We start from the raw sequence: 65924 nt of genomic DNA, 5'->3' as shown, positions 1-65924 counted from the left end.
GAACAAATTAAAAACAACTTACTCTGATAAGTTTTTCCAAAAAATTTATTAAAATAAGTTATTGCTTTAGACATGGTATCTTCCAAACGATACTTTAAATTTAAAAGACATAGTCAAGTAGAGATTTACTTTAGATTTTACTTTTAGAACAAAAAAATTACAGAGCAGTGAGCACTCTCTCTTTCTGCTTTTCAAACAACTGAGAGCTAGAGTTCCATGCAATATAAGTAATGGAAACTTTACCTATGTAATAAGTGCTCCCTGCCCAGAGTCTACAAGTATAAAGAAGTCATTCTGATGGGGAGTTGTTGCACGAAACAACAACTTGAGCACGAAGATCCAGCAGTTCTTGCTGCCCAAACTTATTGTAAACCTTATTTTGAGTTTTTATCTTATATCCCATCCTGGAGTTGTATTCTAGGATTCCATTGATGGGCCAATTTTGCTGTCTGGTTTTTAATTATATTTCTCTGCCTATAATTTCAGTTAATATTTCTGAAATTGAAGCATTGTATGATCTGTTCAAGAAATTAAGCAGCTCCATGGTTGATGACGGGCTTATCAGCAAAGTAAGCTCATAATTCAATATGAACGCCATTTCTTTTACTATAATTACCATTGTACCACGGACTTAATTATCAGCAGTGTAATCTTGAATATGCAGGAAGAGTTTCAACTTGGCTTATTTGGAAGCAGCAAGAAACAGAGCCTCTTTGCCGACAGGGTCAGCTCCCTCATCATATTTAACTTATGAGAAATGCTTTTTGAACATATGAAAATAGCTATTTATGGGTGTTCTTTTGGGTATTTATTAAATATTTATATATAAAAACTATAAACAATAAACAAGAAAAGAATATATATAACATCAATTTTTAATAGATTAAATAAACTATTAAGTCATGAGTTCTGAAATTTAGAAAACATCTTGGGTTTCTTTGGGAATGACACAATTCAATGTTTTTGGCTAAATTTGTTCACAGGTCTTTCATTTATTTGACTCAAAAAACGATGGGGTGATAGAATTTGGAGAGTTTGTTCGAGGTCTGAGCGTCTACCATCCAGCAGCGCCACAAGCACAAAAAGCAGATTGTAAGAGTTTATATGAAGAGTGTGTGTGTGTGCATGTCATTGCAATATAATTTATTCTTAGACTTGATTAATGATATTTAGTTAATGTGGCAGTTTCATTTCGACTCTATGATATACGGCAAAGGGGCTTTATTGAACGTGAAGAGGTAAACAATGGGGTATTGACTTCAATTCTCATCTTGGTCGAGCATAAGCTATTGTTAGATGATAAAAAAGCTGTTCTCTTTAATTCTATTTACAAACTTGTAGAGTGATATATTTTCCAATATGTTATGGAAGGTGAGAGAGATGGTACTGGCATTACTAAGTGAGTCGGATTTGGTTCTGTCTCATGACATAATTGAGGTCATAATTGACAAGGTATCCCCTTTATTTTCTCTGGGTGTTTAGGTTAATTAGGATTTGGTGATTAAAGATGTACCCTTTATATTGTTGCCTAGACCTTTGAAGAAGCGGACTCAAAAGGAGATGGAAGGATAGATGGGGAGGAGTGGCAAGAGTTTGTGGCTCAAAATCCATCCTTACTCAGGAATATGACCATTCCATATTTGAAGTAATATGTTCTTTTCCTTTCATATCTTTCCGAAGCGGCATGCATATATATATATATATGAATAAAAAGATATTAATAAAAACATAGAATGAAAAATATACTGAAAATTATTTTATGTTTAAATGTGTTAAAATAAGATATAAAATAATCTTTTTACTTATTTAGATAAGTAAAAAAAAATCAAACTATATTAAAAATAATTATATAAATTGAATTAATATCTTTATTATAATGTTTTATCTTAATAACAATTATTTTTATTATTTTTACAATTTTTATATCATATTAATGTTTAAAAAAAAATCTCCCCTTCCCTTCTATTGTGGTATAGGTGAAGTTTCTTCTTCCCCTATATAGAGGTAATGAAGAGTCCCAGACGAAAAAAAAACACATACCTTTTCTTGCGTTTCTTTTTTATCTCAATAAAAAATTACTAGACAGTGATTAAAAATTTTAAAAATATTGTTAAAACATTTTATTATAAATTTTATTTAAATATTAAAATGAATTTTAATGAAATATTTTATTGATTATTTTCTTAATTAACATCTTAAAACACTAATTAACAACACTCTAAAAAATATAATATTTCAGCAATTTTAACACTTGAACAAAATTAGTAAACACCTACTTAGTTCTTCAAAATTTTGAATCCTGACTATACAAAATTTTTATATTCTCTTTGAATTTTTTGAATATCTTATTTTAATTAAATTTATTTTATTATTTATTATTGTTTTATATACAGAACAAACTAAAATAAATACTTCTTTTATAAAATCAATAATCAAAATAAAGTTTTTATAAAGTCCTGACTAAATTAAATATATAAAAAGACGTTACCAAAGGATTTAGAGTATTTTTTTATACATATATATATTATGATACTCATACAATTGTAAGAAAAATATGTAAACTTTCTACGATTTGGAGATAGAATTTTTAAGGAGAGCTACTAACACACTATGTAATACACTCTCTTTAAGATATTTTTTATTATTAGTTAACATTAATTTAAAATTATGGGTAAAATTCATTAAATCAAAAGTAAAATTTGTATAGGTTTATAATTTTTAATAAATGTTAATTAATAATGAAAAAATTATTAAAGAGTACAGTGATAGCTTTTTTCTTTTTCAATTAAAACTAACACTACTTACTGGATTTTGTAGGGATCTTAATACACAGTTTTCTAGTTTTGAACTAATACCAGGCATTGAAGATGATACAAGCAGCATCCCCTGAGAAAAATAACACTAACTAGAAGAAGAACAATTTCGATCTGCTGTGTCAGCACTGATATTGCGCAAATAAAAGATAACCATTGACGACATACACATTCCTATTAGCAATAATAGATGCACACCTACAGATATGTCCAGTTTACAAGGTTTGCCCATATTTATAGAAAGACAAATAAGTGTGTTAATAAGTTAAGTAAAACATGTCTTAAGCATCTTTTGTCTTATATTTGTAAGAATCATGCCTCTATTTTTTCTGTATTCGTATTTGTATTTAAATGCCATTGGCATTTAGACTCATGAGCCTGTGTATTAACTTTGTTGTGTTTCTTCGACGTTTAACCAATAAAAAATAAGTTGTGAGCTAAAAGTTAATAATTGAAAATTTATAATTTATTGAATTTAAAATGTTTAATACATTTAATTATTTTAAACTAATTGATAAATATATCATGACATAAAAATACACGTTTTTGAGTTTGTTAGTTTATTTTAAACGTTTATCATTTTTTATTTATAAATTAAATATTCTATGAATAATTAAAGTAAACGGTATATACAATATAAAATTTTAAATAAGTAATGTCACATTAAAAAATAATCTAAAAACAGTAAAAATAATACAATAGTTAGAATAAATATTCAACGTTCCTTGAATTAGATTTTATCATGACATCTCATAATAGTAGACAGTATTATTTATTATGTATCATTTCATAATAAATTAAGAATATTGTTATGATAAAAGAGAAAGCTATTAAAAACAATAAAGGTAAAGGTTAAAAAAATGATAAATTATAAGCACAAGTAACAAATAAAAAACATGTTATAAAATAGTGAAATGAACTCGCTTTTCAAACAACTCTATTTTGATGAAATAAATTATAGGTTAGTTAAATATATTTTCAAACAAACTCTAAATTTATTCCATAGAACAATAACTATTTAGCTACCCTTTCTTTATTACAGTGTTATAGTCAGATTCAGATCTTTTACATTTTTAGAGGAAATTGTAATCTACAATTTAAATTCGCTTAAATGAAATAAAATTTGCTTAAAAGAATTTTATAAAAAGTAATTTTGACTTAAGTAAAAAAAATTGCTAAAAAAGTAATTTTTGCTTAAGACAAAAAATTCATTTAAGCTAAAATTGCGAAAAATTTTAAAATTTCATCTTTTTTTCTCTTTAAACTACAGAAAAGTTGAGAAACATTTGTGCAAGATCATGTTGTCACATTTTATGGTTATACAACAAAAATTTAAGTGTTTCAAAACATATAATAATATAACTATTTCTCAAAGTTATCATTCCTATAGTCTTTATCATCATTTTCAACAATTTAACTTGATTCTAAATAGTTCTATCTCATTAATGTTTAACACAAGTAACACACTAGACAATACATTTGAAAATATTTGTACAATATCATGTGGTCATACATTATGATCATAGTACAAAAACTTAAATATTTCAAAATATGTAATAATGCAACTATTTCTCAAAGTTATCATTTTTATAATCCTTATCATCGTTCTCAATAATTTAACTTAATTTTAAATGATTTTGTCTCACTAATATTTAGCACAAGGAGCACACTAAATAATACATTTGAAATATTTGGTGAGATAAAATATGTAAGAATCTTTGATAACTAGATAGTCATTGATGAAAAACAAAGGTTCCTCGAATTTTCTGCAATTTAGAAAAGAAGAAGATGTTTTGAAATTTTTCACAATTTTGTCTTAACTTAATTTTTTAACTTAAGCAAAAATCACATTTTTACTAAATTCACTTAAAGGAATTTTTTTGGCTAAATCAAAATCATTTTTTTCTAAATTCACTTAAGCAAATTTTGTTTCGTTTAAACAAATTTAAATTGTAGACTGTAGTTCCCTCCAAAACTGCAGAGGATCTAGATCCAATTCGATTATCATTCTTTGTAACATGTAAACTCATTAACATCGTGAACTACTTTTTTAATATATCTTATATCATTTCACTTTTAATAAAAAAAAAGTTATATATTTATATTATTAAAAAATAAGATTACATATAATAATGTATTTTATTAATTTTATTTTTTACTTAGTTTGTAAATATTTTTTAATGAAAAAATATACCTAACATCATTGAGTTATGGATGATAGCAGAGAAACATAAGACAATGTTTGTGTGAAAGTATGAAAAATGACTTCCAATATTGTGTTTGAAGATGATGTTTTGTTTCCTTTACCTTAGAGTTTTTTTTTTCTTTTGAAAGAAATAGGCTTCATCAAGTATTTTTTGGAGTATTTGTCACACTACAAAGTTTGTGCGCCAAAATGATGATAATTTTGCTTGAGCAAACCAACTTTGCTTAAGTGAGACATAACCGATTAAACACATATTTCTCACTTAGGCAAATCTCATTGTGCACTTGGAGAAAATTTTTCTTAAGCAAACTATATTTGTTTAAGCGTGTTAAATGGCTTAAGCGAATGCTACTCACTTGAGCATGTTTGGTGACCTTCTACCTTCTAACTTGCTTAAGCAAGATGATATTCACTTAAAAATTTAAAAAATCACTTAAGTGAAAAATATGCGCTTAACTGAATTTGCCATCACTGTGCATCAAAGAAAAGATTCCAAAAACTCAGCAATTACTCTTCCATATTCAATATATTGAAAACTTCCTCACTAACATTACCCATACACTTTAACTTAGAGCTACTCTTTATTACTTGCATTTACAAAAGTCCAATACTTCATCTCTTTCTGCATTCCTTCTTTAGGTACATTTTCTTTAATTTCTTCCTTTCAAGTACTATGTGGGTTAAATGTTTATTGAACTAGTTATAATCTAGGTTTTAACAGTTACGGTTTTAGGTTTATTGTAAAATTAGTTAGACTTTGGGTTTCAATTGTTAGGGTTTGGATTTTAATTTATTTATTTACGATCCAAGTGCATTGTGAATGGTTTGATTTTTGCATTTATGTAAAATTTAGCTTAAGTGCATAACATTTGCTTAAGTGAGGGACATTGGCTTAAGCAAAAAAAAATTGACTTAAGTAAATTTGCTTAGCTTAAAGCAAGTTTTGTGGGCTTAAGCAAATTTTGTAAATTTGTTGATGTATTTTACTTAATTTTATTATTATTATTATATAGAAACTGCACCAAAAAAGTCTATTTCTTAAAGAAAGAAATAACGTCCAAAAGTAGGGTCTAACTCAAAAGAACCTGAGGCCATACCTACTTAAGAGCAATTTTCTTCTCCACAAATAATAATCAGTCTCACTCTTACTCCATATGCTAATTTTGACATATTCAAGTTCAAGAACTGAGCCAAATATTGAAAGGTTTTTAGAATTAAAGTCAAGAGAATTTATGCCAAACAAAAATGTACACTTAGAGGAATGGCAATTCACTAAGTTTATAGATGAAATTAACAGGAGAAAATGACATTTCTTGGCAAACAATAAGATTAATAAAGAAATAGTCAAGCAATTATATCTCAATGCATGGCCCTTGCAACTAAGTCAAATGGAGAAGAAGTCTTGGGTTCAAATGTGCACGGTCTCATATGATAAGGATGCATCAACACATTGTTGAAAAATCCCCTCACATTATAAGAAAAGGAGTTGTGCCACTACTAGCAGAGGAGAAGACGCGTTACTGAATTTTAAGATGAAAATATAGTTGAGACATTGTGTATTCCAAACATATCATATGAGACAAATATTTAAGGTAAGCCAATAAGGTTCAAATGGGGAAGTTTGAAGACTTTGGCTGAACCTCATTTCTATTTATCAACATTGCTCCAATCACACACGCATCAAATATGTGTATGCTTCGAGCCTCCCTCATTTATAGCATCATGAAGAGGATAATAGTAGATAATGTAACAGTGACTTCTGAGGAGATTTATCATTTTGTGATGTTGAATCCCTCCTTTTTTGCAATTACCACAAACCTTAGGGATTCCTAGTTTGATTACTACTTTTTGTGCTGCTTAAGGTGTTTAGGTACCACACCCTTCTACATCAAGTATCAAATTAAAAAATCCCTTCAACTCATCAAACATACACACACTTTAATGAATCATTTTATTGTTTTACCCCACATCGACATCAAGGAGACACTTCAACATTCCCTTGGCCTACACTTGAAGAATTTCCAATACATGTCTCATGGCTTGGAGACATCCCTCCATTCTCAAATGACCCTAACCAATATGAAGAGAATGCATGACATGAACAAGGAGAAGGACAGCTAGAGGCTAGTGATGATGGAAGCTATACTAATCAAGATGTCACAAAAGAGGTTCAAGGTCAGGAAGAGCAACATGCTATCGAGGGAAGAGACCACATGAAGGAGGATTAGCCTCTTCATGATGATGTTGTTGCACAAGAACTATGATTTTATTTTTATTTTTTCTTTGTTTCATTTCGAATTTTAGTTCATGTTTAATTTAGTTTTAGAATGTATTTTATTTGAAGGACATTTCATCGTCACAACTTTATTTTAGAATTTCTATATATAATATAAATATCTCATTTTCTTTTAAATTACTTGTATTTACTTATGTTTTGTATTAAATGACCAATCTTTGCTCTTTTTTTTCTTGAATTTTTGCAATATTTGCTTAAGTAGATCAAAATTCGTTTAAGCTATTTTTCTTTAGCTTAAGTAAAATCAATTTCGATTAAGCTATTTAAGCATCACTTAGGTGAATGTGAATTTTTGAACTACAATTCTCCTTGTCCAATCTTTGCTTAAAAAATTAGTGAGTAGAGATGTCCAAAGTATGACACTCTTTATCTAATTATTGCTTAACAATTCTAATATTCTCTCAAATTGATATTTGTTTAAGCAAATTTATTATAACTTAAGCGAAGGTGTTTGGGGTAAGAAAAATTTTCTAAATTAAAAATCTTGATAAAGGAAGCTACATTTCGACAAAATTTTGAAGGTCAGGAAAGAACCTAAAAATAGGTCTAAACTTAAGAATTATTGGAAAGTTGTCCTAGACCTTTTAGTTTCACATAAAAAAGGACACATTTCAAGCTATTTTAGAGATTTTTGTCACCTCGTCGATTTTCCTCTAAAACTACTCGAAAAATAGGACTGACAAGAAAATATTTTAAGTCCACAAAACTGATGGCTTTTTCGAGGAGTTTTTGAGGAGTTTTCAAGTTTCTGACACCCAAAACTGCTCGAAAAACATGAAGTGGTCAGAAAATATTCTAAGTCCACAAACTTGATTGAGCTCCTGTCCCTTCAAAATTGCTCGAAAAACAAGAATAAGCAAAGAAAATATTCTAAGTCTACGAGACCAAGACAAGCTCTCAAAACCCTAGAATTAGTCGAAAAAGAGAAATTATTATAAGGCCATAATACTAAATGAGTCTCTTAGATTTCTTCCAGAAATACTCGAAAAAGATAGAAAAACAAAAATCTTGACAATTAAGTCATTGCAAAAACTAAAAGCGGTTACTAACAGTCATCAACATTTACCACTAGGTAAAGGAGATCGTAGGCAATAGCGGTTACGAAAGAAGCCACAAGCAACAGTACGATCACAAGCAATCGTGGATAATAGGCATCAATAGTTGAAGGTAGTTACTAAAAAGTGCTCACAAAAGGAGGAGAACGGTGGTGGTCCTCCTGCTTATAAATACTCAAAAACGTCATTTTACACAGGATGACTTTTTGCACCCTGACACCACACCTAAAACCTCCACACGCTGAAACCCTGCACCGCACCAGATACCAGCTACAAGGAGACTCATGGTGACCTCTGTTCTCTGTTGTGAGGAGTCGTACGTTTATATTTCTGCACATTTACCTTTCTGCATTTTAATTTATGTTCCTTTTGCTTATTTCCTTGCACGCAATTTAATTCATGTTTCTGCAATTTGTTTCCTATTTAGCACTTTTCTGTAAAGAACCTCTACGTTGTGATTCAGTTTTATGCGTTTCATATTCACTATTCTTGCTAAATTATTTATTTTGAAACGTCTATTTTACTGTTACGTTAACAACACACTTAAAATAACTCAAACATGATCTAATCTAGTCCTTAGATTACTCTTAGATTATTTGTTTACAGAATTGTCATTTTTCACTGTAAACAAAAGGTCATTGCTATCATTCTATATTCACTTCAACATTCGTTTAAACAAACATAAATTGTTGCGTAAGTCAAACTTTTGTGTACTTAGGCAAAATTTTTAAATTTTGCACAAGCAAACCAAAATTTGTTGGAAAAAAAAAACACACTAAACATCTAATTTCTGTTTAAATTAGAGAAAATCTTGATTTATTCCTCCATTCCTAAACTGCAATAACAAAAATATAAGAAAACTCTTCTTCTTTTTTTTCAGAATCCCCTTTGTTTGGTTTATTTTGAAAATATGTTTTATAAAATAAACTTTAATTTTGTAAAATTAATTTATATTAACTTTTTTTAATTTGTGGTACAAGGACCAATTGTGTAGCAACGAACGTTACAAGACACTTTTCGATCAACTCATGTGACTATATAAGATAGTCACATTGCACACATGATTTAGTAGAATGCGTAATCTTCATTGTCTCTTCACATAATCTGCTATGTTCCCACACAACCATGTCAAATTTCACTTTTAAATTTCATTCCCTTTATTCATCATTATTACATATGTAACAATTATTGCATGTCTAAATCCATGATAAATCCTTCAAACTTCGTGCATTTAAACTTTACCTATATGGAGAGTAAAAAAATAATTTTAAAACATTATAAAATTTTAATTTGATAATATTTATGTCAAATAAAAAATTTTAAATAACTTATTTTTAAAAAGAATTTAAATTTGTTATATTTATTATTTATAAATTTGTTCATACTTAAACTCTTGTAGTAAGCATACTTCATTGTTATTTTTGAAATTTTAAAATTTTTAAAATTATTCATCCAAACATTTCTAGTACTAAAAATAAAAGTGAGATCAAGGGTCACTAACTACTGTAAATAAAAAATTGGCATACATTATCACAAATTCTTACTCATTAACATAATTAACACATACGCAACCTCAAAATATCACATGGGTACTGTAAAATGTACTCCTTACACTGAAAATAAAAATTCCTAATAGAAAAATATGAAACTTATCAGAATTTATAATAAAATCATTTTAAAAACAACGGTTGAGATACGACAAATATATATGGACCAAGTAACATGTGAAGAAGAGTCATGAGTCATGACAGTGGAAAGGATATAAATATAAATTAAAACTAAATAAAGTTGCATTATGTTGGGGAAATAGCATCGATTCACCTTTTTATCCATTAGAAGACTGCATTATTAGTCATAATGCAGATCTCAAAAGTCATTGGACACCAAATCTCATATTCCCGTAGAGACAGAGGTGATTTTTCTAAACTTTCATTTGCTTGTAGCAAAAGCTAAACTTATATTTTAATTTATAAATTGAAAGTATTATTCAATGAATACGAACCTTAAGGAACAATAAAAGGAAACCAAAATGAGTACATTGGAAATATAGCTCGTGGAGACAAAATAAGACAAGTATCTACATCTTTGCCCAGTGCTTTTGTGAATCTGAAGCTTTAAGGTATCTGCTAAGGCCTAAGGATACACAAAAAATATAGGATCCAACACAGAGCCTTATCCGCGATACAAACACTAGCGTCGATTGCAACGGGATGCATATCAAATTATGATATGCATTAACTTGGGTAAAATCACTTGTCTACATGCCATGTACAAGACTTAATTTACTGTTATTTACTTTAAAATAGAGAAAACATAATCATAAGATAAATTGTAAATAACCTATTATCATCCATCATTAGTAACATTTATCACTTCTATTTAAATTTATCTAATAAAGACATTTTCAGATAAATTTTGAACAAGATCAATTATAAGAATTGATATCAAGCATTTACAAATAATTTCTTTTGGAAAAAATATTTTAAATGACTTAAAATTAATCTCAACATATTAAAGTTAACAAAATTCATAAATTTAATCATAAATATACAATATAGTTTTTTTTTTAATGGTAGACGGACAAATATGTTCATGTTTTGAAAAACAGGCTTCTCGAACACGTCCATCAATTCATTTGTGCGGGTACTTGATGCATAAAATATAAATAAGAAAAAACAACTCATTCTGAATTTAAAAGTATATTAGAAGTCTTAGAACTTGTATGTTTTATAATGGAAATATTAAATTTTATACTTCTTAATAAAAATATGTAAATTAGATTAATTTAAGTGTTATTTTAATTATATTTAACATTTTAAAACTTTTTTTATAAATTTAAATTAAACAATTAATCATTTGATGAATGTAAAATTAAAATCTGTCATGAATTAGGATTTAATTGAAGAATTAAACATTGGTGTTAAATTAATGATAATACAGTCATGGTAAGTTTGATTTTCCATATATCGTAGTCATTATGTATTTAATTTTTTCCTAATATATTTTTAGGATTTTGTTAAAACCAGAAATGAAGGTGTAGATATTATCCCTACCATAACAAGTTTATTCCAGCAAAAATAAATTTTCTTACATGAGTTATCATTGAACTTATAGATTAATTGATGAAAATTTTCTCTAATTCAATTGGAGATTTCAAATTTAATTATAATATAAAATTTGAAAAAGTTTGTCGTCAAGGAAAAATAACTTAATTGGACTTAAAGTAGTCAATCATTTGAATATTTAAAATATAAAAAAATCATTTTAAAAATAAGAAATGCATTAAACTTTTAGATCAAGTATATTTCAGTCTTTTAAAATTGACAAAATTAAATACTAATCTTTGAAGAAATTTTATTATTTTTTATTTTCTATAAAATAAAACAAAAATATACTGTAATCTTTAATCAAAGACAAAAGTATACAATAATTTATTAAATATAAATGATTTAATAAAATATTAAAATTTATTCACAATTGACATCAAATCATCAGATCTTTGTTAGACTATTTTTTTATGTTTTTTAAATTTTTTTATTTATATATTTAAAAGTATAAAAGCTTAATTATTTTAAATAAATTAGTTTATAAATTATTAATTTATTATTTAAATTAAAGTTTATACAATTTTATTAATATAATAATTTTATTTATTATAATTAAAATGATTATATAAATATAATAATATAATAAAAATAATTAATATTATCTTAAATTCTGTTTAAATAAATTAATAAAATCTTTTTAAATTAATAATTATAATTCTTTTAATATCTTAAAAATTAAAAAATATTAATATTTTTAATTAAATCATTAACTTCACTGTTTATTAATATAAAATTAAAATTTATTTTTATTTATAAAAAATAATAAAAATTTTATTTAAGTGCAATAAACTTTACTTAGAATATGTTTAGAAAGAGTTTTTTAAAAAAATATATTTTTTATTAATATAATAATTTATAATTTTTATTTTTAAAATATAAATTTTACTCTCTCTTTCGTTAAAACTTTCATCATAAACAATTCCTTAAATAAGATTAATTTTACGCTTTTTAAAAAAATAGTTTATATAACTAGACACGTGTCACTATCATTCTGACACTTGTACGGTCTAAACATGTTGCATGTCTGTGCAACGGTCACATACATGCATGAAAATACTACACTGTCAGTTTTCAAGTTCCAACTTTAACATTTGTTTCAGGATTCCCACGTATTGATAACTTTTTCACGATTATGTGTTAAATTTAATATTAAAAAATGAGATTATTATATGCCTTTTTTATGCTCAATTTTTTTTATGAAAATATTGGATTTTTTTTTATGCTTTCACTTTCGATAATTTTTATACTGCCCAAATATTCGTAGTTAATAAGTGGAAGAAGGTTTTGAAAAAAGTGGGTGGGCTTTCTCTTTTACTCCATTGTTCTGCTTAACAGTAATTAACACAGCATCCTCCAACACTAACTACATATCCGCAGGTTGTCCATACGTTATTAGTTGAAGTAATTAATTAATAAACTCATTTTGTACTAATACATGATAATGTTAGGTTTGACAGAGAACAGTTTTAGATTTAATTACCTAATTAAAACGAATTTAAAGATTATTATTATCCTTAAGAAGCGAAACAAAGCACCGTTAAGGTTGACGGCAAGTGGTTAATGAAAGGGCCAAAGGGGTGTCGTTTATAACGAAGAAAAAACAAAAGAAAAGCAAGAAGCATGAATGTTCCCGTTATAGGAGTTGAGTCAAAACTATATAAAAAGGCAACGGCTACAATACCGTCTCTCTTGCATACTATTATCTCACACTCATCTCTGAACCATCACAAGTTTATCGGAACAGAAAAAATCGGCCACTCAATGGTCTTGTAACGACACATAACAGATGACATCAATGTCGGAAAATGCTACAATACGAATCGTTTCAATTTCTCGGCAATTCATCGCCATCTCTGCAACCACCTTTTCCATTTAAGCTCTTCTCTCTCACACATTTCCCTTTGGTTCTTTCCTTTCGGTAAGAATCCGCTCTCGCTATCTTCCACTTTTCCACGATTCCTTCGAGAGTTTTTGTTTATACACACAATACAACACAATCACATTTTCAGACCACGTTTTTCGTTTCATCATCATCAATTCGTGCTACATAATACAATCTATATCACAAACAATTCCTATCTGGGTACTTCAGCTTCTAATCAATATCACTTTTTTTTGGTTGTCGTTAGATTAGATTTTATTCGGGTCTTCATTAAAAGACCTTGCTCTTACTTGTTTATGGATTTGTTTCCGTGACAGTAATTCAAGTAAAGCAGCAAATAGGTCATTTTGGAACTTCAAAACAAAAAAGAAAAGAATTAAAAAAAAAGGGGAAAATTAGTGATTGGCTTTGAAAAATGTCGATTGCTGATTGTGCTTTGAGTTCTATTTGCAAAGAAAAGGTGTATTGGGAAGGGCAACCAGGACATTGTTCTGGTGAGCCAATCCTGATTTACCTTACTGTGGATGGTGCTGTGACCCCAATGCGTGTGTTGGAGTCTGATTCCATTGCTTCGGTGAAACTGAGGATTCAGCAGTGCAAAGGCTTTGTGGTGAAGAAGCAGAAGCTGGTTTTTGGTGGAAGAGAGCTGGCTCGAAATGGCACACAAATCAAGGAGTATGGTGTCACTGATGGCAATGTTCTTCACTTGGTTCTTCGCCTCTCCGATCTTCTCTTCATTGTTGTGAGGACTGCTTGTGGGAAGGAATTTGAATTCCATATTGATAGGCATAGAAATGTGGGGTATCTTAAGCAACGGATTAGGAAGAAAGGGGAAGGTTTTGTTGATCTTGAGGATCAAGAGCTTTTCTGCAATGATGAGAAGCTTGATGACCAGAGACTCTTCCATGACATATGCAAGAGTGATAATGATGTGGTTCATTTGATAATTAAGAAATCAGCTAAGGTTAGGACTACACCAATTCACAAAGATTTGAAGCTTTTGGTTGAGGCACCTACACCAGTTGAGAGCACAAATGAGAGAGTACAAGTAGGACAGAATAGGAATAAACAAGTTCAAATAGCAAAGGTACCACCTGATGTAGGTTTCTGGTTGGAACCGATTGTCGTAAATCCTAAGATCAATTTTTTTCCTTTCCAGTGGGACATGATCAACTCCACATTTGAGGGTTTGAAGAAAGGAAATCGCCCTGTAAGGTCCTCCGATGGCACAGGAGGGACTTACTTCATGCAAGATTCAACAGGTCAGGAGCATGTTTCAGTTTTCAAGCCCATGGATGAGGAACCAATGGCTGTGAACAACCCAAGAGGGTTACCAAGTTCATCCAATGGTGAAGGCTTGAAAAGAGGGACAAAGGTTGGAGAAGGAGCTTTGAGGGAAGTTGCAGCTTACATTTTAGATCATCCAAGGAGTGGGCCACGTTTGGTGTCAGGTGAAGCAATAGGCTTTTCTGGTGTTCCCCCTACTGTTATGGTGCAGTGCTTACACCAAGAATTTAACCACGCAAATGGGTTTGCTTGCTCATCAAAACATATCAAGGTTGGGTCTTTACAGAAGTTCATGAATAATAATGGTAATTGTGAGGACATTGGACCCGGGGCTTTCCCAGTGGAGGAGGTGCACAAGATTACTGTGCTTGACATAAGAATGGCTAATACAGATAGGCATGCTGGGAATATATTGATCAGAAAGGAGGCAGATGGCCACACAAAGCTCATTCCTATTGATCATGGCTATTGTCTACCAGATAAAGTAAGCATTTCTTTTCCATATAATTTCATTGACTACCTTTTGCATCTACTAAGCATATTAGATGTGAGAGTCTGTTGTTCAAGTACTTGGTTATATAATTTTTTGCAATTCTAATAAATCATTTTGCAGAAAATTATTTGCAATTGCTGATCAGTTCACATGGAAGGGTGAAAGACTGGTAAACATGTATTGAAAGTTGCAACTTAAATTTTTCTATGCAGTTTATGTGTAGGGAATAATTGAAATAATTGTTGGCAGATAGATTTCATAGATGCTAGGAATTTGGGGGTTGCATTGATGCATACTACTATACTAGCTGTCCACAACCTGCTAAAAATTGAGATTATTCTTATTGATTGAACATGGAGTAAGTATCTTCATTATTCTATCTGCAGTTTGAAGATTGCACATTTGATTGGCTTTACTGGCCGCAAGCACGACAGCCTTACTCTTCTGAGACAGTTGATTATATCAATTCTCTGGATGCTGAAAGAGACATAGAACTTTTGAAACAATATGGATGGGATATTCCACTTCAGTGTGCGCGAATACTACGCATTTCCACAATGTTGCTGAAGAAAGGAGTTGAGAGAGGTCTTACTCCCTATGCAATTGGAAGCATAATGTGTCGGGAAATTTTAAACAAGGAATCTGTAATTGAGGAGATTGTTGGTGAGGCTCAAGATTCCTTACTTCCTGGCATGGAGGAATCGGCATTTCTTGAATCCATCTCACAGATCATGGATTCTCGCCTTGATAAGTTTGCAAAATAGACTCTCTTTTTTTTTTCTGATTTTATAGGTATATATACATATATAATGTATGTATTCGGCGCATGGCTAGTCCATTTTAGGATGGACTGCAGGGTTGCATAAATTTGTGGTATGGCTTGATGTGTTCTGGACATAGGCCTCATGCTCGTGTCTATTTCTAGCTTCTCTGAAATGTTTTCAGGATTGTATTGCCATGTTCAACAGTAATCAAAGGTCTGAATAAGTTGTATTATGCTGAGGTTTTTCAATTTCATGTTTCATAATAGGACTGTGTGAGGCTTTGACAAAGGTCTGTCACATGTACATAATAAATGCAACATATTAGGGGCTCATAAATAAAATGACTTCCTTACTTCTTGCCCTCATCCTAGCTGGGCATGCTTCCATATTAAGAGGGAACAAACAAAAATATCGAATCATATGAGATTTACAAAAATTATGATCTGATATTGATTCACGATGAAAGCAAAATGATTCTAATTGCAGCCAAAAGCGGAGAAGATAATAACAGTTACGTGGTATGATTATGATTCATTATAGCACTGGTTGTGCATAGTAAGGGAGAGAAGCCAAAGAAAGTTGTGGGGTGAGAAATAGTGGTTCTAGCTGGTGTTGTTCCAGGGTGGGATTTTTGTAGTACCAGTATGATTTGTTAATAAAATTACTATGGTTTTAACCGTGCAATTCATAGGTAAAATTTATCTTCATGTAATCAATTTATAATAAATAATATACTAAAATATAGTGGGCTTTTTTTATATGAAAAAAATAAAAATTATTAAAATATAGTATATTGAGAAAAATTACAAAATACAAAAATTTTTCAAAAATTGTTAATGACGTTATTTGGATATTTTACTTTTTTAAATTATTTTTAAAAAATCACTTTAATAATTTTTTATTTTTAAATTTTTAAAAATATTTTTAAAAAAATCGTCATTTGACAATTTTTAATATTTTATAACTTTTCGTTACTTTACTCTAAATCTTTGTATTCGCACCAAAAGTAATTATTTTTAAACTCTACATTTTCCTATTTTTTTAAACATCATATTTTAGTATATATTATTTTTAAATATTATATATAAAAAAATCCAAAAATAATCTTTTTATACATAAAATTAAGTTGGTTCAATTTTAAAAAAAAACTTAAGGTATTTTACGATTTATATTTTAAGTAGTATTTTATTTTCAATATTTTTATCACAATAAATAATCATTAATTATATTAATTGGTTTTTAATTACTACAAAAAGCATGTAGACAATAATGTATTTGTGTATTTTCTTCTTATCTTTCTATCTTATTATCAATGTCATATATCTCACTCTTTCTCTTTTACATGTCTATAAAAAATGGTAGGAAGTAGATGACACCTCCAATCCTGCAAAGCAAGACACATTGCGAGCAGCTTTACCAGTAACAGCTTTGTCACTTATATATTTGAGATACCTCTCTTCAACTTTATTCATTTTCATAACATTTATCATATATAGTTTTACCTATTCACAATCAATCTAAGTTTATTCATTTTTATAACATTTATCATATAGATTTTTACCCATTCACAATCAAGCATATCTATGTTAAACTTATCGTTTACATTTATACCATACACATCATAATCTAAACTGTTGATTAAATGTCAAACCACAAACACATGTCAATCTGTTCATCATAACATTTAATAAAATAGATGTTTCTGCTCACAAGATAAATAAGTTTATCCATCGTCTATTTGCTCGTACACTCTATCTTATACCACAACTCATAATCTCAAAGTTAGTGTAATTCCTCTAAAGAAAATTTTTATCTATAGCCTACAGTTATTATAGAGCCAAATTTTACTTTCTATTTTTATACTTTTTCAAGGCAACCCAATAAATGATGATTTATCACATATAAAGTGAGTTCACCTTACTTTTAATTGTTAAGGGTAAGTCTAATATATTATGATAAACCATTTCTCACTTCAACTACTTAAAACATAAATTAACCTTTTCTTATCACGCATCATTTCATTGTCATTTATTACCCTATATACTTCCAAGAATTAAAATCTTGCCTTTTAAGAAGGTTTTGAAATTCTGATTTCACAAAGTAGCCAATTGTTTAGACTTTAATAATCAATTTTTGCAAATAAAAAATTATTTGAAACAGATAATCGATATTTTGTTCTTTCGCAACTGATAATTGATATTTTAAAACCAATAATCAATTATTTCGCAATAATAGAACTCCTCGCTTCTCATATAGCAAAGTATTTAAGCCCAATAATCATGCACTTGATGGATTAGAATGTTCCAATAATTAATTATTTCGTTCCGACAGAAAATTATTTTCTCTCAAAACTTAAATTTGAGATTAAGCAACTTTAATTTGGTTTCAAATCAACTCTAAACCGCTTCTAATAAAATCAAAACACTTACATTGTTAATATCTTATCTAAATAAAATAGATTTATAATCATAATTAAATTCTAACTCTTTAAATAAGGATTTATTAGTTTGAAAAAATATTTTATTATACAAATATATATAATTAATAATTTATTATTATTATTATCTTAAAAGATAAATAATATAAAATTGAAGAAATTTCAGTTTTGCAGGAAAATCAATGGAAAAGTAAGGAAATAAGAAATGATACTGTGCTGGCTTTCCATCACGTCACGGGGCTCGATTGCTCTTGAATTATTTTGTTAGTTCTCAATTGTCAAACATTCAAACCAATCTCTGACACCCAATATTACTGTCTTAAAGGGTTAGGAACATGGATGATACCTTTGCCTCGCAATGTCAAAAGTTGTCACCATAAAATAACATATAGTCATGATCAAGTACTAAACATTTACTACAGTATAAAGAAAGGCAAACGGTACTTTTTAAATAATTAAAAATATTATCCCAATTATTAATTACTTGTTAAAAAATATTATTATTTATTTATTTAGGTTAAACATTAAGACAACATTAATTATTATGTTTTATTGATATTATTTTGTTCATATAAAATTTTTAAAAATATTTTAACTGATTAAGTAATTTAAAATTAAATAAAAATAAATATTATGAATTTTATTAAATTATTATAATGAAATATATTTTAAATACAAATTAAATGAATATATAATATTTTATATGATTTTTTAAAAAAAATTAGATTTGAATTCTTTCAACTTTTCAAAACATTCATTAATAAAATACAAAATGCATTTTTTTAATAAAAAAACAATAAAATACTTTTTTAGATTGAAATAATATAATTTACTTAATTTTTTTTTACTTTCTAAACGCACATAGGTGTAGTGAAAAAAGGTTATCCCTTCATCATGGTTTGGGGAAAGGGACCACCGCCATCACTCCATCACTCCATCACTCCTCACTCTTCACTCTTCCGCTCAAACACCACACAGTGAAGCAAACCAAAGTGTCCACTTCAAGACAAAAAGCTAGTTTTCTTCATAAAATTCAATAATGTCATTAATACGCTGTTTCATTTGTTTCTATTATAATTTTATAAAAGAAAACACATTTTAATTCATCATATATTGTAAAATAAATAAATAAAGCAGAGAAAGAAAAAGGTGTTACCCATGTTTGTGGTTGACACTGGTGTCGTTGGGGGTTAGCAATTTGTTTGTTTTCTTAAACCATGTGGGGTTTGGGTTTTGGGTCATCATCCTTATATTATTTGTTATTATTATGTGCATCCACATCCATATCCTCTTCTCAACATAAGCAACACCCTCATTTCACCGCCGTAGGCCATGGCGGATGGACCCCCTGCCGCCGCCGCCGCCTCTACCGCCACCCCAAAGCCAAGAAGGCCACGGCCACCGTCAGGACGCACTAACCTGGCCTCGTGCGTCGTGGCCACCATCTTCCTAATCTTCATCGTAATCGTCATTCTCATTGTCTACTACACGGTGTTCAAGCCGCAGGACCCCAAGATCGCCGTCAGCGCCGTTCAACTCCCCTCATTCTCCGTCGTTAACGGCACCGTTAACTTCACCTTCTCCCAATACGCCTCCGTCCGGAACCCTAACCGCGCCGTTTTCTCCCACTACGATAGCTCCCTCCAGCTCATCTACTCCGGCAGCCAGGTTGGCTTCATGTTCATCCCCGCCGGCGAGATCGACGCCGGCCGGACCCAGTACATGGCCGCCACCTTCTCCGTTCAGTCCTTCCCCTTGTCGGCGCCGGCTAGATTGGGCCCCACATTGGCCAACGGTGACGGTGTTGGGTTTAACTATGGGCTTAGGGTTGAGCCCACTATGGAGATCGAGTCCAAGTTGGAGATGGCGGGGCGCGTGAGGGTTTTGCACTTCTTCAGCCATCACGTTCAGGCCAAAGCTGGTTGCAGGGTTGCCATTGCCGTTACCGATGGATCTGTGTTAGGTTTTCACTGCTAATTCTTCTTCTTCTTTTTTTTGTAACTGTAGGCTTTAGATATATATGATATGTTACTGTAATTGTTAGTCACGTTAAGTAACGCAGACATCACAATTAATTTAAATTGTAAAGATGATTTTTCATTTTTCCTTCTTGAAAGCAAAGCTTGTTCATTTTGTTTGTCCTTCAACCATTTGGATTGGGAATTTGTGGTTACTATTAGTGAAATTGTTCTAATAATCTAGAACCAGAAATGTTGTGAAATGCGAGTGATGATATTCTCATGAAATATTTTTATAACAATTTTTTACAATAATAATGTTTTTATCTACTTTTCATGACATTATTCATCTTATCAATCTCTTCCCGTCTCTTTTTTTTGAAAAATTATGATAAAAACTATACAATTTTATTGTATAAATAGCATTTCCGTGTTTTTTCAATAATGTGTGTATAAGGGTGGGGCATGGGTAGTGGTTATGACTTATTTTGCTTTCTTGGTATAAGTTAAAGGTTAAGTAAAGGGTTCTAAGGGGAGGCAGAAAGTGGAGAAGAATGATGAGTTTGAAAGGAAGGTGGAGTGAGGGAAGGAAGCTTTTTGCCTTTTTTAATCTTAATTAATTGTGGGTTAAGCAAAGTTAGATTCCATACTTGATAGTGATACTAATTGACTAAGTTATAAATTGTGTTTGGGAGGTGTGGGAATTGGAATCCGAGTAGTAAAGTGAGTCAGAATTGGGTGAGAAAGAGAGAAAAAGAGGGTCACCCTTGCTTTGGGAGATGGGTTGGGGGCAAGCATGGCGTAGGGACCAACCATTCCTAAAAAGATCCGGAAATGCGGCTCTCTTTATGGAAGCTGATTTTTGTGGTTTGTCTGATAGCAAGTTATTATAAATTTTCTTTTTTGTGTCGATGACAATGCCATCTTGAAAAACTAACCTAAGATAGAAATCGAATAGCACCTCTACCTGCTTAACTATTGACCCCCATCAATATTGTATCGGTTTTTAACTTTACTAGTTTCTTTGATTTGGTCGTAACTTTATCGAAATGGGGTAATTTTTTATATTTTCTTTTTGGAGCTTAATAAACTGTAATTCGAAATGACAATACGAAAGATTAAACATTTATATATTTGAAAATTTTAAGATTATTTTACAAAATTTTATTTCCAAATTTAATCAAGCATTTCTTTTATTATTTTATGCAACTTGTAATTCATATTATACAAACGATAAGCAATACTTTTATAAGAGAATAAGGATTTATAACATTTTTTAATCATACAAAGCACATTTTCAACATAATTTTGTTAGTAGAGGGTAATATTAATTTAAAAACCATTTTAATTAGTAGAAAATTTAAAATATTACATCTTAAATTTAAAAATAAGCAAATTGAGTATATTTGGGGGGGAAAAAAAGGTACCTTGATATTCATGTAACGATGTTACACGATAAAGATTGCTTGTTGAATCTTTCGTAGTTATTCCGAATCTATTTAATCAACTAGTGTGGCTATTAGTTATTGTCTTTTGTCCCTGTGACAATGACTTTGTTTGAATGAATCTTGTCGAATAAATGAAGCGGTTTGTGTGCTTCCACTAAGGGGGCACGGATCCTTATCTGGGCTGCTGCTACCATTTAAGCATTGCCTTTGCCTCCCACACCATTTGTGCTATCTCGTGTTGTGAGCAGCCAGTGTGGGTTAGCTACGTTCCTGATTGTTACGCTTTCCATCCTTTGGATCATCACCATTAGAAGCTTCTGTTCTAAGCTAAATCTCCGATCTTTCTTCGGTGTCAACATTGTAAAGCTAATTGAATATGTTAGAAACCAGCAATCAAGTGCCTCAAGCTATTTAGGCAAAATTAATACTTTAATAGTCTCTTTTGTTTTCAATTTGATTCTATAATTTTTTTTTATGACTTTCACTTTGGTCTTTTATCTTTTTGTTTTGTTTTATTTGTCAATTGTAACATAATTGAAATCAAACGAAAACGTAAACGATAAAAAATAAAATGAATAATTAAATCAAAACAAAAAATAAAGTTAAAAACTAAATTACTAGTTTTTCCTATATTATGTTGTTTTCATTTACTTTTCATTTTATCTAATAAAGAAACACCCAAGATACAGCAGCACTTACCAATTTATGGAACAAAATGACAAAATTCAATCATTCATAATTTACCTTGCTCAATATATTACAATTCAATTCAATTTATGAAAAGAACCAATGCCCCACCCCACCAATATATTACAATAAATAAGTACACAACTATTTGTAATTGTGGAGCTTGTATTGCAGGCGCAAGTCAGGTTTCCACCACTGGTGAATCCCATGGGCTTCTTTAAAATCACGTGAAGGAGTAAGATTAACAGTGAGAGAAGCTGAAGGAATCAGGTGTAGGGGTTCAGATTCCTTCCCAAATGCACTCATCAGTAGGCCACCAAGTGAATTCTGAGTTGCTAACCTTTCAATAACTCCTGCTCCAATGTCTTCCATATTTCTTCTATGTTCAAAGTATCCAATGTACTCTGAGCATATATGATCTGATGGATTCACAAACAAACATGGAACCCAAGCAGACAAAGCAGCAAATGGATCCACAGATAAATCCTGCGGCTTCTTGGCTTGCATAGCAATGGTGAGTCCTGCTGTTATCACGCTGCCGGCGAATCGAATCCCATGTTTCAATCTCTCATCCTTGATTCTCTCAATTGGAGCAGATACAAATGGTGGGTTGAAAAGAAAAGATTCAACAAACATGCCATTCTTGGCCATTGTTTTCCCAGTAAGCATTGCCATTGCTGATCCTAGGGAGTGTCCAGCCAACCAAACATTTGAATCACCTACAGTTGCTACCATGTTTCGAACAGCTTGAATAGCTATCTCAGATCGAGAAGTTTGATGAAGCCCTTGCCTGATAAAGTGGATATCCAACTCAATATCACGAGAAACTGAGTGTGATTTTGTTAGAGTCCCTCTAAAGGCAATCACATAGCGAGGACTTCTATATAAAGTGTCATTATACTGAGAAGATGGAGGCCTGAACTCGTAGATTGCACCAAAAATGGAAGAATCAACATCATCCACAAGCGGTCGAAGCAGCTGAAAGTGGAAGAATGTCCACCAAGGTGGTGCAAGAGCATTCGCACCTTCTCTCTTTTCTTGCCGATCCCTTTCTAGAATATAAACACCTTGGACCAAACTAGCAGCAACTGACATTCGATGATATGCATTATCCCTGAATTGGACCATATATTACTTTGTATAAGCCACATACGCAAATCCTCAGATACAACAACTATTGGGATTCAAAATGACCTTAAGCAAATAACTAGAATTTCCAGTATTGAAGCTCTACGCAAAGAGAATAACATATATGTAGAAGAAAAATAGGTCTTGAAAGACATACTAAATATGTCATGGAGTCTTTTAAGAGTTTTTTTACAAGTTATGAAAATCGCTTATAACTTTCACACGTACCTCTTAACTTATTTCAATAAGTTTCTTGGTATAACTTATAAATATAAATTATTTCCCAGCTAAATTTTATGATTAAACTTATGCCATAAATCGTTATTTAAAATAAGTGCTTAATTAACATCCTCTAAATGTGAAAAAATGGTTATGTACATGATGTTAGTTTCACCATATATACTGTCATGTAAAATTAGGGAACCGATATTCAAATCGAGCATAAGAAATCAAACATGGTGAAGAAACAACATAATCTAAAAGAGACATTGGCTCTAATAACAAAAAGGATAAAAAGAGAGAATTTTAAAGTGGAAGATTTGTTTGATTGAAGTTACCATAAGACAAAAGTAAGATGCAAAGGTCCTGAGAGGTTAAAACTTTCCCTCTCAGAGTCCATGACACCCTATGCAACCCCTGAGCCTTCCTTCTAAGTAACTCGAGAAATTGTCAGAAAAAGAGAAGAAAATGGATCAGAACTCAAAATCTCAAAAGCGATTTCCCTGCATAATGATATTCATTCAAATCAATTTCCTCTGCAGAATATTCAGCGAATGAAAGGCGATGCGCATGGATTCAAATTCAACACCGGAGATTCTACAAATTGAAATTAAAGGGAAGATTTGAGATTTTCATGGCATTTGTGCAGGAACGAGAAAAATGAAAGCGATAAAGCATATTCGAATCGCAGCGGAGAAGGTGGAAAAGAAATCGTTACGTATGTTAGGATCAGAGGTAGTGGACGCGAATCCGGAGCGGAAAGGGGAAACCAAACACCGCAAGTTTGTTCAAGTGCAACGACGTCGTATAGTTTAATGATTCGCACAAATGTGTTGCAAACGTAAAAGTAGTGAATATATTTTATTAAAAATTATTATTATTATTATAATCAAATCATAATTATAAATATATTTTTTAAAAAGCATTAATTGAATTGAATAAATTCTGTATAAAAATATAAAAAATAAGTGAAAGATAAAATAAATAAATATTAATTTGATTAGGATGGTTTTGTCACAGGCCCACTGTATCCTACTTGCAGTGTAGACTTGGGAGCCTGTTTTGATCGGCGTCAATGGAAGTTACATTCTTTTCGATAATATGAAACAAAGCCTTTTTTTTTCTTTTTTTTTTTTAAAAATCGTTAGAAAAAGTCAAGTAAGACTATCACATGAGCACTAAACTTTTTCTCAAAGTATTTAACATTCCCTCAGGTTTAAGACAGAAAGTTAAGCTAAAATAATTCATTTGCTAAATGATTTAAGCAGTAAAGTTTTTTAAAAAGAAAAAAAAATCTGAGCATGACTTGTAGTAGTTTATGATTACAAAAATCATTCATCCTCAACCACGGAGTAAATTATTTTAAACCTTTAATTTTTTTATAAATTTTCTTTATTGGTTATAAATTTAATATTTATTTGATTAATTTTTCTATTAATATCTTATTTTTTTAATAAAATTTAAATTATATAGGTATAACTTAGCAATATTGGTTGTATCATAGGTCAAATATATTCAAGTATTTCATATTTATATATTAAATTACAATATAGTCTTTTAGTAGTGATTTAATTTTTAAATCTATCATTCCTTTAAAAAAAATGTTATTATTAACTTCTCATCATGAATTTTTAAATTTCGTTAAGCTACTATCATAGCAAAACATAAATATATATTACCTAGAATGAATGAGCTAACTAAAAGTATTAGAATTGGTCGAAATCATCATAACCTAATGCATAATTTAGGTTGGGTGCTAAATTTTGTCTTGATCTTAGTTTGACCTATAATTTAACTTAAATTTTAGGTAATCCATACATCTTGCTGTAACCAGTTGACATAATTATTTTATTTGTTTTGTTTTAGGATTATTTAAACCTTTCTTTTATCAGATCCATATTTTATATCGGATTAGATCCATATGTTAAAATATAGTAAGCAAAAGACATTTATAATAAATTTAATTAAATTAAAAACATTTATAGTATCAAATATTAATTCATAATTTATTTACAGTGAAGTACGATAATGGTGAAATGCGATGAAATTTAATAATAATAATGTGTGTGTGTGTGTGTATGTTAGTCAATACAATGGACTGATCAACTAACTCATTCAAGTGATTGAACCCGTAACATAGTAATAGGTTAGACTAATAAATATGAACGCACGGTATAATTAGCCGAACCTAACTCGATTGAAAAAATACGTTCGCAAATTTGAGCAGCTGAGCTAAGTGGTAAGTAACTCAACTTCTAGAGTTGATTGTGTTTCGACTCCTAAAAAAAGCCTTTCAGTTTGTATAATTGACGATAAAGGATTGAAAAATCCTTTTTTTTTTTTTTCCTTTTAGCCTTGCCTATTATTCTCACACCCCTTCTTAAGTCATTAACCCCTTGAGCATGTTTGATTTTTATTTTATTTTATTTTATTTAATAAAAAGCGTTTAAAAATTTTATAACAATTAAAAAAATATTCTAAATAAAACAAAACCCTTAAAAATAGTGTTAATACTTTTCTTAAAACTTCTAAGAAAATTACCTCAAAAGCGTTTACTAAAAATTTAGCAAAATTTCTTCCTTGTTTACACTTATTGCAAAATGTCACAAGTGTTTTTAGAAAAGCCCAAAAAAAAAGAAAAAAAAAAAGACACAATTCACCTGCCTTCCAATATAGTTTTCTTTTTTCTTTTATTGCCTTGTGTAGAGAAATATTTGAACTCTCTGAACTTATTTAATGTCATAAATGTTATTAGACACACAGGTATACTCATTCACATTAAGCATTAAATTTGATAAAATAATATTTTGTAATATCTTATTATAAATATTAAAGTTTATTAATATAGCAAAAATTCTCATGAAATATTTTAAATTTATAAAATTTCATATAATTTATAAAGTAGTCAATATTTCATTATATTGCTTTATTAAACATAAAATGTTATTAAAAATATAAATATTTTGTTATTAAATTACGTACTTATGAAAATACAAATTATTTATAACTTAATGTATATTACCACAATAAGATATCATAATTTAACAGTTAAATTAATAAAAATAAATATTTATAGAAAATTGTTAAATAAATTATTTTGTTAAAACTAACACCGTATGTTCTGTAAACTGATTCTGTACATACACTACAAGTGTATTGTGCAAAATTCATTTAATTATATATATATATATATAAAGCACATTAGAAATAAAAAATTCCAAACCCATCCATTTTACTTCAAACATACTACTAAATCAAATTTAGTTCTACAAATCATTATCACTAAGGAAAAAAAATACAAACTCGACAATATATATATATATATATATGCGCGCGCATGTTTAATCGTTTGAACTTTCTGTTACTGCGAACGCAATTAAGTCTCAAATTAATTCGTCTTTCCGGCTCCATAATTTTCAGGCTGGGACAAATGGTAACGTATGAAAATCAATTATCACAGGTATAAACTTCGCATTAGACTACATATTTAGTGCAATGTATGTGTTCTCAACTGGTTTGAAACTTGAAAAAAAAAAACTTGGGCAGTCGGGAATCGGAAGGACGAAAAAAATGAAAGATCTATAGTCACTCAATTATCTCACCCAAAAAAATCATTTTTTTTTTTCAGAATCAAACATCTCTTTAATATGACAGTACAAATTATCGATAATAAGATAAAAGCAAAAAAGAAAAAAATATATATGAATGAGTGAACTTGAAATAGGAATACTGGTGGCTCTCGTTAAAACGTGGTCGACATGCACATCTACTTAGACCAAGCAACCGCATCTATTTCAGCTTGTGCACTACGGTATAACTCAAGTCTCTTCGCGAGGGCACTACGTCGTTCCATAATTGCAGGATCCTCATTCAGTAACGAGGACAAACGCTTGGTCTGCGAAGAAAGATTAAATGCTTAATTTTTTTAGCCAATATTAAAACAAAACGAAAAACAGTCCTACACTCGCGCACACATACTAGTTCCATGAATAAATGAAAGCATAAACATAAGACTTGGAAAGGAAGATTTGTTCTCACATCCATTTTGCCTAGCTCAGTGAAAAAGTGATCTAGTAGACTACGTTTTGCCTCCCGCACTTGACAATAGACGATGGACTTCGGAATGGAATGCCGCAAAGTAGCACAGACCATATTAACGTATGACAAAATTGTGGTTCCTGTTATACAGTGAGAATGAACGGTCAGTAGTTCAAGGCATTTCAAACATATTGATGGCAATACCATATCAAACTATAAGATCAAAGCTTTAATATCAGTCCAAGTTAGACTGTTTAGTAAGACTTACCAATTCGCCTTAAATAAGAATCATTATATCTATCAAAAATTGAATGCGTGGGATTGCCACCCTTATCAACATCTTGAGGAAGCTTCCGAAAGAAATCAACAGTCAGATAGCCACACTCCATATCAACTAGTTGCAGAGTTGCTTTTTTGCTTTCGTCCCTCATTCTTTCCAGTGAATCAACAGCTGCAGCCCCAACCTCCACCCGGAGACCAGGATACTGTTTCAAGTCCTGTAAATCAACCAAGCTAATTATTAGCTGGGAAAATTGAGAATCCCATAGAACTCAGGATGAACAAAAGGAAGAAAAAAAGATTACAAAGCTCAAGTATATGTAAAGTAAAAGCCGGTAAACTTTGAAACGGCCTTAGTTTAATCATGTATAACTACAAAAAGCACAGAGAAGACAAAGCTCATTGGCTCCACATCGAAGGGATTATCTCCATTACTTTGGAAATCCCAAGATTCATTATCATTCACACCATCAATAAGCAATTCATCTAACAAGAAAAGGCAGGTTCTTTGTCATAGAAAAAGTGAAAAGCTAAGGTCAAACGTGTCATTTTCTAGAATAGAACTATAACCAAATATTTAGAAGCGCCTTTCTCCGAGCATAACATCTTGAGCTTTTCAAATTTCATCAAACCATTTGACAATCGCAAAGCAAATACAGGGTTGAATGTGCAACATCTCCAAGCATACATGTCTTAATTTTAGATCAAAGAAAACCCCAGAACACTGCATGTTTTCAACTTTCAAAATTGAATGATTTAAATGATATTAAAAAATGTTTCACTAAAATAGGTGTGACAACATCAGAGCACACTAAGTAAGAAACTTATTAAGCACAAATATAGCAGCAACAGTAAGATATACAACAGAAACATTAAATAAATACTGCCAGGAACATACCACAGTCTCGCTGACAGCTTTGTGAACCAGCTCCTTTAACAGGGAATGAACCTGGAAGCATTCAATTCAAAATCAGACTTCCATGAGCATGAACAACGACATCAACAAAAGATTAAAGTGGAATGTGTTAATAAATCAATTGTTACAACACTTATTACACAATATAAATTTTATAAAATTTACCAATTTACAAACTTTGGACACAGTTGAAGTTTGAGGTTAAGGATTTTAATGATTTAGTCAATAAAAAGGCAAAGTTATCAAATCAGAACTATAAGAAAAAGAGATCATTTTAATCAAGTATTTTCTTAGATAACATGCTTTCCACCATCACCACATAAGATTTCAATATCATACCGCATCAACAGCAGCCTCGGCAGGGCCCCTGATAGTTATTAGAGAAGATTCAATGAGACGACGGTATCCTTGTTCTGGAGCTATTAGATGAGGTTGATACCCATCAGCTTCTGTAATAAGTTTCCTTATATTTTCCATTGAAAGCTGCTTATCAAACTGCAACCTTTTTAAGGCTGCAGGGAGCTGATTGTCAAAGACATGATAAATTTTATCACCTCCAGGCCGCCTGTATGGGATCGGCAAATCATTGAAGTTAGATTCAAACAAAAACAAAAGAGAATGAAGATAATTTTGAAACAATGGATTTTCACACAAAAATCTAACACATACACGCCATCAAGATGATCTTTAAATATTTGATCAAATGAGCGGCATATTTCCATGATTGAGTACAACTTTCCCTGCACGTGATGAGCAAATATTAATTAGAAAACTTCACTACAAAATGGAGTGCACTACTATTTTCTCATCATCACAGCTACCAACCATAAATGAGTTCATCGAATTCAATGGACATGTAATGGGAATGGATATTAAAAGGCACATGAACAATGACAGAACTCAAGGACAAGGCCTTTTGAGTAATTGACTAACTAAATAACCAACGATTTTGGAGCTGAAAATTATACGTTTAAAACTGGTTGAGAGAGAAGAGCAAACATACCCCAGCATCAGCTGCAACAGGCTTTCCTAAACGAGTCAGTTCAGCTTCAAGTTCAGCAATTGTTTTGTTAATAAGAGATTGAATGCCTGGAATTTTGGACTTGATTACTGTCTCCAAATGCTGAGATATAAAGCATTATGACTTAATCATTAAAACTCAGTAAAAACAAGAGTTACATAAACATTAAAACACTACATTTTAGTCAAATTACCACAAATTCTTATTTTTGTACCTTCGACAGCATCTTTCCCAGATGCTCAGAACCCATTCTGTGCGCAAGGTGTTTATATTCTGGGGTACTATTAAAGTACTCACGTTCTCTACGCCTAGCAGCAATCATGTCAACATTCTTGTTTATATCTGCTTGTGATCTATTCACAACACCAATCCAAGGAAACTTTAACCTATATGCTCTTCCTTCCAACATCTGAGCAACAGAAAAAAAAAAAAAACATTATAAGCGTAAGTACTGATCAAGTATTTAAGTTTCTCATTTCTTCAAATGAAACATCTGCCTATTCTTTAGGGTAATGTCATAAACCGGAGAGAAAGTGTGTGAGGATTAATGAGACTGCACTAAATTCTGCAATAGAAAGAATAACATGAAAAATCATGAGGCTTATAGACACTTCATCCACCTCTTCATCAATATAATACTATGACTAGAATCCATTGAGGTCAAGTAATTCTGTTAAAGAATAAACATGAATTCAATGTCAATAGAAATGAAGCTCATATTGTTAATTAAGGAAATCTCAAAGCCAATTCTGGTGATTGATAATTGGTATTCTTGCTTATCTTTTCCTCATCCATTATTCCAATTAATCAAGGCCAATCATGGGATTGCCCTTGATTTCACGTGTAATGCAATTATAATTGTTGGACTTACATCAACGGCATCGGTACCCTTGTCCATAAGATCAATTTTTGTCAAAACTCCAATGGTCCTGTCCCCTAAAAAGTTGAAATCAATAAATCAAGAATTAGAACACCAACAGGCTATTTCTTTAAACTTCGATCAGCTTGTTCTGAACAAATCAACAATGCAAACAGTTAGAAAGAATCATAGCGAGTATGGCTACTCCAAAGTAAGGGGGGCACTTTAAAGGATGAAGTGCAGTTATAACAGTTGAAATTGTGAAAAAAAAATGCACATGTATAACAAACTTTGAAATTGTTGAATTTCACCCGTCAATTTTCTAATTAACAATTATAACTACACTTATCATCTAAAGTGCACCCCTCACTTTAGATAAGCTAAATCCTCATGGCGAAATTTGCATCCTAAATATATAACATATTGATTCTCAATAAACAAAGAAAAACTTCATTAAATGCATGCAACATGAGGTGTATTCAAAGTCAAAAGGAATGTAAATATTGACATTACCAGTAGGGTCCACTTCACGGGATATTTTAATTGCATCAGATGTTGCAAGATCTTGATTGGCTGGTGAAATAGCCAAAATTATACAGTTTGGCTGCAAATTAACATCAGATTCAGCATGACAAATTTTCCCACATGAAACTAATGTTTTTTTTTGCTAAAAGAAGTCTACTTCATTTCCCTTAGTTTAAAAAAAGACAAAGTTCAGAAAAATGAAATACTTCTATGTTTAGTTTTTGCACAACGAGCAAACTTTGCATGATAAATTTTCTAATCGTGAAAATTACAATTGTCAAAATCATATAATAAAATTTGTGTCAGGGAGGTAAAAATTTATATGCTTGCTTGCAATGTTTGTTCCTTAAACATGGTTTTTGATCACAAGCTAAAGCAGTTGAAAGAACCTACCTTCTCAATGTAGGAGCGAACCATATCCTCAATGTCTTTGACAATACTATCCGGTTGACCCTCTATTTTTGCAAAAAGATCCATTAGTATCTTAGACGTCATAAAAAATTAAGAGAACTCTCACTGTCTGTAACCACGAACAATAAAGACAAGTCAATTAGTTGCTTACCTACAGCTACTTTCGTAAGCCCAGGAAGATCAATGAGCGTCAAGTTAACAACTGCAAAAGTCCAAGAAGTAACTAAAGTCTAAACAATTGCTTAAAAAGTACAAACAAAGTCTATCACAATACCATGCTACCAAGTATTGTAGCTGTCAGATTTAAGTATTACATGACAGATAGTAGATACAACCGTAGGCCGAAACAGAAGATAATAAAGAAAAACAAAATCCAAACGCACCATTAGGAGAATATATACTAAGATGAATCGGAACAGTTGAAATTTGTTTGGTTCGTCCAGTCTCTCTATCAGTTTCATCTTGAATCTCCTTCCTCACAGCAACTACACGAATTAGAGATCATCATCAACAGCCATACACACAAAAAAAATATGAAATCGCTCAACGACATTCAAATCAGGAAACAAAATCTTGTCGAGAGAGGCACATACATACATAACCATTAATTCATTTACAAGAGATTGTAACTGAGAACAAAAGATTACCAAAATCAGTGAACCTCTTCCTCGGAAGGTGAAGGAACTCCGCATACTCTCTGCTTCCCTCTTCAATCTTGTGAAGCTGCAACACAAGCGGTCGCCGCGTAACAATCCCTGCAAAACGTTTCGCAAACGTAAAATCTCAATAACTTCCGAGTCTAAGACAAACAGAGAGAAAAATATAACGAAGATGACCTGATCCACGAGGTAAGAAATCTTTGCCGACAACGCTCTCCAGTACTGAAGACTTTCCAGAGCTCTGAAATCGAAAGAAACAAGATTCTTTATGAGATTAAAATAGAAAAAGAGAGAAGGATCGGAATGGAAAGAAGATTGACCTGGCCACCAACGACGGCAATAGCAGGAAGAGAATCCCAAAGTGTAGGGAGTGCACTGTTTTCACCATGGTCACCTAAGGCGGTGCAAGCTCTCTGGATTTTGTTAACCAAAGAGATTAGATTCTCCATTTGGATTTATGAGATCTGTTAGTTGGATCAGATTCCGATGTAGCCGTGATCTGTAGGAGGCAGCTCGCCGGCGACGGTTAGAGAGAGAGAGAGAGAGAGAGGTGTGTTTGGTGCTGTGTCGATTTTGGTTGGGGTGTTTGAAGGGAAAGCGCGTAGTGTTTTTGTATGGAGTGTGGAATTTGTTTTGAAAAGGGACGCTATGCAATCAAAATTCAAGCAACCCACACCCAACGGGACAGCCGCTTTTCAAGTCTTAACTAAAGCCGTGTATTTGTATTGCAATGGAAATGTATTTTACTGCTCAGTCACAGTCTCCACCGCTAGATTTTCGTTCCATTGATCTCTCTATCTGATGGAAATTACCTTTACTCAATATAAAAAAACAATGAATCGATCATTTTTAAGCTTTAGATTAGTATTGTCTTATATTTTGATTTATGTGACTCCAATGGGTAACTTCTACGGTGAATTATTAAATTGTGTGGCTTATCAAGTGAGTTACAAATGAATATTGTCGAATTACATTTAAAAGCAGCGAAACATTTTTTTTTTCATTTTCAAGTATTATGTAATTTTTAAATTTTAAGATGATCTGTCAATACACTTCCTCACAAAATTAAATTACTTTTTTCTATTTAATTAAATTACTTATTTAATTAATACAAAATTTACATATTAATAATTAGTTTTCTTCGTATACTTTTAATATAAAATAACATATAACAAATTTGGCTTATTATTTTATGAGTAGTTTAAAATATTTATATTTTACAAAAAAATAATTCTTTAAAAGTATTTAATTATGAATATTCCCTTAACTTTTTAAACAATAAAAAGGATTAATCAAATATATAAATCTTGAAAAAATGACATAATACAGTTAGATTTTAAAAAGATATAATATTAAACTATTTCTGAATATGTTTTCTTTTTCTTTTTATATAATTTTAATCATAACAAATTTGACTGTTTAGTTTTAAATAATAACTTAATTTACATAACTAGAATTTGTATTTTATGATACATAAGTTTATAAAATAAGTACTAATGTATTCTTTATATTATTTGTTATTTAAAATATATTATATAATAATATGTAAATTTTAACAACATAAATAATTTTATATTATCAGTCATGTCTATCATACAGTAAAAACATCGTTCCATTGTTCTCTCTATTATGCAAATGGACTTTTCTTTTTAAAAAATATATAATTTTTAAGCTGTAGACTAATAAATTCTTCGATAAATTACTAAATTATGTAATTTATCATAGGTTAAAAAGGAATATTATTATATTAAATAAAAACAGCGAAGGATTTTATTTTTATTTTTATTTTCAAGTAATCTGAGATTTTAAAATTTTCAAGATGATCTCCGAATATGCTTCGATACAAACTATGCCAAAAAAAAAAAAACTAAATTACTATTTTAATCGATACAAATTTTACGTGGCAATAACTTTAAAATTATTTCCATAATTTTAATATAAAATAAAGTATAACAAATTTGACTTTTTATTTTATGTATTTATATATTTTGCAAAAATATGAAATTATAAATCTATAGATCTTAAAAATGAATAGCATTTATACAACTATACTTGAAAAAGATACAATATAAACAATGTTTATTTTATTATTTAGAAGTCTTTATATGATAAATTTGACTCTTCATTTTAAATAAAATACTATTATTTTATAAACCCTTACATTATAAAGGTATGAAATTTAGTCATGTATAAAAACATTTTTAAAATAATAGTAGCATATAATTATTTAAATGTATTATTAATATAAAAATTTTATATTATTAACTAATTAAAATGTAATATAAATATTACTTTTGTATTAACTTCTATATGAATTTTTATGTATAAATTATGGAAATTAATTCTTAAATTAAAATAATTTTAAGAATATTTATTTCCATCATGTCAATTAAGTTTCTTTATTATATGAGTTTTATTTTAAAATTTGATTGTGATATTTTTATACTTTACTTATAAGTTTATTTAATATAATAGTATACTTATATTAATAATTATGATATTTAAAAAAAATTATAAATAATCATACAATATATTTATTTAAAAATTATTTAATGATATCTACGTAATACATAAATTATTATAAAAAGCAATAATTCTCACTAAAATGAGAATCTGTAATAAAATTGCAGTATAAAAACTTTCTTACCACATTATAGTGGGTTCTAATGAAATTTTAATATTAAATATTATTTTATTTATCTTAAACTGTATTTTAACAAATACATTATTATAAATTCCTATAGCAAAATGTAAAATTAATAGTTTAGTATTCAGAAAAAGTCTAAAATATTTAATCAAGATTAAATATTAAATTAGTCCCTTAAATGATAGAAATATTTTAGTTCATAAATTGAAGTAAAAAAGTATTTTTAATTTTTAATATTTAAAGGACTAAAAAATTTAAAATATTGAATCTATAAAACAATTTTAGTCTCCTTTATTTTTACAAAAAAAAATTGTAAATATTTTAATTTTATTATATCCTACTTATAAAATTTAAAATTTAATTAAATAAATATCATGAAAATAAACTATTTTATTATGATTGATTATTTTATTTGTATATTTTATGTCATTTTCTCTTTTAATATATAATATAAAGTTTATACCTTAATAAAAAAATTCATCTGTTTATAAAACATATTTCTATTTTTCTATCTGATGATCCCTTCAAACCAGTCTCAAAGTATCTTTATATTCAGCGTCCTTGACCAACTACAAGCCCTTCTGGTTCACACAAATCTTATAGTTTTTTCTTTTTCTAATTTACCCCCCTCAATATATGTCGGAATATAGGAGCTTTGCTTTTAGAATTGTTGTTTTGATTGTTTCTTTCACCTTAACGAGTGAACTTGTTGCAGACGTGTATTGACTTTTTTCAACGTCTTTTTTAGTTGTCTTTCATACCTCGTATTAGTATGGCTCAAGTTGTGAATCATTTATATGCATCTTTCTTCAATTTAAAAAACATATTGTTTTTTATTGCAAGATAATGGCTCATAGGTATTTTTTTTTTTTAAATGAGAAAATGGAAGGAAAAATAAAACATATACTATGTAAAACTTGAGTATTGATAACGAAGTGAGATAAGATTATTCCTGTTAGTCATACTCTAAAATGTGTGGCTTAGATTTACAAAACAGGATGCATTCATGTTATTGAAGAACATGTGAATATGCTCATTCAATAACCTATAAGCCGGAACCTAAAGAATCATTAAATTAAACTAAACCACAACTTATTCAACATGTAATTAGAATTAGAATTCATAATTACGAAAGGATTTTCCACCTTGCTAAATTCCTAGTCGCCTATTATGTGAGGGTTAAAAAAATATACTATATTCGACCATCGTTAAGGTCACTAAGAAGAATCTTCAGATCCACCATAGCCATAAGGGTTTTTGCTGGCCCAATTCCATTGATCGCGGCACATCTCATCAATGCCATATTTGGCTCTGCAAGTAAAATAAATTTGTAAGGGGAAAAAAAGGAACAATTCGAGAAACCTTCCCAAACTTTTATCAAAAGATCAAAACATTTCCCAATATATTAGTTGCAAATTTGCATAGCGTGAACAATTATTAAAAATGTTCAGTCCAGGCAATAATTCAGGGAGGATAGCCTCATGTAATTATTCACTTGAAACCAAATTAACACTTACTTCCATTTAAGTTCTGTTTCTGCTTTCGCTGTTGATGCATAGACAACTTCAGCATCTCCAGGTCTCCGATTAGCCATTACAAGTGGAATTTTCTGAACAGTATAAAATTGTAAAAACTAATTAGTCATGTACTGAAGAATAACTTAATCCGAATATGTTATATATGGCATGTAGTGGAATTTTCTCCTACTTTCATGTTGTAAATATATATCAGCCAAAGGGACCATACATTATGTCGTTGAGGGACATAAATTAGAACCATCAGGTCCAAAAAAACTTTCAGCTTGTTTCACATTTCTACCATGTCGGTGTATCATCAGACTACATCTGATCAGATACACGTAGCATGTCAAATGAATGGTTACACTGTCAAATTTAAACATCCAGGAAGAAAAGAAAACATACGATAAAAATGAGATGCCAAATTGCATTATGGAAAGTGTCACAAAAATTGCAGCAAGGGTTATATACCAGATACGAGAGCAGAAGTAGAACCATCAGACTGTTACCTTTCCAGAGGCTTGTTCGAAAGCTTTAACCATCTCCAGTACTGATGTTCCCTTTCCTGTTCCCAAGTTATAAACCTTACAACCTGCACATACACAAAACCAGATTTTACCAACATAAAAAGAAAATCTAAAGATTAAAAAGGCCAAACGGTAAATTATCACTGGCTTATAGGAATCAAACAACAGTTACAATCATTGCTACTCTTCAGAGTTTACCAAACCAAACATACCGAGTAAATTACTAGAAGAAAATGATAAATTTGGACTAATACCTATTTTAGTATCTTCCAGTTTACGCAATGCAGCAATATGCCCATCTGCTAAGTCAACAACATGAATGTAGTCACGAACCTGAGAAAAAGACAAGAACCATCCTGTAAGATCCTCTGAAGAAATCAAAGGTATGGGAACACATGCATGCACAAAAAACTGATTGATTATGGTTAGTTCGGGATGTCCAAATCAAAGGGAAAAAGTGTATAGGGTGTGAGCATTGCATGCAAGTTTTCAAGAAAAAAGTTCACAAAAACAAGTGAAAAAGAGTGAGAACATACTCCAGTGCCATCATTTGTTTTATAATCACTTCCAAAAACTGTCAATGCAGGGCGTCTGCCAACTGCCACTTGCTGAACAAAGGGCATGAGGTTATTTGGAATTCCACGAGGATCCTCACCAATGTAACCACTAGGATGTGCACCAACTGGGTTGAAGTACCTCAACAGTATTATTTTCCATTCTGAATCTGCACGGTAGATATCATGGCAAATTTCTTCGATCATAAGCTGAAAAGACAAAACTCTCATCACATATCATTGCTAGCTTCCCAGATAAAAATTACTACAAGGTTCAACAAATTATATATATAAAAAAAGCTTTTTTTCTTGCAAACTTCCATCATCTTTAGTTGCTATCCAACAATTTCATGGTCATACCTTGGTTCGTCCGTATGGGTTTGCTGCTGACAAAGGGAACTCTTCAGTACATGGAACCTCCTTTGGCCAGCCATAGACAGTGGCTGAAGATGAAAACACAAGCTGAAATCATTCAAGAAAAAAAATAAAATTAGTTAAATAATCAGATTGCAGCATCAAGAAAATATACTGCGTAACCAATTTCACAAGACATTCCGTGGTAGCAGGGAACTAGAAGAAGAAAGGCTAGACTTCGTATCAAGATGTAGCTTCGATTGAATTTCTTAACAAACTCTTGTAATTGAATGATTGATACTTTTCCACTACCAGTACTAGATGTATATGATATTATGCCCCATCAAGGCGACCTCGATTCCAGTCTCATAAATTAAAATGCTATGGAAGTGTGACGATATTATGAATATATATCATGACATTCTTTCCATGCATTTGAAGCCCATTGTGCTGGACACAAAAGTACAAAACTAAAACAAAGTTACCTTCCTGCATCCGTGGGCAGCCATGACTTCAAGGAGAACGATTGTCCCAATCAGGTTGTTGTCAAAGTAGAGTAATGGTTTCTGCACACTTTCACCTACTGCTTTTAGTCCAGCAAAATGTATGACAGAATCAAACCTGGAAGAAAAGCACATACATAAAAAGCAATTATAACTTGTATGATCAGTGATCAGGTAAAACTATAAAAGAACGTGAAGCATAGACAAGAAATGATCAATCATTTTTTCTTTTTCTACAGTAACTTCTGCATAATCCTTACTTTGTGGAAGAGAATATTTTCTCTAGTCCATCTCTGTCTCGGAGGTCTAACTGCAGTAGGAAAAATAGTTCAATAATCACCATAATAAAATAATTGTAAATATTCTCGACTTCATGTAGACAACAAATTGTAAAATTATTGAAGTGCTCTTCTTGCATCAACGTTAACCGCTGCTATAGACATGTACACTAGATACAACCCAAGCATAGTATAGTCTATATTAAAGCAAGTAAGTAACTGAACGTATAAAAAAACATAAACACAGTATGCAACTAAGTCACCATTTAGTTTAAAGTTAAGTAAAATTAATTTTAATTTATTGAATGTTTTAAAATGTGTACATAAATTAATTATAATATTTTTATTAGAACGCGTGTTTTACATTAAAAAATGTGAAAATTAATTATCTAATTATAAAACAAACAAGATAACGCTTCAACGCAGCGTCATCGGGGGGAGGAAAAGAACACAAGGTGGACTTGGGGAAAAACTTAAAAAATAGAATTCTTATTGTAAAGGAAAATAGACATCACAGAAAGCGATAGAACAAGAATGGATCTTAATAACAGAATAATCTCACATCACATCAAAAAGTAGATAATGTAATTTGTCGGGCAAATTGTGATACAGAAACAGCCCAAATCATTATGAAACACACACACATAACTCGAACCTGTCACCATCTGTTCGTTCACTAAAGTATGGAATAAAGAACAAAACTTTTGCTTTAACCAGTTGGTGGGGCCCAAGCAATTTATAAGGTAGAATTAATCACGCAAAAAACAAATAAAAATCAAATTACTCAATTCCAAACCAAAGCACTATAGATTAAAACAATGGTTAAATCCAAACCAACATCAATAAAAATCACAAATTTTGAGAGCCTGCATTGAATTTTTATAAAAAAATAAAAACGTTTAAGAAGCGTTCATACCTTGTGATAGGAAAGGTTGTCGGCGAATTCTCCGGCGAGTTTTTGGACTCTTTGGATGGAGGCTTCGGAAGAATTGTCGAGGTTGTCGACGACGACGGCCTTGAAACCGCCGAGCAGAAGCTGAAGAACGGTGTGACTACCGATGTAACCGGCTCCGCCGGTGACGAGAACGGTTTGGGTTGGCATAATTGAAGCGTTTGGCGAGATAGAAACCGGTGATGAGTGAAAGAAAGCGTAAACGTGAATGGAATGGTAACAGAGGAGAGAAAAGGAAGGGTAAGTTATATAGGTGGCAGTGGAAAAGTTAGAGTTTGTTACGCGCCACGACGATTTCGAAGAAAACGAGATTTCTGTGACACGTTAATAAAGTCATATACTCTATTCTTAGGTTTAGTAGCACTTTGCTTTATTTAGCGATTTTTCATTTTTATTTTTTTCTAACTCCAATATTTATACTTGGAAGTCCCAGGTCAGCCACGTGGATTTCTTGTTCTGATTTTGTCTTTGGCGCTTCTTAATTCTTATTCTTTCCACAGCAGTCACCACAATTTCTAATTTTCTAATGATTCTCTCTCTCGTCATTTTTCTTTCTTAAGAGCTAGTTTTTTGGGTTAATGATTCGTTGATTAAAAACAAGTTAATGACAGTTACTCTATCTAGTTGGATCTTTTGTTTTTTTTGGCTAAGTGGCCATTATAAAATGGAATTAAGCCATGAGCTGTTTCAATTTTCATTAACTCTTGCTACTATTTTCATATGATATTATTCTTTCCAACATTATTGTACTTTATTGATGGAATAAATTATTATGAGTTTTTTTTTGGTAAAAAATGGATTTTCTTTCTTAAATGACACTTACTGGTAGTAAAGTAAGGTTGTTCCTTCCTTGATATAAAATAACGTTTATTTTAAATGACATTTATTATTACTTATTTCATTTAATTAAAATTTTTCAATACACTCCATTAAGAACCACCGTAATTGATCCAATTCAAGGTAAAGATTGAGACAAAAAATAAAAATCAAACTAATTGAATACTGAAAAATTAAAATCATAAAAACAAAAAAAAATGTTGAATTGGATCTAATTTTTAAAACTAACTTGTAATGTATATATACAATTTTATTTAATAAGTTAACTTCTTATTCATACTTGTACAACTATGCTTCTTATTTAATGAATTAAATTCTTACTTTCGTGTCTCATTTTTTTATCATACAAATTTTATTTTTATATTAAAAAACTAAATTAAAAATAGTGAATAAGAGATAATAATATAATTTATGTATTGTCTTCTAACAAAATTAAAATATAAAAACCATCCAAAACTGCTTCTAGTTAGATTGACTTTAATTTTTAAAAAATTAGTTCAAACTAAACTGTAACTACATATTTTTATGATTATATTAAATATTTCTTTTTTTAAAAAAAATATAAACCAAACCATAACTCAGTTTTATTTCAACTGATTTAATATTTTATTATTTCTTAATAAATATATTCACTGTGTACGGAATAATAGTATTTAAATTGAATAATTTTAAATTCTGAATTTAAATTGAAATTAGTTATGTATTTTTTAGATACTTTAGATAGTTTACAATATGCATTTTTATATTTTGTATTATATATATATATATATATTAATTACCTGTGTGTATAAATATCATTTAATTTTAAAATTTATATATAATATACGATATTATTATTAATAAACCAATGTGTTTCTTAATGTGAAGAGCGAGGTTGAAGAGTGAATAATATTAAGATTAAAATTTTTTAACAAAAATAATAGGATACTTTTATTTATGATTTATTAAAAAGTTTTAATTTGTATATGCACTTTTTCTGTTACCTTAATTTGTGCGTACGATACTACTGCTTTTTAATTCGTTAATCAACGTTTAGCTTTGACCCTTAGCATTGACTTTGGAAACTTGATTCCTCAAAGTCAACACGACTGTATCTTAATGATCAATTTTCATATTCTCTTTCCATTTATTATTATTAAAATTTAATTTGAATCTACTGTGAATATAAAAATGTATATATCATCGATTAATTAAAATTTTAAAATATATATCCTTTATATTCATTATTACAAAAATCAACCAATTTTCTATACAATAATTTATGTTTGGGTGATAGTATATAAAACTTTTATACTATCATTATATTTAAAATTATTATTATTATTATGTCAGTCAATAAAAAATAAGATTAAACAATTATTTTAATAAAAGTATTTCGTTTTTAATACTCAAATGTTCTCTTACAAAATAGTTAATTTGATTGATAATTTTTTAATTTAGTTAATAATAATTAAATACTGAAATGGATACATAGGCAACCCGTTCAAGTTTCAGCTGAATTTGCATGTCAATTTTAAATTTAAACTAATTTTAAAATATATATCAATAATAGGTAATTTCTACGGTATCTTAAAATTTGAGATAATATAAAATATATTTTTACATGTGAAATAATTGTTATTATTAATTTTATATTAATATATAATAAATTGAGTGATTTATTAAAAATGTTAATATATTTTAATTTATAAAATATTAAAAGAATTGTAGTTATCAATCTAAAAATGATACATAATATTTTCTTAAGTTTATTAGTACTGTGTAAGCACTTTAATAATAAGTGTTGGAGGCTTAAGAATAAATATTTTTTCTATATTTTTTATTTAAGGTTTTATTTAATAAAACAAGCGTCCGTAAATAATTTAATAACTATTTTATATTAAAATTTTGTTATTTACACACATTGCTTAAATTTCTACAATTTTCACCATTAATCACAGACAATCTCACCCCAATAATCACTGAATAATATATTGAGCATTATTCTACAAGGAAAAACGTCACTATTTTTTCTTTGAAGATAAAAAAGGGGCTCGATATTTGACCTGTAGAAAACGCCTAACCCACCGGGTTATATAGTATTCAAAATAAGCATGTCGTTCTGTGAGGGAACAAACGATGTGGTCCTAATTGATTGTGAATAATTGTATAATTTATGTTTCAAGCTGGGTTGGACTGGTGCTGGTTTTTGTTTTGATGCTTAGTCCATTGTTATAGGCTTTTCTTTATGCGTATGGGAAGCCCCCGGGAGGACACAGAAAAAAACGAAGAACACATTCTTTATTAACAATCTAACAACAATCATTCGCTCTTTTATTAGGCTAAGTTTGGTTGGGGATTAATGGAAGATTATTTTTTTAATGGGAGTAATGACATTCTACGTATTTTTGGGCTTTGTTAGATTAGTGAGAAATAAGAGAATACTTTCATCCTAAAACGTGGAAGTTGCAAGCCCTAAAAACCTTCTAGAAAAAGCTTAATAAGAGGATATGAGGAATTATGATTTTAAATCCTATAATGTTCCATTTATATTTTAGAAATATTGAAAAACTATTATTAAAAACAAGTTAAAATCATCCAAAAGAGTATGGACAACAGCTGCTCAGAAGTGGTGGTGTTTCCCGTATTGACTTAGGAACGATTATGAAAAAAAAATTGCAACAATGACAACAAATAACGATAATGCTTTCACATGAGACACTTCATTAATAAAATATCACCAAGACAATTAACAACGAATTTACACCACCGTGTGCAGTTATCTATCTACCTTTGACTGAGAACCGCGAGGACGGATTTCAATGGCAACAAATATTTGCATTAGATGTCAAACGCTCCCACATTTATGATCGTATAAAATGCATTCCTTCTCGTGACATAATGGTGATTCTTCCAAGATACCGAAGTTTCAAAACTTGCCTGCTAAAAGGCAGTGCTGAGTCGCGATGCTTCTCTTTTGCTCAGTCAAGAAAAGATCATCGAGGTGGGAGGTGAGGTGAAGCTTAACTAATGATGCAGTGGCACGAACCATATGCACCCAAACACATCTTTAAACTTCTTCCAAAGGCATGGGCTGGGAACTAAGAAGCCTTTCAGCCTCATCATTGGCTTCTGCTTGTATTTTCCATCTCTGTGTAGAAAAGTAAAACGAGGATACTATGTTACAAAAAAGCTAGGAGTAAATTGTTACTGCCACATTAAACGTCTTGATATGGAGTTGCTTCAAGTTTGACTAGATTGTCAGTTTGTCACTATATAGGCTTAGATAAATTTTTCGGCTATAAAAATTGTAAAACTTGTTTGTTTTCTGTTTTTAAAAACAATTTTTTTTTTCTTAACAAACAGTTTTTTAAAATTGTTTTTAAATATAATTTTAAAAAATTAAAAATCAAAACAGCAACAAACAAACCCTTACTCCCTCATTTTAAAGTTTTTTTTTTTCAAATCATTCCTTCATAATAGTTTTTTACCAAATAGACTCTTCGGAATTTTTATTTCCATTTAGTCCCTCTAAAAATTATGAAAATTTTCATTCCATTCCTTTAAACATCATGAGCTTTTCATTTAGATCTCCGATTTTTCATTTGATCTCCTAAAATGAGGAATTAAATTAAAAATTCATGTATTTTTGAGGGATCAAATGGAAAATAAAAAATGAAAAGGACAATTTTGTAACAAACAACATTTTATAGGAGACTTGTTTTAGAAAGAAGTTAAAAATAAGAGACTAAATAAATTTTCAAGAACTAAAAACATAATTTTTCATCATGGCAAGTCGACGCATCTGAAGGGATAGCCCAATCATTTAATCATGTACTTAGCAGGAATGAGGGAGACGGGGAGAGGGATTTCTTAATTGCCGAGCTAGACATTCAGCTCAAAAGAAAAATCTACGATAGAAATGCTTTCAATTTCCTAGTCTACGAATTTTACTACCATCTCTAATCCTAAATATAAAACTCTTCTAGAGAGTTTGTAATGATCCTTTTTATAAAACTCTTTACATATTGTTTCTTGCATTAATTTTTTAAAACAAAAACACCCTTATTTGAGACCAAGTAATTAATTAGATAGAAAAATAATAATAGAATTGGTCCCAACAATTATAAAGGTAAATTTAAAAAAATTATTTAAATTGATAAATTTGATATCATTAATGAAGTTAACTACTTTCCTTAACTCTTGTAAAGTAGTTAAGAGAATCTTGTATTTAAGACTAGGTGTAGTATAATTCTGGGAGGAATATTATAGTGAGCTTTCATAAAAGGATAGTATAGGCCATAATCAAAACAATAGTGGCAGGTAATAGGCATGCATTTTAGGAACATATACCTCCTCCAAATTTTCAAGCTCCATGATTTGTTCTATCTGTTCTGTGATACTATCCTGCAAAACATGAACCCTCAGCTAAGTAAAATCAATGTTACGGCAAGGATATCATGATCCAGAATGAATAAATGATTAAGTAGTTTACCACATTACTGGCAGTTTCAGCGGCTAGAACATCAGTCTCCATCTCCACTTCAATTTCAATCATCGAGGAAATCTGACCAAAGACCACTATCAAGATGTATTTATTGACTTAAATATTATAAAAGCAAGCAGGAGAATTCATTTGTTTGTATTTCTCAGGAGAGAAGATATTCTATTCACACTTTAAAAGAAAACATACCCTAGCATAGCTGTCAATCAATTCAATCCGTCCCCTAAGGGAGTTTTGCAGGCTCTCTCGCACCCTTTTGACTTTACTTCTCCGATTCCTGGATATAAATAAAATGACAAATGGTATCGTCAAACTAGACCAAGGAGGAGTAAAGACAAAAGAAAAAAAGCTCAAGGACATCAACATAAACGGTCATGTAGGAAAAAAATTATTATTTCTAGAAACATATGTATGAAGTTTCAGCAATTCACCGATAAGAAGGTTCTCCAACAGCTGAAATTTTGTTCTCAAGTTGGCACATTCGAGCTAACATCCAAATCTACAAAAAAAGTATAATCAAATTTATATAACTCAGGCTGCAGATATAATGCCACAGAAAGAGAAGAAAGAAACTATTATCTATAAAAATTACTTTCATAAAATCCTGCGCTCATCGTGGGAAAAGAGACATATAACCAAATAACTTTGCTCGGATAATTTCCAGAATATACTAACAACCTTTTGAAGTACTTTCTATCATCAACTACCAATTATGTTCATAGTATATAATTTAAATGCTTCAATTCAATTATTAAGTTATTCTGCATTAATTTCAATCAGACTGACTTTTCCACAAATTAGCATTTTACATGATACTTTCATGGCAATTAGAGCCAGATATGAAACTGTTTTTCCTTCTTTTCTTCTTAGTAAGGAAGGATATGTAGACCAATATTTTTTTGAGAATGCAGGATGATTCACAGTGCATTAGGTTGCACTATTATCAATTGTTGTTGTGTGTTAGCTGTCAGTAAAGATTGTATTATTAAAAACTTTTAAATTTCCATCTTAAACAATGTAACATTGTATTAAGCAGAACTCAATCCACCGGGGATTTTGGTAAGTATGAACGCTCATGTCTAAGGCAATGCATATCACATATTTCCTTCCTTTGATGAACTTGACAGTTTCTCCAAAAGAGCATACTATTGCTGTGATTACAAGGGGTGGAAAATTTGGATAGATAAACAGTAAAAATCTAAGGAGACATTATTCCTCTGCTCCCCAAAAATAAGTGAATAAAGGTCAATATTCTCATGCTAATCATAAAGCATGCAAGTAGCACACCTCTTTTTCAGCAGCTTCTTTTAGGTCATTGATGCGAGACAGAAGAACATCATATTGAGATAGAAGTCGTTGTTTGATAGCAATTGCTTCTACTGACTTCTGTGGAAGCTGTTGCCATAAATAAATGCAGATAAACTTGTAATGTCTTTCATGAGAATAATCAGTAATGACTAATGTGTCAACACTGAATAAAGGGGCCAGAACATCATAATTGGAAAGGAAATATAAAGGGCTGTTTGGTTTCATAAAATGTTTTCCATTTTCATTTGTTGTTTATCATCTTATTTTTATTTTGTTTCCTTTTTCAAAAATTTGTACAAGTAACAGTACAAACAATAAAAAGTTATTTTCACTATTTTCTATACAAATATATGAAAACAAAAGAGAATGAAAATAAAGTAGTAATTTGTAATTTAAAGAAAAAATAAATTTTTTTCTAAAACCACACAACTTCTAAGAATCACCTTTTTTTTCCTATTTCTTGCATTAAATTTCAAGGATGTGAAGTTGTGAAACAAAGTACAAAGCCTCCACTGTTGTGAATAGAATTTCCAAGTTGGTTTTCAATTGGATAAACAAAATTATAAGGTATTGCCAACAGAAAATTGGTTCTGTCGAGAAGTAAACTTGAATGAATTAAGAGAAGATAAACAAGCTTCCTCAAAGGAGAAAAAAACTGATGAATTAACTACAGTACCTGATTAAACTGGGGAAGAACAACGGAGTTCAAAGTAGATCCAACAACAAGAGTTGAAATAGCAACGACTGAGAGGAATTGGGGCAGGCTGGGGTCAATAAGTCCTGAAGCAGCATCACCAGTGGCCAGCAAAGCAATAAGTGGAAAGAGAAGAGAGGGTTTGAGTAATGATGAATTTTCTTCTTTTCTTGGGGCTCTTAAAAGTGGTGATTCCCGCCCATCTTTGTGGTTTGTTATGCACATAGCCTCACCAGGATAGAAATCGGGGGCCCTTGGACTGAATTTAAAGGGGCCCACCTTCCTATAAACATTTGATGGAGTTGCCACAGCAATAGTTACTCTTTCGCCTTCTTGTGCTGGCAGATCAACTGTCTCAGTTGCAAATCTGTGAGTGCGAGCCATACCAGAAGGGGTCTGCACCTAAATGGTAGAAGAAGAAAGGATAGATGTCAAGAGTTAATAGAAGCAAGACTTCACAATAGGATGTGATAGGTAAGGATATCAGTAATTGGCATGAGCTAATTTCAGTAACAAATTAACACTAAAAAAAAGAAAAAACTAAGAAATGAAGCTCTATCTCTTAAGTCTCAGAGCCAAATTGATAAGAAAACATAGCCAACCAAAACAATCTGAAAGATTAGCTGAAGGGATCACCGAAGATGTGAACTGGGAATCATACAAAAGAAGACAAGAAATTGGCAATAGGATTACAACATTGTACAAATTATATAAACACAAAATAAATGTTGCAGAGAGTTAAAAGCTAGGAATGAAACCTTTACCCAGTGCAGGTATCTCCAATGAGATCCTGGCTGGGGAGAGAAAATATTACAAAAGTATTTCCAACACTTAGTAGTAGAAGGAATCAACCTTGGCATATAAAAAATATATTTAGAAAGGTCAAAATTACTAGAAGGACAGTGATGATAGTTAAAATTGCAATTTTACTCATAGGATCGTGCAATTTTATGATTTTCACATGCCTCAATGATCCTGATCACACACTCTAACTTGTTTTTCTAGGGTTGGAAGCAAACTCTAATGATGATGCTGGGGGGTTCTGAATTTGAAATTGTTGTGACTATAAATTTGAGGCTGTAAGTAATTTAAGGTTATTTTGCCTAGTTTCTATAACGTTTTATGCATATGTATGTATTTAAATATAATTTTGTATTTTAGGTAGGATCTTACAATCTGTGTTACAACCATACAATTTACATGTTTCACTAACCCTTCCAATCTTAGGTAGGATCTCAATTTTGTCTACTACATGTGTTTGTAGAAATCAAAAAGTAGAGGTCTAAAAAAGCTAATGCATCAAAAAGAATTCATTGTTTCACTGGCTGCTCATTACTGACCAACCAACTTCGACACAAGTTATATAAAGGTTCTCAACAAAAAACTATAGCATGATTATCTAATCAGAAGACAACCTCACAATCAGATTCAAAGGTGAGTGGAGAGTACATACCACAATAGAATGAACAGCAGCAGGAATGCTTTGCTTCATCAGTTTCAGGTATCTTAACCCCCTTTCCCATGCCGTAATGTCCATGCTGCGTTCGGTATGAGGAGATCCTTAGAAAAAGTGAATACTCCATGATCAACACCATACACATACATATGTATTAACGAAAAGACAACCATTGGTTACAGCAAAATAAAGAGGAAGGGGGGAGAACAAACACCAGAACAATTTATGTATGGTGCTTCCCACGGCAAATATAAAACTCAGATTAGTGGAAACTCAAAATCAAACAATAGAGGAGTTAAATACATCATCCCAATTAAAAGTAAAATTGTAAAAAACCATACTAGTTTTATCAAAAGAACTTTAAAAATCTAAGTTTTTTAGTTTTTTGCATAGATGAAAGAAAATGATAAAATGATATGACTAACCAACCTGATTTCTTCTGATTGAATCCTGACTATGTCACCCGATACAAGTTCATATTGGTAGCGACACTTTGCACAAGATACTATCTGCAGAAGAAATGTTCATACTTGCCTTAATACTATCATATAGTCATGAGTAGTAAATACATATGATTATGAGAATATGACAAGAGATAGCTTCATTTAAAAAAATAGATGTTTAAGAGAACCAATAGAAAGATAGTTTCATGTATCTCGACAAAGGACCATAGCAGTAAATCAAATCACACTCATCAATAAGAACTCTGTACACACTGAGGATTAACCCTCATTGACAACATCTCACCAAGGAATTTGTTAATGAGCAAAGAAATGTCAATAATACTCAAGTGTATCAAAACTTACACCTACATTGAAGGAAAACAAAAGAGAGAAAGCTGCAGAATAAGGCCCAGTGAGTTTGAGACTGCTTTATCATAATCAGTCTCCAATCAACAACGTTGAACATCAAATTATCTTTTTCACAAGGTGCTCTTATCATAACTTTGGACTTGATATCAGCATGCTGAGGATGGAATGGAAGTTGGCAACAATTTAGTTGAGTTACCATTTTAAAAATGCCCAATGTGAGAGGGAAATATACACAATTTATTTATGCACTAAATGGATATTGAAGCACAAGCTTAGCCCGCCCTTGAATATCCCAATGATTTAGGGTTAGTGAAATTACAGAATATCAAGAATAAGATATCCGTAGGGATCAGTAAACTACGTATGATAATCAACGCAACTATAAAATAAATGTCTGATACAGACACAAGAGTACCTGAATACCTTGCTGTGGCTGTGCAACAGCAACAGCTATCCGACAACTAGGACACTTCACTATCTTCCCAAAAGGGACCTGCAACAACAAAAACAGTTGACATTGGGGATCAGAAACAAGTCCAATTTTCACTACATCATTGCCCACATACTTCAAAACCAAATCTATTACAATTCACAATGTATATATATGCCTAGTGATTCAATGCATAATGCCATAAATGACTCAGAGAAAAACGAAAAGGGGAAAAAAAAATCTTAAACCATACCTCCTCACCAGTAGAAACGCCGACCTCACAAATATACTTAATCACCTTAAGAGAATCAGAAACCCTTAACGATGCCGCCAAACCCTGAATCAACAACGTGTAAACATGCGCATTAGGTCTCGACCACTTCCATCTCTCCCCCGAAATGCCACTCTCGCCAACTGGTCACACGGTACACAAACACAAGCGTTATCAAATTGCAATAGTTTTCACAGCAACAACAGTGAAAAAAATGCAGAGAAATAACCTTGGTGAAAACTAGCGCGCATGGCGTAGAAAATGGACAAAGCGAGTTGGGGATTATTGCGGTTAAGAGCAGCGGAAATAATGGAGCAACAATCAGAGGTGGAAATGACGCCGTCGTTTCGGGAAGAGGTGTTGGCGATCATCTGTAATGCCTCGTCGGCGTCTTTGGCGTTTGCGGCGACTCGGAGGAGGAGTTGTTGGTCCAGTGAGTCGGAATCGGAGGCAGTGTCGTGAGAGATTTCATTGTGGCTCTCGCTGACGGACGCTTTGGCGTTGAGGAATCTGGATTGGTTGGGGAGTGAGGATGTGGCGAAGAAGGTTTCGGAGAGTTTGGGAAGAGAGGAAGAAGAAGGGTGATGAAGTAAGCGAGAAAAGCATGGAGTGCACAAGTTCAGAGTCATAGCAGAGACGGTTGTGAATTGGGTTCTGTGGAGAGTGAGACTATTACATTGTGGTGCTCTGGGATTAGGAACGAGAGGTCGTTATGTGTTGTGGGAGACAGTGCCAAGCATGGATAACGTGAAGGTTGGGGCCATTCATTTTCCTCCCAATTTGTAAAATCCAGCGGCTTCGATCAATTCCAAAATTAAAAATGGAGGTGCGGGGAATCGAACCCCGTGCCTCTCGCATGCGAAGCGAGCGCTCTACCATATGAGCTACACCCCCGATGAAAGTAGATGCAAATAAATCACTAAATATTGAAGCATGTTTTGAATACAATAACCATAAAAAAGATATACCCTTGTATTATGTATGGGAAAAAAAAGAATCTAATAAATATGGAAATTATGAAATCCACTCCACTCACGATGTGAAAGCCCTCTCCTCTTAAAAAATAAAAGACAAGTGTCTGATTAAATATCAGATATACACAAAACATAAGCTACTTAGTTACAAACAAACAATTTATCCTAGTTTTCCTTACAAAATCTTTTGATGAAAATCGTAATGCTGTTGCTGGTGATTATAATTGTCGAAGAGTTACTTACACGGACAATTTTAGATTTTCCTGTTAATATTTAGGAAATTTTACTTGTTTTTCTTCATTTTTATTTCAGTTTATTAATTAAAATTGCTTTGGTGCAAGTTTCATTAATTAAAGTTATTTTGTTTTTTAACTTTATTTCCCAATGCAATATGTTTAAAAATACATAATCCATGCAATGTTTTTCAACCACATTTCTATATCACTAATTTCTTTTTTTATATACACTTACCACAAAATTTTTCATCTTAATTGTCCTCTTTATTACATAGAAAATTTTACAAATTCATTATACAAATACAAATTCTCATGTGTTTATCGCTAATCAGGTGCTGCATACTCTATAAACAGATGAACGATTGCCGGGGCTTTGTTGAAAGCCCGTTTTATTTGGTTTTTATAGATTTTTTCTGGCTCCTCTCGTTCATAGCAAGTCAGAAAAATAAAAATAGTATAAACACAGATTACTAACACTATTCTGGATCTACACTGTATCCATATATGTTGCTTTAACTGGGACTATGTATTATGAAGAGGACAATGAAGAAGTGGGAGATAAGGAAGAAAAAGAGATGGTGGAAGATGCTTCGGGTGAATTCCTGCATATTGGGCACGTGCCATTCATTTTGAGCCACTCATCTATGCACTGAGCATGAAAATAATGGTTGCACTCGGGTATGCTCCTCAAGGTCTCTTTGGGTTCATATTCAGAGAGGCAAATTGCACAGGTATTGTCATTGGGCTTCAATAAGCGCCCACTCTCCCCAAGAAGAGTTTTGGGATACTTTTCAATAGTAGCACCATCAAGTCCCATTACAAAAGGGATAGGTTCTAAGGAAATTGTGGCTGGAAGCTCTGTGCTAGGTCCACGATGGGTCATCATCCTGAACTTACCACATAAAAAACAAGAAAACCCAATTATACACAAGAGTCCAGGTATTCCCACTCCAATAGCTAGGCCATATTTGGCACTTCTTGATAGACCTGTTAATGGAATATGTCACGTGAATTAATGCCTGAAACTGTTAAAAAAAGATAGATAAATAAACAGAGAAGAGAGAGAGAAAAAAGAGAATAATCATTTTTCACTCGTAAGTTATTTTTTTCAGTGAACTATTTTCAGATGCTTAAAATGGTTTCTTTCTTAAAATAAAATATTTTGTAAAGCTGCTTAAAAATTTCTTTATACCTTCAAATAAATATTTGACTCAATTATTTTTATAAATCGTTTTAGTTTTAATAAATTTTAAAAAACATTAAAAATTTACATGTTAAATAATACTACATTTTTTAAAAATTTTCAAATTAGTTTTCATAATAAATAAAGCTAACAAAATCTTAATATCCAATTAAAAATAAGCATTTTTTTTAAATATAAAACACAAGAACTGCAATACCACATTTTTTTAATAAAAAAAATAATTTTCTTTAGAACACTGGTTAGTTAACATTTATCATAATATTTTTATAATCTTGCACTGCATGCATCACGCCTTGGAAGAAACAAACCCATCTCTAAATCTTCTACTTGCTTGTCGTATTGTAGAATAGAACTCGTCATTATCATGTTTCTATTATTCAATTGCTGTCGAGGAGTATGTGCCAAGTGTCCTAAAAATAATTTGAAAAACGATGCTTCTGTCCATTTTCCTACAATTGGAGATCACTGATAAAGTGCAACCCACCTACCCCCGAAAATCACAACCCCAAGCCGAAAGATCCAGTAAAATACGTCCATCCTATTAAAGATATTGCCCCACATTGATCATACTCGTTGCCTCACACCCACCGTAAAATTCAATCCGTTGAAAAAACCGTTGGAATAAGTTGGTCCAAGTTTGGCAACAAGTAAAATTCAGCTGTTCTCACTAGACATTTCATTACTTAGTAACATGTTTCTATGAATGAAAATTAATTGCACGTTGCCAATTTCTAACATAGCCCTTTCCTTAACAAAGTTTGGGGCACTACTGCGATAGACTCGTTGAGTTGAAAGAGTGATGCTGCTAATTACTAAACATAAAAGCTAATTAGGTTCACCAATCGCGACGCGACGCATTACCTAACTACAAATTAGAAACCTCAATCATTCGAACCACAGCCATAGACCAAAGTAGAAAAGGAAAGCGCATACATCCAATCATACGTACCTTTGCTAGAGGAACGAGAACTAGGGTAGCACGCAACTTGAAGACTGTTATCCTTAGAGAACCCACAAAGTTGGCCACTAAGTGCGCACTCCTTACACCTGGGTTGGGCCCACACCAACTGAAGATCGTCGTTGAGATCGGGCCAGAAGGGCCACATCGGTATGTCCAACGTTGGGAGGGGGACATAAGCCCATGAAATAACCTCGCACCATTGAGACACCATGGGTGACGACACAATAGGCTGCGACCACGAAACTATGACGGAAGAGTTGTTGGAGTTGCTGAGGCACGAAATCGGCACTAACGGCAATTGAGGCGAGTCTGTTACATTGGATGGACAACGTCGGAAAGTGAGGTTGTACGGTGTTGTTCCGTAAAGGGCGGGGTTTAACTTGAAAGGCGAACCGGAGAGGTTCCATTTATGTAAGAACCGTTTCGGGAGGCAACCGTTTGGGTCGTTGACTCGGATGCTTTGGGATTCGTAATCGATGCTTTTCACGAGCAAGTCTCCGAAATATGGGAGCGTCAAAATTGTTTGGGTGCGGTTGATGCAAGAGAGATGGAAAGTGGGAGCTGGGTAATAGCTGCAGCTACGATCTTGATTGGATCCTTTCAAACCGAAAGGAAATTGAATATCAATATCACCGCATGATAAGCTATTGCAATTAACTTGTTTCCCTCTGGTGATTTGAAGATGAAAAAGCAAGATACAAAATACATATAATATGGTCGAGGGAGCCATTAATTTGAGGGGTGAGGGAAGGAGTGAAGGGATGAGTGAAAAGTGTAAATTGAGTTGGATCTTGGGGGGGGTTGAGGAGGGGTTTGTTTAATTGAAATTTAGTATGATGAAGGGGCCGAAAAGCAGGTATAATGAATAATCCTTTTAATGTTGTTGTCAACAGTGGTCAATTAAGAGAATTGAATAGAATGGAATACTTGCGTACTTGCCTGGGAGTGGAAGAATGCTCAATGCGGGTCCCTAATTGACCATTAGCAGGAGACAATGTGAATTGACCAATCAGAAAATATATATATAAAACCATTCTGCTGGAATCACTTCTGACCACAGAGTTGCACAAGTTCGGACTTTAGCTTTCAGCTAGCTCTGTCAGCGTGGATAAGATTAGTTTCTGTGATTTTTAAGTATTAACTTTTACGGTGATTAAAATAAATAAACTAAAACCTCGAAGACACAATTTGTTATGATAAACTACACAAACACAATTAATCTCCTTATCAACCCCAAATTGACAACACACCTCGTCTGATTGTTCCTTTTAACTGGAATAGTTAAGCTAATTAAATGAATGGTCGAATCATATTAGTTAGATTATTCATACATTGCACCAACCTTTTTAATTCGGTACTTGCAATAATAATTATGTTTTTTTTTATTTCATAAACAAATATTCAGAACATGTTTTAATTAGTAGTTTAAAAAATTCAATTAAAGTATTTTTATGAATATATATCTATTAAAGTTTCTGCAGACTAATTTAATTTAAACATGTGTATGATTTTACAAGAGATCCATATTTAATAAGTTTAAATATATTATACTCCATATAAAAATGACTATATTTTATGTTAATTTTAAAAATATTAATTTTGATCTTTATAAACTTGAGAAAGGATTACCATCGCTAATACTTCTAAAATCTTTTAATGATTAACAATATTAACCGTGTGTTAAAGTGTGCATTGTCTTTATTTAAAATAAACAATATTGTAATTGCGATTCATACCAAGATAAAATAAATAAATAAATTATTTAAGTGTTTGTTTACGTTAAGGGTCTGCTTGATTGAAGAAATCAACTTAGGTCAAAGGTCTATTAAAACACGAAGGATTTATAAATCTTAAAGTGTTTTGTTGATTACATGGTAGCAATGGAATGTTGCATGTATTCAGGCATTCTAAATGGCATTATAATGTTTTTAAAAAAAAAATAACTAAACTGATAAGTTTAAGAATGAAAGTCAATTTGGATACATTATAAAAGAATTGTTCTACTAAAGCTCACAAATATCCTACGGGAATCACTAAAAAAATTGATTATCAATAACAATTAATTTTCTTAATTAATGATAATTTTATATATCTCTAAAAAAATTTATTGGTAGTTAAAAAATTGATCTTAAAATTAAAGACACTAAATTAAATAAGTTTTGTTAACTTTAGCCCTAAGAACTAAAGATAGATAATTATTAATAGTAGAAATTTATTACAAAAAAATATTTATTATTTTTTTATAACTTTAATATAATAATTATGTATTTTTTTTAATAATTTTATTTATTTGTGGATGTTTAAACTCAACTTTAAGAATTTATGTTAACAAAATTTAATTAAATATTAATAGTTATTTGTGATGGCTGAGATTACTAATGCAAATTTTGTAGCGATTGTTTAGTTGTAATTTTTAATTAATGTTAAATTTTGAAATTTAAATGTAAAAATATTTGTTTAAGAAATTAAAAGTTAGAAGACTCTTAAGATATGATGCGTCTGTTAAAGTGTTAGCTATAAAAACTAAAATCTACTTCGTATTGAGATTCTATTTGTAGGTAGCTGCCAGATTAGCATAGTATTTATGGGCAGTAGTTAAATCATCTTTGCAATAACATTTAAGCTTCTTAACTCTATCTATTAATAGACTAATTAAATTGCAAAAATAATTTTTTTTTGTTAAAAAAATTGTTTTAAAAATATTTAAAGTGTTTGTCAAGGTAAATAACTTATTATTTTTAGGTTTTAATTATGTTCAGACAACTTTTTTAGAAAGAAAAACTAAAAAGATTAAAAATATAAATCAGCCTCAATTCCCGTGTTTTTATCACTTGTCTAGTTAATATAAATAATTTTCAAATATAAATTATTTTAAACAAGTATTGTTTACATTTTCTTACTGAAACGTATAACAATGAGATACAAAGACAATGCAATTTGTAAACAAGTAACAAGTTTTTTTAACGCATCATAAATAATATATGCGATAAACTATGTAATTTATAGTTCATTGAACACCATTGAAACTTTAATCGTCATCTATTTTAAAAAATTTAGAAAAATAACCTAAGAAATATTTATAAAATAAAAAGTAAAAAATGAGAAAAATATAACGAAAACATGTGACAACTGGATCAAAAGAACATTTATATTGTATATAGGTAAATAAATTATTACCTTGATTAATAGTTTTTTCTTCCTTTGACATTATTGATTAAAAAATGTAAACGTCTTAAAAATTGCTAAAAAAAAACTACACTAACCTGCTTCTATCTTGAGTTAAATTTTAATGAAACATTGTGATACGAGTAATGACAATGATTAAGAAGTTGAGTATGGAGGCAGAGACGTAGAAAGAGAAGGGGATCTATGGGGCAAATTTCGACACAATGGGCAGGAAGCATTCATTTTGAGCCATCCATCAATGCAATTGGAATGAAAATAGTGATTGCACTCTGGGATGGTCCTTAACATTTCCTTGGGCTGATACTCAGAAAGGCATATGGAGCATACATTGTCATTGGGCTTGGGCAACCGTCCACTTTCACCAAGTTGGGTCTTAGGGTACCTTTCTATAGCTGGCCCATCAAGGCCCATGACAACAACAGGTGGACGAGGCAAAACTAGTGTAGAAAATTCAGTGCTGCTTAACCGCCGTTGGATTTGATCACGCGAGTTCCCCTTGCAGCACAAAATGCATGTAAGACCAATGATCCCTAGGAGTCCAGGTATTCCCAGGCCAATGCTTATCCTGTACTTGGCTTTCCTTGAAAGACCTGCCAATCAAAGAAGAAAAACCAAAATTAAAAACAAACTATGTAAAGTTAGGATCCTTCGGATTATGACATTCATTTATCCTACGTCATATTTGCAAATTTTGAAGTCAAAGTATTTCCCTCACCCCCGCAATAGAAGGGAATTTTAATTTAAAAGATATATACAGTATATAATTTTATTTTATTTTTGTAAAAGTTCCGCAATAAAAAGTTTTAGTTACTCAAGAAGCAATATGCGTCATGAGCTATAATTGTAAAAATAAAATCATACTATATATCCTACACCTTTTATTTAGTATTTTAATAAAATAAAATTGTAACATTCTATTATTATTATTAAAAAGAATTTACAGAGAGTTTAAAAAAAATAGCTTTTGATCCTCAGTTTTTTCTTAAAAAAATTATAATCAAATGTATAAAATAAACACTGGTATAAATACGTTTCCAAAAGTGCCTTGCATATTATGGTCACTAGCTAACGTAAGATATTTCGTATTCGATAATTGAAATTAATCTCATTTGAGATATAGAGACTTTGTGAATACAATCTCAATATTTTTCTTTTTATGAATATAGTCGAAGAATTAAACAAAACACAATAACATGTATAAGAAACTTAACTATCTTAATATGAATATAGTTGAAGATCGGTGAGTTCCTTCTCCGGTTTGGTGAACAGTAGAATTAATTAGAGATGAAAAAAGTGCTTTCGTGTTACACAGGACACGACGAGGAGAGAAATGGGAAGTAAAAGTAGAACAACTTCACAACTGGCAACGTACCTTGACCTTGGCTAGGAAGATCATAACAAGCAACGCTAAAATCAGAGTCCCCAAGTAAGCGACATCGTCCTCCACGTGCTTCACAACTTCCACAATTAGGGATGTCCCACTGCAATTGGATGTCGGAATAATAATCGGTCCAAAACAACCAAGGCGTGTTGGGAACCGCAACAGGGATGGAAGCCGTGGAAATAAGCTGGCACGATGATGTCCACGGCGTAGAGAACGGAGGATCGGACAAGACAGCCACCACCGAATAGTTGACGAGGTTGGTGTCGTTAGAAGTTAAACAACTAATAGGTTGTCCTAAATCGGAGGAGGTTAAATTGGAGGGGCAATTTAGGAACTTAAAATCAACGTAAGTATAATAATCGCTTAATCGGAATGGGGAACCTTGGAGATTGAAGCCACGGTCACGCAAGATGCGGTTAGGGAGACACTGATGAGGGTCGTTAATCCAAATCTTTTGTTCCTCTAAGGAAATGAGTTTGACTACGAAGTCTCCGGATTGAGGTAGAGTGATGAAGGGTTTTCTGAGGCTGAGATTAGTGTCTTTGCTGCACCAGAGTTGGAACCCTGGGTAGCCGCATCCAAGGCTTTGCCTCGTTTCTTCCAACCAAAACGGGAATTCAATCGAGATCCCACCGCTTTCGCAAGACGTGCTTTTACATGTTAAGTCAGCGCTTGCTGTTACCAGAAGCAGGAGGAACAAGGGAATCAAAATTGGCAAGGTGGCCATTTTTGTTTGGAGGATACTACACATCATGCTTTGACCTTTGAATTTAATGGGATGGATGGGAACGACAATGAGGGAAGAAGTGATTCTCTAATCTCACACACACACACACTACCCTGCAATCTAAACAGCCATGTCTAAAGCCCACTTCTCCAAAATAAAATAAAATAACGTGGAATCACATATTTGACTCCTAGAATTTTTATTTTACAAATATGCTCACGTACGATATTTCAAGATTAGCTGGTATTAAAAGAAATACTCAATGATATATTTTGTCTCGGTAGAAAAATATTTTTTCGTACAGTGATACTTTCATCTTTATGAAATGTATTCAACGGTCAATTATTGGAAAATCAATATATGAAAATTGGAATGCGATCGAAGATTTTAATTATCATAAGCTGACGTTACGTCTTTACCTAACTACTCAGCCAGAGACTTTGTGGATTAATTTTATATTTTTAAGAGTGATTTTATTACATAAAAGCATTAAATAATTTTTGAGATATGAAAGTCTATTTATTTTATATTAATTAATAAAGAATGTGTAACAAAAACATGATTATAGTTAAAATATTATTTAAAGAAATATTACAATAAACAGATAAGAAATAAAATGTAATGAACGATGTACAAGTAAATTTTCGAATTTCAACATAAAATTATATATCAAAAACTCTATAGATATAGATTAGACAACTTAATTTTTCACCTGAAATAATTATTTTTTACATATTTAATTTTTTATAACATATTTTTTCATTTGTTGACAGCATAAACTTTGGAAATATGGAAAAACAGAAATGTTAACGATATATATAATTAAATTATTAGAGTATTAAATAATACTCTTTATTTAATTTTTTTCTATTATTATTGAATGCATTTTTATAATATACGAAAGAAATCGATAAAATAAAATAAAGCCCACTTCTCCAAAATAAAATAAAATAACGTGGAATCACATATTTGACTCCTTCTAGAATTTTTATTTTACAAATATGCTTAGGATTGATTGTTGTTATATTTTAATATGTTTTCAATATAAAATGTTTATTGAAGTAGATTTTTTATTTTGTCATTTCATTATAACTTATCATATTTATACAAATTATTATTTTCATGCCCAGGTAGGGGATTACTCCTAATGTTAGGATTATCCTCTTTAAAATTCAGCCATTTAGTATTAATTAAGTCTTGCATTTTGAACTTTAATGCTCTACAATTTTTGTCGAATGACCAATGTCACCAACATGATACTTGCACTTAGCATTTGGGTCATACTCTCTTGGATAGGACGATTCTACAGGTTTCATTGGACAGGGTACAACTAATGAACTTTGGAATAGGCAAGGTAGTAACTCAGTGTAGGACATGAGGATTGGGTCGAATTGAACTTGCTTCCTTTCTTGATTGTTTTGGGGTCGTATTTGGTTGGGATTTGGGTTTTGGTTCCAATGTTGGGGTGGTCTCATGGGTAGTGCTATGGGAAAAGTAGGCGGAGCGGGTTGGTAGGGTCGCGGCTGATAAGATTGGGGACTTGAATTCTGTGAAATAACATTGACATATGGGTAAGATATTTGAGGGGCAGGAAATGTAGGTTGGAATTGAAAAGGTGCAGGGTTAGGTCTGATGAAAGGAACTTCTCTTAGGTGAAAAGCTATAGCATTAGTCTCTCCCTCCTTCTTTCTTCCTAGACTATTTGTAAATTTCTTCAAATTGGAGGGTCCGCCAGAATTGTGAAATATCTTATCACTCCTCATTCCTCCTTTCACTCTTTCTCCGATAATCACAATATTAGAGAAGTTTGACGAAACACTTCCAATCATCCTATCATAGAAAGGTGATTGGAGAGTATCAATAAACATAGCCACAATTTCTTTTTCAGACAAAGGGGGCTCCACTTGAGCTGCAACTTCTCTCCATCTCTGGGCGTATTCTTTAAAAGTATCATCCTCCTTCTTTAACATATTCTGCAGTTGTAATCTATCATGAGCCATATCAATGTTGTACTTATATTGCTTTGGGAAAGCATCAGCCAAGTCTTTCCAACTACGAATACGAGTACGCTCAAGATGCATATACCAACTCAGAGCTCCTCCAATCAAACTATCTTGAAAAAAATGAATTAGCAGCTTATCATCATGGGCATGTGATGCCATCTTCCTACAGTACATGATCAAATGACTCTTTGGGCATGTCGTTCCTTTGTACTTATCAAAATCAGGCACTTTGAATTTGGAGGAACTATCACATCTGGGACCAAGCAAAGATCCGCAACTTCTCCAATGCCATAACTGCTCCCCTCAATAGCTTTCAATCTTTCTTCCAATATTTGCAATTTTTCTCTGGATTGTAAGTGCTCATTTGAGTAATTGAGCTGAGGTTCTTCTAAGGTCTTATGGGAATGGAATGGTGATATGGCTGTGTTTCTATCAAGGCTAGGATTAGTGATTTGTGGTTGGTGGTGGATCGGTTGGTTTGGGGTAGGTATAGTGTGGGGTATATGAGTTTCTTGGGGATGGGCATTTTGAGGGTAAACATATGATGGGATGGATGTTTGGGTTGGTTGGATTGTGGACCTGAAGGTTGTGCAGGATTGGGTTGATTTGATGGTTGGCCAGTGTTTGGTGGGTTCTCAGCTATCGATGGTGTATAACCTAGGGAAAGGCCATATGGGAGAAATTGGACATCTTGTTGATTGAAAGCTTGTTGTGGAGGCCTTTCTACATGCAAGGTCAAAGGCACCATTGTTTCATGAGGAGGAAAACTTTGAGACGGTCCTTGTGTAGGGGTAAAACCTGATGGATAGGTAGGAGTGGATTGTGGTGGAGGTGCTTGAGTAGGGGTCTCCTCTGTGGTTCTTCTCTCTAAAGACTTCAGTGCCTCTAGAATTTGTGTCATTTGTTCCTTCAGCTGGTTAACGTCATTTCTCAATTCTTCATTGTGCTCCTCTAATTCATCCATGATCCTTGCTTGAGCGCGAGTTCTATAAGGATGCTTTAGAAAACGTTTTCCTGTTATATTTGTTTAATTTTCTGAAAGAGTTTGTTGTCAAAAAAGAATTAATTAAAATGAAAAATGCACTTAAAAATATCAACCAAAGATTAAAGAACCATCACAGTTGTTGAGCATCTTCGAGTCTTTAATGGAAATTAATGTAGGATCCTTGTCAAATGAAACACATCAAAATATACTCTACAATCAAATCAAAACATCAAAGTGCATCAGAGTTTAATTCAAAATACATCTTTTTTCTTTCTACCCATACATAGTCTACCTATACCCCAAATCATTACATCACCCCTTCCTAGCCCTAGCTATCATTCCTTTCATCTCTGAGACCAACCAATTACAATGGCTAAGGAAATCTTTAATTTCTTGAGGTGTCGTGTAGAAAAAAGTAGCTATCTCGGCCTTTGACAACATATACGGGACGTCATCAATCGCAACATTAGCTAATGATGCAAGCTGTATAAAGCGTTTGATCCAATACTCAATGAGCTTATCTCCTTCTTCTATCGACCATCTTTCATCTTCACAATAGCTTCACATTCTTTCATGATTCTGATCACTTTCCATTTTTCAGCATAAATTTCAGCCTTGCATGCCATGACAATTTCCTTTATCTGCTCTTCCATATTTTGCACTCGTGTTTGGAGTTCACTGGCTCGAGTCAAAGCTTCTTCTCAATCTCCTTTTGCCTTGTACAATGCACCTTTCAATTGTCGTTTCTCATATAAAGCTGCATATCGCTCCTTCACCTTCAATCCTAATTCCTTGTTTGCAGCTTCAAGGCAACGTTGAACTTTAGTTGCATGGCTTTGCACAGACTTTTTGTAACATCCCAGATTTTGGTCTGCATGGCAGGGAGTGTTGGTTATTAATTAGTAACTCTTTTGCTTGATTTTCAGTACTCTAGTTTAGTTCTTGCTACGAATTAAGTTATTCCCTAATAATTGAGTAAGATATTTTTTTTAATTTATAAATTCTTGTAATTGATTGTCTAATCATATTGTGTTCCTTGCTTGCATAATTATTTCTCCTAGGGTATGTTTAGTTAATTTTGTATGTGCATGCCTATAAAATTATGTGATGAAATTACCTTAAAATGGCCCTAGGATAGTGAGATTAACCTGGGGCAAAATTGTCTTTTGAGTCTGATGAGTGGACCCCATTTGTACCCTCTGATTATTGTTATTAATGATACATTGTTTGTTTAATTCATATTATTTGATTGAATGATATACTTTCTTAAATTAAGTGGAACTGCACGTGTGATTTTCTTTGCTTGTCTTGAATGTCCACTTGGCCCTAATAATGGGTGTACATAAACCTTCCAATTATCCTAGTACCACGCACACTAAATTAGTCCATTAATGAGAACCACCATCCTTTTTACCCTAGGTCTCACGTGTACCACAAAGGACCTAAAAGGCACGTTTCAATCTTTCCTCATTTAAGTCTAGTAACCGAAAGGCCATTCATGCCTAGGGGAGGGAGAGAATCGAATTTGATAGCCTAGGTTCTAGCCCAAATTAACTCTACTTAATGCAAATTCCATTATTCCAAGTTACTCTAAATAAATATAGCCGCCACCCCTTTGACTGTTATCTTTTGATTGACCCTCATTTAAAAACTTCCCTTTTATAGTTCAACCAAAAAATTAGAGTTACAATCCTTTTCTCGAAGAGTAGACTTTCCATATTCTTGGCACTTGCAAAAATCTTTACCCTACTCATTTAATACACCTTATGATTTTATTCATACACCCCTCTTTTAAATAAGGTAACCAAATTTTCGCTTATTGCATATACAGGAGAGAGAAAAATTGGCCATAATGACCTAGATTTTGAGCATAAAACATTGCATTTAATGAGATTATTAATCTCCTAGTTACCCTAATTAGATGCAGCCGTTTTTATTTTCCTTAGCTGTCATTTTTGTGTGATAATTATTATGATTCTCTCATTGATGGTGCAGCCGAGATTTAAAGGTAATTTGGAGCCCAAAATCCCTTCCCCAAAACATAAACCCTTCCTATTCTCGTGCTCTTAATTATAACTAGCCAATTTAATTCAATTTGACATTTATTTCAATGGTCATTTATTGAAGAATTAATCATGCTTGATTACTCCCACGACCAACCCTTCACCTAACCGTTAACTGCACCCTAATTGCCTTAATTATCTTCCACTCACCTTCAGCCCCCTCGAGGAAGACGAATAGACATGCCCCAATTCTCTCCCCCAAATGATTGGAACCGTCAGCTACATTAAGGGAGAAGCATGAGTCAACATGGAAAATCCCCCATGATGCATTTAAAACCCTAAAATCGTGCCTGATATTAATTTTATATTCTTTTCTTAATTGCTTTGCATTCATGACTAGTCATTATGAGGATTATGTGCGCACACTACCCCAATGGAGGCGCCACCTTTGTGAGCAATTCAAAGGGATGCTTGCATGCCTATTCCCTCCTCCAATAACTAAAACCGCCTCCCACACTTAAAATGCTGCACCTAGGGCAATCACTCCCTTTGAAACTGTACCACCATTAAATTTCACTTAAGAGACTTTTCACTTACCCGGCTACACAAAAGATACAACCCTTTCCACTTCATGGGACACGAAGGGTTTGAACCCATTCCCTCCACGAACAAAGCCTTAGCCGCCAACATACCTTAACTTCTCACTCTTACCTATGTCCAAAACCCTACTTAGTTACTCCATCATGATGACCGGCCTGTGGAGACGTGTGAAGCATTAATGGCTTACTTCTTTCGCACTCTGAGAATTTAATGCTCTTGACGAGACATTTCACATGCACTTGGACACCAAGAGGCACGACCATTCAAAAAAAAAGGGGGAGGCAAAAGGGTGTTTCACCTAATCTAATCCTAAAACCTTTCTTGTGCAACTCTTCACCGCCAGCCTCTGGGAAACGAATGGGCAAAGGGTTTACGTTACACTATATAAGAACTTCCTCATTTCTCATGCGCCCTTTTCTCTCCTCATTCTCAAAACACTCTCAACCTCATCACTCTTTCTCTCTCTCTCAAACATCCTCTCACGCCCACACCAAGCAACCCTCTACACTCTCTTCCTCGTGAACAACGTTTCCCATCACCACCCCCTTGAGGATACGAAGAACACTAGAGAGTTTCTAACACAGCTTGCACCCCTCTTCCAAATGGTTGTGCCGCCATCCAAAACCCAAGCTGTGGTCGAGTTCCTGCCAACATCGAGGCTAAGCTTTCCACTCCTCATCTCATTCTTGAACCAAACAAGGTTAGGGGAGTTCTTGATTGTGTGTGAATGAATGTGCTTGCTAACATGTGTGTGATTGAACGTAATGAATATTCTTCCCTCCTATTTTTGTTTCTAATGAGATTAAAAGTTGCATGCAAATGACTTTCTCTTCATCTTCTAACTTCTTTGTTTGAACACTACTTAAAAATGGCGTGTGGCGACTCAAATGGGTGTGAGTGAGAGATTACTGTTTACGTGTCAATGATATTGAAAACCTTACACGATTCTTTCTTGTTTGCCCTCATCACTAAATAAAGTTGGTAACTTTGATGAATATCCAATTGCATGTTAAAATAACTCTATGAATCCTTGTGTTCTTTTCGGTTTTCGTCAACTACCCTCCTTTCTTTTCGTTTTAGCTAAGAAATTACTCACCTTTTTCCTTTCGGTTTGATTCTATATGACCAAGGAACCTTTTCTTAACCATGAAAGAATTCTCCTATTATCTAATCACTATTTTACGGAAAGAATTTGTGGTAGAAATGAGTTGCATGTGTGATTAAACTGGTGGTTATTCCTATGATTCTTTGATGATCATTTTGCTTGCGAAGGTACATTTCAACTATGATGTTTCAACGAAATTATTTATTTATCTCCATCTTCCCTCCTTTTTCTTTTATTCTTGGACCGTGAATGAATGGTTCTTCTTTTCATTGAACGTGCTAGCTCTTATGAGCGTGAATTGATTATGTGGTTTGTGGCCTTTGAGAATAAAATGCGTGCTCCAAAAATGGCGTAAGGAGGATGCGATTACAAAAATGTTTTATGTGCATGTTAAGAAGGATGGGGAGTCAAGGTCACAGTTTAGAACAGTTGAGGGATGTGAGTG

The 65924-nt window shown here is 31.7% G+C and overlaps 9 protein-coding genes and 1 non-coding gene across 17 annotated transcripts; 3 read left to right on the top strand and 7 right to left on the bottom strand.

The window, feature by feature from the left end:
• The first annotated feature begins 297 nt into the window (after positions 1–297).
• Positions 298–1649, top strand: LOC113854131 (calcineurin B-like protein 2). The gene is made up of 7 exons (XM_027484997.1): positions 298–367; positions 487–569; positions 665–724; positions 984–1092; positions 1186–1238; positions 1372–1452; positions 1533–1649. The coding sequence occupies exons 1-7, from the start codon at positions 298–300 to the stop codon at positions 1647–1649; spliced, it is 573 nt and encodes a 190-aa protein (XP_027340798.1).
• Positions 1650–13774: 12125 nt separating this feature from the next.
• Positions 13775–15903, top strand: LOC113855758 (phosphatidylinositol 4-kinase gamma 2). Its single transcript, XM_027487390.1, has 2 exons — positions 13775–15130; positions 15526–15903. The coding sequence occupies exons 1-2, from the start codon at positions 13775–13777 to the stop codon at positions 15901–15903; spliced, it is 1734 nt and encodes a 577-aa protein (XP_027343191.1).
• Positions 15904–19555: 3652 nt separating this feature from the next.
• LOC113854401 lies at positions 19556–22675 on the top strand. Of its 3 annotated transcripts, none has more exons than XM_027485360.1 (2): positions 19556–20303; positions 22608–22675. In XM_027485360.1, exons 1-2 carry the CDS (start codon positions 19673–19675, stop codon positions 22652–22654), a joined length of 678 nt encoding a protein of 225 aa, XP_027341161.1. In that variant the 5' UTR covers positions 19556–19672; the 3' UTR covers positions 22655–22675. The 3 variants fall into 3 exon arrangements, with proteins under 3 accessions (XP_027341161.1, XP_027341163.1, XP_027341162.1); XM_027485362.1 differs by lacking the exon at positions 22608–22675 and having other exon boundaries at positions 19556–19906; positions 19988–20344; XM_027485361.1 differs by lacking the exon at positions 22608–22675 and having other exon boundaries at positions 19556–20344.
• Positions 22455–24598, bottom strand: LOC113854400 (GDSL esterase/lipase At4g10955). The gene is made up of 3 exons (XM_027485359.1): positions 24499–24598; positions 24119–24377; positions 22455–23547 (listed from the first exon to the last, which is right to left on the bottom strand). The coding sequence occupies exons 2-3, from the start codon at positions 24178–24180 to the stop codon at positions 22578–22580; spliced, it is 1032 nt and encodes a 343-aa protein (XP_027341160.1). The 5' UTR covers positions 24181–24377; positions 24499–24598; the 3' UTR covers positions 22455–22577.
• Positions 24599–27200: 2602 nt separating this feature from the next.
• On the bottom strand, positions 27201–33268 carry LOC113853676 (dynamin-related protein 5A). Of its 5 annotated transcripts, none has more exons than XM_027484189.1 (16): positions 32809–33259; positions 32666–32729; positions 32477–32584; positions 32213–32314; positions 31981–32031; positions 31812–31873; positions 31407–31497; positions 30906–30970; positions 30249–30443; positions 30017–30136; positions 29683–29753; positions 29353–29578; positions 28996–29046; positions 28087–28315; positions 27819–27958; positions 27223–27675 (listed from the first exon to the last, which is right to left on the bottom strand). In XM_027484189.1, the coding sequence occupies exons 1-16, from the start codon at positions 32935–32937 to the stop codon at positions 27547–27549; spliced, it is 1833 nt and encodes a 610-aa protein (XP_027339990.1). In that variant the 5' UTR covers positions 32938–33259; the 3' UTR covers positions 27223–27546. The 5 variants fall into 5 exon arrangements, with proteins under 5 accessions (XP_027339992.1, XP_027339990.1, XP_027339991.1 ...); XM_027484190.1 differs by having other exon boundaries at positions 27240–27675; positions 28996–29028; positions 32809–33262; XM_027484191.1 differs by lacking the exon at positions 28996–29046 and having other exon boundaries at positions 27201–27675; positions 32809–33261.
• A 2852-nt stretch (positions 33269–36120) lies between these two features.
• Positions 36121–40029, bottom strand: LOC113854930 (UDP-glucose 4-epimerase GEPI48). Its single transcript, XM_027486273.1, has 9 exons — positions 39785–40029; positions 38851–38900; positions 38573–38708; positions 38094–38195; positions 37716–37943; positions 37434–37512; positions 37162–37244; positions 36653–36744; positions 36121–36446 (listed from the first exon to the last, which is right to left on the bottom strand). The coding sequence occupies exons 1-9, from the start codon at positions 39968–39970 to the stop codon at positions 36353–36355; spliced, it is 1050 nt and encodes a 349-aa protein (XP_027342074.1). The 5' UTR covers positions 39971–40029; the 3' UTR covers positions 36121–36352.
• Positions 40030–43169: 3140 nt separating this feature from the next.
• LOC113853557 lies at positions 43170–50902 on the bottom strand. Of its 2 annotated transcripts, none has more exons than XM_027483978.1 (12): positions 50341–50902; positions 50094–50254; positions 49826–49903; positions 49028–49107; positions 48596–48680; positions 47125–47544; positions 46428–46535; positions 45572–45639; positions 45330–45417; positions 45132–45203; positions 44990–45043; positions 43170–43787 (listed from the first exon to the last, which is right to left on the bottom strand). In XM_027483978.1, the coding sequence occupies exons 1-12, from the start codon at positions 50738–50740 to the stop codon at positions 43707–43709; spliced, it is 1695 nt and encodes a 564-aa protein (XP_027339779.1). In that variant the 5' UTR covers positions 50741–50902; the 3' UTR covers positions 43170–43706. The 2 variants fall into 2 exon arrangements, with proteins under 2 accessions (XP_027339779.1, XP_027339778.1); XM_027483977.1 differs by having other exon boundaries at positions 43331–43787; positions 44990–45064; positions 50341–50784.
• A 30-nt stretch (positions 50903–50932) lies between these two features.
• TRNAA-CGC lies at positions 50933–51005 on the bottom strand. The gene has a single exon. It is a non-coding gene; the product is annotated as a tRNA-Ala (tRNA).
• Positions 51006–51690: 685 nt separating this feature from the next.
• LOC113855349 (putative RING-H2 finger protein ATL21A) lies at positions 51691–54296 on the bottom strand. The gene is made up of 2 exons (XM_027486963.1): positions 53475–54296; positions 51691–52308 (listed from the first exon to the last, which is right to left on the bottom strand). The coding sequence occupies exons 1-2, from the start codon at positions 54214–54216 to the stop codon at positions 51851–51853; spliced, it is 1200 nt and encodes a 399-aa protein (XP_027342764.1). The 5' UTR covers positions 54217–54296; the 3' UTR covers positions 51691–51850.
• Positions 54297–56618: 2322 nt separating this feature from the next.
• LOC113855757 (putative RING-H2 finger protein ATL21A) lies at positions 56619–58783 on the bottom strand. Its single transcript, XM_027487389.1, has 2 exons — positions 58045–58783; positions 56619–57262 (listed from the first exon to the last, which is right to left on the bottom strand). The coding sequence occupies exons 1-2, from the start codon at positions 58781–58783 to the stop codon at positions 56808–56810; spliced, it is 1194 nt and encodes a 397-aa protein (XP_027343190.1). The 3' UTR covers positions 56619–56807.
• Between the last annotated feature and the right edge of the window lie 7141 nt (positions 58784–65924).

This window comes from Abrus precatorius, unplaced genomic scaffold, assembly GCF_003935025.1.
Source record: "Abrus precatorius isolate BTA unplaced genomic scaffold, Abrus_2018 Scaffold11, whole genome shotgun sequence".
Taxonomy (NCBI): domain Eukaryota; kingdom Viridiplantae; phylum Streptophyta; class Magnoliopsida; order Fabales; family Fabaceae; genus Abrus; species Abrus precatorius.
This window is presented reverse-complemented; position numbering and strand designations above follow the sequence as displayed.

Bases quoted from the DNA above. Each gene is read 5' to 3' on its own strand.
- LOC113854131 (XM_027484997.1), top strand. From the start codon at position 298: ATGGGGAGTTGTTGCACGAAACAACAACTTGAGCACGAAGATCCAGCA. The intron at 570-664 runs GTAAGCTCATAA...TTGAATATGCAG, and splicing joins ATGACGGGCTTATCAGCAAA to GAAGAGTTTCAACTTGGCTT. The intron at 725-983 runs GTCAGCTCCCTC...ATTTGTTCACAG, and splicing joins AGAGCCTCTTTGCCGACAGG to GTCTTTCATTTATTTGACTC.
- LOC113855758 (XM_027487390.1), top strand. From the start codon at position 13,775: ATGTCGATTGCTGATTGTGCTTTGAGTTCTATTTGCAAAGAAAAGGTG. The intron at 15,131-15,525 runs GTAAGCATTTCT...TTCTATCTGCAG, and splicing joins GCTATTGTCTACCAGATAAA to TTTGAAGATTGCACATTTGA.
- LOC113854401 (XM_027485360.1), top strand. From the start codon at position 19,673: ATGGCGGATGGACCCCCTGCCGCCGCCGCCGCCTCTACCGCCACCCCA. The intron at 20,304-22,607 runs GTTTTCACTGCT...CTTGTATTGCAG, and splicing joins TACCGATGGATCTGTGTTAG to GCGCAAGTCAGGTTTCCACC.
- LOC113854400 (XM_027485359.1), bottom strand. From the start codon at position 24,180: ATGGACTCTGAGAGGGAAAGTTTTAACCTCTCAGGACCTTTGCATCTT. The intron at 23,548-24,118 runs GTAACTTCAATC...GGTCCAATTCAG, and splicing joins CATCTTACTTTTGTCTTATG to GGATAATGCATATCATCGAA.
- LOC113853676 (XM_027484189.1), bottom strand. From the start codon at position 32,937: ATGGAGAATCTAATCTCTTTGGTTAACAAAATCCAGAGAGCTTGCACC. The intron at 28,316-28,995 runs GTATGTTCCTGG...GTTGATTTACAG, and splicing joins AAGCTGTCAGCGAGACTGTG to GACTTGAAACAGTATCCTGG. The intron at 27,959-28,086 runs GTAAGTCTTACT...ACTGTATAACAG, and splicing joins TTCTTATTTAAGGCGAATTG to GAACCACAATTTTGTCATAC.
- LOC113854930 (XM_027486273.1), bottom strand. From the start codon at position 39,970: ATGCCAACCCAAACCGTTCTCGTCACCGGCGGAGCCGGTTACATCGGT. The intron at 38,901-39,784 runs GTATGAACGCTT...TTCCTACTGCAG, and splicing joins ACAACCTTTCCTATCACAAG to TTAGACCTCCGAGACAGAGA. The intron at 38,196-38,572 runs GTAACTTTGTTT...GAATGATTTCAG, and splicing joins CTGCCCACGGATGCAGGAAG to CTTGTGTTTTCATCTTCAGC.
- LOC113853557 (XM_027483977.1), bottom strand. From the start codon at position 50,740: ATGACTCTGAACTTGTGCACTCCATGCTTTTCTCGCTTACTTCATCAC. The intron at 49,904-50,093 runs GTATGGTTTAAG...TTGTTGTTGCAG, and splicing joins GCGTTTCTACTGGTGAGGAG to GTCCCTTTTGGGAAGATAGT. The intron at 45,065-45,131 runs GTAAACTACTTA...GATTTTACTTAG, and splicing joins CTGAAACTGCCAGTAATGTG to CTGAGGGTTCATGTTTTGCA.
- LOC113855349 (XM_027486963.1), bottom strand. From the start codon at position 54,216: ATGGCTCCCTCGACCATATTATATGTATTTTGTATCTTGCTTTTTCAT. The intron at 52,309-53,474 runs GTACGTATGATT...TTCCATTAACAG, and splicing joins TTCTCGTTCCTCTAGCAAAG to GTCTATCAAGAAGTGCCAAA.
- LOC113855757 (XM_027487389.1), bottom strand. From the start codon at position 58,783: ATGGCCACCTTGCCAATTTTGATTCCCTTGTTCCTCCTGCTTCTGGTA. The intron at 57,263-58,044 runs GTACGTTGCCAG...TTTGATTGGCAG, and splicing joins TCTTCCTAGCCAAGGTCAAG to GTCTTTCAAGGAAAGCCAAG.